This window comes from Oncorhynchus masou, chromosome 10 (assembly GCF_036934945.1).
Source record: "Oncorhynchus masou masou isolate Uvic2021 chromosome 10, UVic_Omas_1.1, whole genome shotgun sequence".
Taxonomy (NCBI): domain Eukaryota; kingdom Metazoa; phylum Chordata; class Actinopteri; order Salmoniformes; family Salmonidae; genus Oncorhynchus; species Oncorhynchus masou.
This window is the reverse complement of record NC_088221.1, coordinates 19,540,099-19,612,187: the sequence shown is the minus strand read 5'-3', so window position 1 is coordinate 19,612,187 and position 72,089 is coordinate 19,540,099. Positions and strand designations below refer to the sequence as shown.

Here is a 72,089-nt window from a genome sequence, read left to right as displayed (position 1 = left end):
ACCTCTGAAGCCCAAAGGAATCCAGTCAACTCCCAGGTCCTTGGATATTTTGCTGTGTGGTCACTTCCAAACTATTCACAGCACTAAAGAGGTTTGCATACCTGTGTAACCCTTCTCTTTCAAGGTGGGAGTTCCAGGAAGCCTGTGGGATGGCATAGCCTGTGTAGGCATGAGAGAGAAGTACATGGGTAGAGTTAGGTTTGTGTAAAGAAACACAACTATGCCTACGCTAGAACATGCAGTGAGGGGGGGGCATTGTGAGAACAAACTTAGATTAGATGGACATTGTAAATGTGTGCCCAATATGGATCATTGTTAACTGGTACTGGATGGAAAACCATGTTTTACAGGTTCTAGATGACTACCTAAAGGCCTGCAGCTTTGGGAATGGAGAAGTCTGCTAGCTGCTGCCCATAGAGTGTCCTACAGTGGTTTGTCCTTTAAAAGTTGCAGCTTACTGCAGCACAGTTAGCATGGTGCCACAGAATTATATGCCACTGTTACAATTAATTATATGGCACTGTTACCAACCACTGTTACCATTAGTGCTAGTTTGACCACAAGAGGGCATCTTTGGAAGTATTTGATAGCCTTCAATAGTGGCTGTACTAGAGAATTTAAAACCTTTTTTGTAAGAACATAGAATATGGGACTGATTTTAAGAAATTTTGCTACATTTATTTGATTAATAAAACCAATAGCCACTTCATAGGTGTCGGCCAGCACAGGTGTCAAACCTTCATCTGTTGCAACGCATTTTGCACTGTGACGCAGCATCTTAGACAGCTGCGCCACTCTGGAGGGGCTATTATAATACTGTACATTGTGTCCAGGTCAAGATAACCAAAACATTTATTTATTAAAGACTATCAGAAAGATTGTTAGTACTTATTTATTTTGTTCCAAAGCCATGAATGAGTGAGTCACTCAGCTTTATGTAGGTGCCGAGCTATACGACTGTGCCAACTTAATATATAACAATATTTTTGAGGTTATTTGGTTTTCAAAAAGACTAAAGTGAGTGATTGTATTCTGAATAAAGGACCAACTAATATTTGTAAAGGCCAAAACATTTATTTCTGTTTTTAGAGGGAGAGAAACGCTGGGCCAGTTGTGCCGCCCTTTGGGACTCCCAATCACAGTCGGATGTGATACATAATAATAATAATACTTTCTGTTGTATTATTTGTTTTGTCTTTTCTGGTGGATTCAACTGATATCGGAACTAATCACTGCCGATTGTGATACAGCCAACCTAACTAAGATACCCTCCTTCTAGGCAAGTCTATTGTCCAGCCACCTGCTAATCGCCATAATGGCGCTGTACTACATGACCGTGTGTGTTTGAAAGAGTATTTTCCAGTAAGCAACAGTTTGTTGACCTTCATGAGACAACATTGTTCCAATATTTCTGTAATTCAGTGATATTTATTCCCATAGTAATTCGTTATGGATCCATAACTAAATAAACATTGGCATTTAGAAAGAGTATTTTTATCATTATTTTATTAACGAAAGCATAAAGGTGCTGATGAAGAAATACAGTACTGTACAGTATATGCTTTATCCGACATGCTTTTACATTTGGGCAATAAAGCATTTTGAAGATTATTAGGCTACCGTGCAGTCTGACAAGTACATTTACATTTAAGTCATTTAGCAGACGCTCTTATCCAGAGCGACTTACAAATTGGTGAATTCACCTTCTGACACCCATATTTACTACAGTATGTACTGTAGGCTATGTGTGTGTGTGTGTGTGTGTGTGTTAGATTCAATGTATAAGGAGTCTGCAGTCTCACAGAATGAGCTCCAGTAAGTGGATACTGATGAGTCACCATGTATGGCGGCATATCATTTTTCTACTACAATATGCTTAGTAGTAAATATGGGAAAGTGCCTAATTCCTTACATAAGGGAGAGCAGGCCATGTCCAGACTTTCTCAGTGACCTCAAGCTCCACTTTAATGCTTTTTCGGGTTGCATCAGTCATGAACAGAAACTTCTGAAACACAGTACTAATGATGAACACCCAGAGATTCACTGGTATGCCACATTTGCCTCAGGATCCATCCCAGTTGGTATTCTTTGCCCACCCATGTTATTTCTCTTCGGTTACACATCGTTGGAATAGCTGAACAGCATAACGGTCCGGACGGCCCTTGCTGTGCCTGGTGAGCAGTTGGTCAAGTTCTGTTGTCAGAAGAGGAATATAAATGTCAGGGTGTACCAACGACCTGATAAACCCGCCAGGTATGTTGACTCTGCCTGTCGGAGGTGGAGTTCCAGAGCTCACAGGTGTGCCTGGCATGGATTGTGACTCCATCTCGTTCCTCACCCTCTTCAACGCGTCTTTCTATGCCTGACTCTCCACCAAAGCCTGGCTCTGGACCAATGCATCAGCTGTCGCCTGTACCTCTGCCCTCAGATAATGTTTCTCTTTCTGATGGTCTTCCTTCAATGACTCAATCTCGGTCTTCAAAGTTTGAATCTGATCCATGTGCACCTTCATCAGATGAGCAGAATGGTACCACCCTGAGCCCCCATCGATTACAATGGCCAATGATGGAACCGGTAGATCAATTAAGCATTAGAAGTGACTCCCAACACACAAATGCTGCATACACGTTTGAATAATCTAGCAAAAGTAACCTCTTTCTTGCCAACCATGTATTTTTCCGGTGCGGCCTGTCGTCCAGTCCTTTGTCCTCTGATCTCCACGGAGGGTTGCCGGCATGGTTGTATGCTCTGCAAAAACACGTTTTTAGTACACAGTATGCCTACACATTGACAGGCCATATACATTTCTTTGAAGAAAATGCACTGAAACCAAACTACCTTTAGTTTTGTTGATCCTGTCGTGGTTATGGTCCTAACCCTGGAACAGGTATCGCCATAGAAATAATCTCGCTTGATGAAGACGAAGTCCATTTCGTCTGTTCTCTTTGGTCGCAATGTCATCTTTTTTTTTTAGATAAACAGCTTGTTTTTGAATGGTAACTGTGTTAAAGGTGGAGTTTGTGGCAGGGTGAAGAATACTGAAAAGGTGTCACAACTACATTAGCCGGGCAATAAAGAGTCTATTGTCCTGCTAATCGGCCTACAAGTGTTTGAAAACCTGTTTTCAAAATGCCACCAGCAGTCAATCACTACTGTAAATAAAAACACAGCATCTTGTTTACATTGTTTATTGTAACCACAATGTCACAAATTATTTGTATCTATCTTTCCAATTACTTTTAGAGTTTGGGATTTCCAAATGTGTACTTTTCATATCCCTTTTCAGTAAATCCAGTTTGGATTTAAGTATAACTTTTCAGTGACGCCTTTAGTGAGAGGTTTAATGCTTTAATATTTAATAATATCTGCCCTCCGAAATCATATCTAAGGGGCATTTTTCGCACCATTATTAGTTACATTGTTTTAGTTTGAACATGCAGACTGGCACTAAGAACAGCGGGAATGTTTCAGGGCCATTATTAGTTACATTGTTTTAGTTTGAACATGCAGACTGACACTAAGAGCAGCGGGAATGTTTCAGGGCCATTATTAGTTACATTGTTTTAGTTTGAACATGCAGACTGGCACTAAGAACAGCGGGAATGTTTCAGGGCCATTATTAGTGCAATGCCCCTTAAATTGTTGCTCTGTGCTACCCGGTGGGGGTGGGGGTCCACCCTCCCCCTTCCTCCAACCCACTTCCCCCATCCCGTGCCCCCTGCCCTCATGACTTGAACCTTGCACGCCCGCTGCTATTTCAGTGGATACAGCTGAAGAACTGCAAGGCAATCCCATTGTGCGCCACCCGGGTGCCATGACCAATATGACCTGCTAATAACAGGGTTAATAATATATCTGTGAGAATATCCAAGGGGCATTTATATAATTCTAAATTAATAATAATTGCTTTGCTTCCAAAATAACAATATTTTGGAGATGATTTCATTTTCAAATAATGTAAAAAGAGCGAGAAAAAGGCCATTCTTGAACATGGGGTGAGACATTGTTACTAATTTTTAAGTAAAGCCAGTTTGTTATAAATATTTATTTCTGTTTTTAGAGGGAGAGAATCCAAAAACCTACAGTCATCTCATGGGTCTCCCAGTCAAGACCGGCACGGGTTGTTACGTCCGTCATCAGAATGAGACCAAAGCGCAGCGTGGAAAGTGTACATCTTACTTTATTTTCAAATGACACCAAAAAACAACAAAATACAAACTAACGTAAAGTTCTGCAGGCTCCACAGCAACGATGCAAAAACGAAACCCACAAACTCAGGTGGAAAACAGGCTGCCTAAGTATGATTCCCAATCAGAGACAACAATAGACAGCTGCCTCTGATTGGGAACCATACCCGGCCAACAAAGAAATAGAAAACTAGAATGCCTACCCAAATCACACCCTGACCTAACCAAATAGAGAAATAAACAGGCTCTCTAAGGTCAGGGTGTGACACGGGTATTGACAGCATCTGTAGCAACACAGCTTGCTCTGCGATGCAGTGTCTTAGATTGATGCACCACTAAGGCGCTGTACAACATGACTGTTCGGGAGTAGGCGACAGTACTACAGAGACACGGTAGCGCCTTGGGACACAAAAGCATATACAGTGCTCTAACTCCCCCTTGCGCTGGTCTGGAGCTATGAAGTAGTGACGCAGGGTACCGTACTAAACCACAAATGACCTCTAAGTATCACAGCATAATCACACCTGGCAGAGCCTGCTGCTTGTGACATTTCTAACTCTATCTGCAGTTTACTCAGAGCCCTGGTGAAGAGAGAACAAACACATCTGTATGCCAATCCTGAATTCCTAGCGCCGTCCTTTGTGTGTCTCGCCAGTGTCACAAATGTAAATGCAATCCATAACCTTTTTTCTGCACTCTTTCAAGCCCACATGAAGCAACAAGGCAATTACCATTCACACAATAGCCAGATACAATGTGCAGGATGAAGAGACGAGAGACAAACACTGTTCAGGCCAATATGCTTGTGTTGGGAGTACAATGTGATGCTTAGATAGTTGTCAAAAACAATATGCTTCAAATCGTGCTTTTTCTTCTTTACCTGTGTCCTTTTCTCAGTTGAAGCGGAGATTTGGAACAAATATTTGTGTGCCTGTACAGTAGGTGTATAAAGACACTTGTCTCAACTTGACGAATGTGGTTTGAACATGATACAATCCTGGAATTCCATTTTTAACTGTGAAAGTGAGCTTGACAGTACAGTGAATACTGATTGAATACTGTATTCCACTCATCTGAATATACAGTACTAAACATGTCATACAGTCATACATTACCTCCCTCATTTGATAATGCAGCTTGAAGGCATTCATAGCCAGAGAGTAACTTCCTAACATAAAATAACTCACATGAAATGAGATTATTAGCCTGTGACTTGACTTACTTAAGTTGACAGAAACCTCTTGGCCCCCTTGGGAGAACAGTGTATCCACCATGGCTCTCCGCCTCTCTCTCTCTCTCTCTCTCTCTCTTTCTCTCTCTCTCTTCTGTACTTTTAGCCAGGAGATCACCACTTTACTCAGTTCTTGTAGTAGAGTGTCTCCGGTTGTTTTTTGGACATTAGCCTGTCGCATAAAGACATCATAAGCATCACTACAGATTTTGATGGATGGCATCCAGGCATGGACTATGTCAGCATAGATTATGCAAAGGAGATAGGAGGCGACAAGAGTGACATAGTGACTGACATTGTCATGATTACAAATGCCCAGAAACTGACCAACACAAATGCACACGCATGCACAAGTGAGCGAGCGCGCACACACAGAGGACTGGGCTCAGGCACATGGCCAACCACTTGTCTGTGATGGGGAGAATGATATATCATCTGACTTCACAGGTAGTGTCGTCTGTATTACTGTATGAAAGACACACACACACACACACAGCGTCACTCCACTTATCAGCACCTTCTAAATATTTTAATGATCTTCTTTGTGCTGGATTTTCCTAGCCACAGCATATGAAATATTAATTATGCTTTTTAAACCAGGGCAGTTATGTGCATTGTCAGATGTGTTTGAATCGAAATATAGTTTTATACAGAACACTTGCTGTGAAGAAATTATGGTTGTGGTATTGGTGCAACTGTAAAACAGGTGGCCAATGCTCATATATGCTTATAACAAGTAACAACACTGTGTACCTGTCAGTTTTTGTCCTCCCAAACAGGCACCTGTTGGTCCTTCTCACCTCAACAAACAACCCCCACCCCTTCTTGTCTTAACTTCAAAGCCCAGATGAAAGCTTCTGGAGGCCAATGGGAGCTAAAGGGTGAGGCTACCTCATCTCTAGAAGCCCCCTCTGACAATGTGCATCTGAGCTATCGTCACATGCAGACCTGGGCAGAAAATAGTTGTATTTTGTAATTTATTTGAAAATTCCAACTTTTCAAATACTCAAGGCAGTCAAATATAGTCGATATAGATTTTCTTTGATATTCAAATACAAGTCTCAGAAAAACAATTAATATTTGAAGGTATTTGAATATATGCAAGTTATTTGAAAACCAAAAAATAATTATTTGATGGCTGCCAAATATTTCATGAAGAACCAAAAACTACAACAGTTAGTTGAATTTGTATAAATATATGATCATAAGCACATGATGTCGTGATGTGACTACCATTAATGCAGTGATGGCTATTTATTGAATAATTATATAACAAGTTCAATTATTTCGCAAATAAATAAACCATATAACAATTAATTAAGTGGTAATCTGGGGCACCGCGGGAACATTTTAGATAACGAGTTACTATTTCCCAATTTAACTCAATATCTCAATATACTATCCATCATCCTTCACTCATTTGCTCTTATTTCAGTCTCATTCTGAACATCATAGTATCCTATAAATCTGCACAAACCCTAGTATCCATGATGAATCAGTTTACACAAATTGGCTTAATTATTTATTTACTAACTAATGAAATAAATCACACAGAAATACATAAACACACACACAGCATAGTATTGGATATTAGCATAATGCTATGAAAAGTCCCTGTGATGGCTGGTTATACAATGAAAGGGGGTGGAGAACGAAAGAGCGGGAGAAGGAGAGATGAAGGAATTCAACTGTCATACATGCAGTTGAATAATACGCTCATCGTAAATATGGATATCTAGCACCGTAACAACCACTCATTCAAATTTAAAAATGCAATGCACATATTTTACGCTTGTATGTCTTTGTCATCTCTGTTGAAATTGCCCGGTCCATTTTCTGGGGAGTCAGTTGAAAGAAAGTTTCTGGTTGTGTAAGTCACTAAGTGTCCACCAGAGGTCACCATGTCCTTTGTACCTCTAGCAACTTGGTCTCGGAGTGTCTGTTAGAACGGATCTTCCAGAGCTGTACCACTCAGTGTTAAGCGGGCCTTGTCCTTCACTCTAATTATTTAGAATAGATACCCTAGAGAAATACCTATAGCAGTGAGAGGAAATTGCAGGTAGCCTAGTCGTTAGAGCATTGGGCCAGTAACCGAAAAGTTGCTGGATTGAATCCCCGAGTTGAGAAGGCAAAAATCTGTCATTTTGCCCCTGAGCAAGGCAGTTAACCTACTGTTCCCAGGGCGCTGATGACGTGGATGACTATTATGGCAGCCCCCCGCAATTCTCTGATTTGAAAGGGGTTGGGTTAAATGCGGAAGACACATTTCAGTGGAATGCATTTCGTTGTACAACTGACTAGGTATCCCCTTTTCCCTTATTTGACTCTGGTCTTCAATCGAGTTTCCTAGGCTAACAGTGCATAACAGCTGTAAGATGAATGTTCCTGTGCAGTCTTCTTCTTCTTCGAGAGAGAGAGCTTCAGAGGGTATAAACATTTTCTGGTATTGAAGTCTTTAAACCATTTCTTTAAAGTATTCAGCTCGTGCTGCACATATACTGGTCTTTAGTTTTAAACCATTTCTCAGCCGTGCAGCCACTTCACCACTCTGTCTGGTCTAATGTACATTTTGTTAGGAGTCCTTTCATAAACACTCTAGGGATAATGTCTGTGCTCACGTGGGCGTAGTTACTGACTGGGTAAAACTTTACATGAAAAATAATAATTTCATTTAGAAAGCTAAAATCACATTTCATCTTCTCACAAATAGTTTCATATTTAATCATATAACTTCCACAACATTTAAATGTACATCTGATACCTATGACGTATACATTTGTAGAGATACCGTTATTTGGTTATACCGTCCTTAATGATATCACAAAACAACAACTGATTGACATGATTATTGTTTAGAGCCCCACCAACCATTTCCCACATTATTTATATTAGAAATATTGTTTCAATGTCCAACGTTTTGATGTTAAAGTTTTGGGGCAGAGTTTCTCTCTACTCACAAAGGATTTTTGACTTCTTCATATTGCAGTGCAGAGAGAGAGAGAGTTTACGACCCCCCCCTCTTGGATCCTCACCAAGGAGGGAAATTTAATTTGTTGGGATCTTAGATATAAATATTAATATAGCCTATAGGTAGAATGAAATACATTAGTGTAGACCACTTTTGCAGCTTCAAAATAACATATATATTTTCATAATAAGTGAGACATAAGGTAATAGAGTAACACTCGATATACATGGCCGAGGCTCAATCAAGCTAGTCATCTTGACTACTTTCTTATGTCATTCTCGTTGGCACCAACAGTTAAAAAGTGTTGATAGGGGATAGAATGCGATTGGACCATCAGATAACGTAATGTATACTACATACTTAATGAGTATATACTACATACTATCACTTCATTTTAGTATATTGTAAACAAACGGTATCCTTTTAATTGAGTAGACAAGCGCTTCACCTGTCTGCCGGAAGTTGATGCTGTTGCTATGCAACTTCTTGCTAGCTTGCTGAATTTATGTCTGAAATAGTAGGGTTAGTGCTGTTAGTATGAGTATTTGAACACAGCAATATTGTATTGTGTTAAATGTTCTGAACAGACATCCTGAAAGTACTTTTTCTCTCATGGCTAACTACCAGGAAAAGACAGGCTGAGTGGGCAGGGAGCTTATATTCATGAGCTCGCCTTCACTGGCAGCTCTTTCAAACGCCTATGTCAATCAACTTGGATGCAGTGGGCAGCGTTACAGTAAAATTATCTCAAGCAAATTTGGTGACACACAGTGCAACTCAAACAACATTGAAATTGCATCAGTGATACATCATTTTTTTCCTACATCTCCTGTTTGGCATGTCTCTTGTTATGTGGTTCAAAGCAGCACTGACGGATGTGTTGACTGTAACTGCATCTGAGTTTTTAACGACCCTTCCCCCCTTTTGTTCCATGCTGTCTGAAGACACAGCTAGCCAGTAACTAGCTTGCACCAGACATAGATAAAAGGGGAAACATCTTCGCCATAGATGAATAGGGTCAACCTTTAATTATATTTGCTGACACCTTGAAGTCAAATTTTGGCACCAGTAGAGTAGCTATCTAGCTATATAAACCACGCCCTACCTCAAACACACCTTCGCCGATATTGGTTAAAAGGCAGTACTTTTAATTAGGTAAAGGAATATCATGTTACCATTGGTATATTAAAATGAGAGTTAAGGTGATGTCACCTTGTCCCCTTAATAATGAATCCAAGTGTTTGACATGGGGGAGGGGACCAGTAGCTTTATGATCAAACTTTATCAATGTAGAAGGAACAGACATTTTTCATACTTCGATCTGGTTTCCTTCAAGCATCATCCAATTTCAGGAAAAACATGATTTTGACTCATTATGACATTTAAACAAAGTACATTTGAATGAAAATATATTCACTCAGGAGCTCACTTGGCGAACTCCAGAGGACTGAAATTGGATGAATGCAACAAGCTTGTCTTTGTCAAATTCAGTCATGGGTGGTAACTCTACAATTCATTTAAAGGAAGGCACTCTGGGAAGTAAGGCATTACACAAACCAGTGTGTTAGTGGGTCCCTTTCCGGCAATCAAATTACCTAGTGGCCTCGAGTGGAATGGTATTAATATTTTTCATATTTTCATAATTAATAAACATGTATTTTTTAAACAATGAAAACCTGGTGATTCTATGTAAAAACAGTTTTGTTAGATTTCAGTCATCGGTGATAAAGTGTAATATTGGGCTGCAAACTCAAAATTGAATACATTTCATTTCCATATCTGACACGGTACAGGTGTCTTCTTTTTTTGTCAGCCCATTAGCAACAGTAGTGTGTTATTACAGTTTTCATTTGACCTTTATTTAACTAGGCAAGTCAGTTAAGAACAATCTCTTATTTACAATGATGGCCTACCAAAACGCAAAAGGTCTCCTGTGGGGATGGTGGCTTTAAAAATACAGGACAAAACACACATCACGACACGAGAGACAACACAACACTACATAAAGAGAGACCTAAGACGACAACATAAACCTGGCAGCAGCACCTGACAACACAACATGGTAGCAACACAACATGACAACAATGAAAAAGTGTTAGTAGAGAGCCCGGCAGTGCATTAGGCTAGCCTCACCCTCTGTCAGCGCTCTGCTGCATCGATCCGCTGCACGTGAGTAGATTGGCTAATGACAGGTCCTCTTGTATATACATAGTACTACGGAGCGGATACTGTCTGTTAACGTATTTTGGTTTCTCTTATCTGGTACAGTTGGTCATGCTACTGTTACAGACCTTTACCTCTCCTATCACTTACCCTACATTTACATTACATTTAAGTCATTTGGCAGACGCTCTTATCCAGAGCGACTTACAAATTGGTGAATTCACCTTATGACAGCCAGTGGAACAGCCACTTTACAATAGTGCATCTAAATGATTTAAGGGGGGGGGTGAGAAGGATTACTTTATCCTATCCTAGGTATTCCTTAAAGAGGTGGGGTTTCAGGTGTCTCCGGAAGGTGGTGATTGACTCCGCTGTCCTGGCGTCGTGAGGGAGTTTGTTCCACCATTGGGGGGCCAGAGCAGCGAACAGTTTTGACTGGGCTGAGCGGGAACTGTACTTCCTCAGTGGTAGGGAGGCGAGCAGGCCAGAGGTGGATGAACGCAGTGCCCTTGTTTGGGTGTAGGGCCTGATCAGAGCCTGGAGGTACTGCGGTGCCGTTCCCCTCACAGCTCCGTAGGCAAGCACCATGGTCTTGTAGCGGATGCGAGCTTCAACTGGAAGCCAGTGGAGAGAGCGGAGGAGCGGGATGACGTGAGAGAACTTGGGAAGGTTGAACACCAGACGGGCTGCGGCGTTCTGGATGAGTTGTAGGGGTTTAATGGCACAGGCAGGGAGCCCAGCCAACAGCGAGTTGCAGTAATCCAGACGGGAGATGACAAGTGCCTGGATTAAGACCTGCGCCGCTTCCTGTGTGAGGCAGGGTCGTACTCTGCGGATGTTGTAGAGCATGAACCTACAGGAACGGGCCACCGCCTTGATGTTAGTTGAGAACGACAGGGTGTTGTCCAGGATCACGCCAAGGTTCTTAGCGCTCTGGGAGGAGGACACAATGGAGTTGTCAACCGTGATGGCGAGATCATGGAACCCTACACACATGCACATACACACATATGGTGAATGGACTGCACTGTCTGTGACTACTCACTGACACACTGAAAGTTGGCTTATTTAGGTGACCATTGTAATACATTGGAGTAATAAGTATGTAGGAACGTGATTGTTGTAGCTTGACTATAAACCACTTGGTAACTGCAGAATTTTTGACATTGACAACATACAACATATACAACTCCCCTATTCATATTCATTTTCTCTCTCTCTCTCTCTCTCTCTCTCTCTCTCTCTCTCTCTCTCTCTCTCTCTCTCTCTCTCTCTCTCTCTCTCTCTCTCTCTCTCTCCCCCCCCTCTACAGGAGGATGAGGAAGGTTCCACAGAGGAGCAGGAAGAGGAGGACTGGGAGAAGGCATTATCAGTGGAGAGGTTCGGGGACATCATCACTGAGTCCGTGTTCAGCAGTGGAGAAAAAATGGGCCGCAACTACAACGAAAAGGATTTTGAGTGTAAGCCCTTTCACCAATCTGTAGACTTCTATACTGGTATGCTTTTGTAGAACACAGGGAAAAAGTTCCGAGGATGTCTGCTTTTAACAGTTTTTGCTCACATAAATCAGTGTTGGGGTTCCTTAAGCCTGCCGGTTTAATGCTTTTGGAAACAGATTGATATCGGCAAGTCCTCATCCTAGTAAAGTTGTCAGTTGGACTACTGTCATCGCCACTATAGATGGCAAGCAAATGAAACAATATTTGGATATAGTGTAGCTTATCCCCTAAAAGTACCCTTGTTACCTTGCCATATTGTAGTGATCTGTTAATAGCTAGCTAGCCAATTTGACATGGTCCATCAATTAATGTAGCCTACATCATGCCTGTCAGCAGCAATCGTAATTGAACACTCTTGTTACTTAACTGTGCTAGTTGGAGAAGAAAAGTACATTTGGTCTACTTAACACTAAATGTTCAGCCAACTGAACAACGTTTCTACCTGTAGCTTGCAAAGTAAACATCAACCAACAGCACCACGGCAAACACGCCCTAGGTGCCTACACCGGCACATAAGCATGCAGTTACTTGCTGCTTAACTGATGATAGAGCTAAATGTGAGCAATTGATTTGCATGGAATAATCTGAAATCTGTAGGTCTGACTTTTGCTCTTCATGAGGTGATGACATTACAACCAAATAGTTAACATTTATTTAACAAATGGCACGCAGTTGTCAATGGTTTTAGCGGAGCTCTGGGTCTGCTTGCCCCACAGCAGGAAAATTGAACACTCTACACCATATAGTGACTTTTTATTGAAAACAACCTGTAAGATGTTATAAAGGGGCTGTAAATGCTCATAACACTTCTTCACAATGCACTATGCCGGCATGCTTTGCCATTATTCTCACTTAAACTCCTACGTTCCCTTTCACAGATCATCGGCACACCTTTCACCACACTCACCACCCCCTGTCCACCCACCTGCCCCCGCCCCAGCGCCTACGCAAGCGGGTGCTCAGCATGGACAGCGACCGCCGGCGCAAGAAGAAACGAAAGAAAAAAAAGACCTCCATGCCGCCCTCGGAGGTCACGCCCACCATCCATGAGGTAGATGAGGAGGAGGAGGCGGAGTCTGAGACAGAGGGGCGGGACCAAGAGGCCACGCCCACTGAGCAGCCTGACAACCAACCACAGGTAATTTAACAAAGAAAGTTGGGATAATGTCTGACGGCCAATCAGAATGCCTGCACAGCAAATTCCCCAGTGTTGATGTAACACTTTATTCTTTATACAGTGCGCTACAATGTTTTGAGTGTTGCAAGTAGAAGTCTAGTATATTAATCTGTTATATATATTTATTCATTCAGTATATTAATTTCAAAGCCGATCCAGAGAAAAATGTCCGTCACGCTCAACATGTGATGTGTGAAGTTGGCTGGGGATTTTGGTCTACTGTGTAATACGAGACCTTTAATAAAAAGCGGGCAGTAGCTGACACAGGAAAGATGAAGATCTGCCAAGTACTAGTCTAACAGGTGCCCTAGAGAGAGAGGGAGAGCTAGGAGTCCTATGTTCGACACCTTGTTCGCCTGACTGGGACAGGACAGCACCTGACTTGAACTGACACTCACGGTCCAGGCACTTAAACTCAATCAACTGGCCTTTAGATTGAACCTTCAGATGAAGCTGTTAGGGATTCCTTGTACTAGGACCACTGTAACCAACTACGTCTCCTCTCAGTTTAGCTTGGGGAGTGAGGAGGATTTGCAACCGGCTCTCCCCTTCACTTCCTTCCACATGGAGAGCGAACAACATCTGCCGCCAGAGAAGGCCACACTGGCCATGGCAGAGGAGGTGGTGGTGGAGGAGGAGGAGGAGGAGGAACAGCAACAGGAGGTTCGGGATCAACCGGAGGATGAGGAAGGTGATGAAGAGTCCAACAACAGGTGGGCCCAGTAGCGAGCAAGACAATAGACAGTATATTGGCTGTGGTGTGAAACAATTAGTATTTTCAAATCAGGCATTTGTATTGTTCACTACGATATCCAGTAACCATCCAACACTTCATATTTTGTTAACACACCTCGCCGTAAGGCACGAGGTGAAACTAGGATGTTACTAGCTAGATTATATGCATAATAAATGATACATTAAGAAAACGCAAAACTGAAGTGCACTAAAATAGTACAGTGCCTACTATATTTGTTTTGTGAGACAGAGGTCCGTACTTAACATTTTAAGATCTTCAAAACCTCATCAAACAATGCAAATACCAGCTCGTCCTACTATGCTATTCATTTTGTACACTTCAAACAGTCAATGCTCATTATGCCCGATTCCAGTAGATTTCTGTTTTTAAGTGAACATCTAAAAACATCAAAGCATTTCAAGTGCCTTGCAAAAGTATTCAGTCCCCTTGGATTTTTTCAATCAATCAATCAACATATTTTTAAAGCCCTTTTTACATCAGCAGATGTGACAAAGTGCTATACAGAAACCCAGCCTAAAACTCCGAACAGCAAGCAATGCAGATGTAGAACCACTGTAGCTCGGAAAAACTCTCTAGAAAGGCAGGAACCATGCTTTGGGTGGTGGCCAGACCTCTTCTGGCTGTGCCGGGGGGACGTACATGGCCATTAAGGCCAGATTGTTCTTCAAGATGTTCAAAAGTTCATAGATTACCAGCAGAGTCAAATAATAATCACAGTGGTTATAGACGGTGCAACAGGTCAGTACATCAGAACTAAAAATAGGAGTGCCAAGCACAGGAAGTAGCTCTTTCAGTAGTTTAGTTGGAATAGAGTCCAGTATGCAGCTTGAGGGTTTAGAGGCCATGACTATTTTCATTAATGTGTCATGAGATACAGGGTTAAAAAATGTGAGTGTCTCCATTGATCCTAGGTCATGGCACTTCTGTGCTGACTCAGGACAACTGAACTTTGGAGAAATACACAGATTCAAAGAGGAGTCCGCAATTAGCTTTCTAATGATCATAAAGTTTCTAATGATAATGAAGTTAATTGAAGAAGTTCATGAATTCATCACTACTGAAGTAAAAGCCATCCTCTCTTGTTGAATAATGCTTTTTAGTTAGCTTTGCGACAGTATCAAAAATACATTTTGGATTGTTCTTATTCTCCTCAATTAGGTTGGAATAATAGGATGATCGAGCAGCAGTGAGGGCTCTTCGATATTGCACGGTTCTGTCTTTCCAAGCTAGTCGGAAGACTTCCAATTTGGTGGAGTGCCATTTTCGTTCCAATTTTCTGAAAGATTGCTTCAGGGTCAGGTATTTTCTGTATACCAGGGAGCAAATTTCTTGTGACAAATGTTTTTTTGTTTTTAGTGGTGCGACTGCATCTAGAGTATTACACAAAGTTAAATTTAGATCCTCAGTGAAGTGGTTAACTTAATTTTTGTACTCTGACATCCTTGGGTAGGTGGAGGGAGTCTGGAATGGCATCTAGGAATCTTTCAATGATCCTTGGTTGGGGTCTGAGCGGATTATTTGTTACGATTGCAAACATAATAAGATGGTGATCCGATAGTCCAGGACTATGAGGAAAAAGTCAGCCAGTCCACAGGACAAATCTAGATCCAGGGTCCGGAGACGTTGGACAAAACCCACAGAGTTGATGATGGCCCCGAAAGCCTTTTGGAGTGGGTCAGTGGACTTTTCAATGTGAATATTCTAGTCAGCAAAAATGATCTGCCATGACTACACAAGGTCCAATAGGATTCCAGGGAATTCAGTGAGGAACGTTGTATACGGCCCAGGAGGCCTGTAAACAGTAGCTATAAAAAGTGATTGAGTAGGCTGCATAGATTTCATGACTAGATTCTCAAAAGATGAAGACGTAGACTTTTTATTTTTTTGAAATGTTTCGATTTTTGCTTTGCTGTTGTAAATGTTTACAACACCTCTGACTTTGCAGGATGCACGGGGCATATGGTCACTAGTATAACCAGGAGGAGAGGCCTCATTTAACACAGTCAATTCATCAGGCTTGAGACATGTTTCAGTCAGGCCAATCACATCAATATTAGTTAATTGACTATGACTGCCTTGAAAGTGAGGGATCTAACATTATGTAGCCAAAATTGTGAGATGTGAGATATCACAATCTCTTTCAATAATGACAGGAAAGGAAGAGGTCTTTATTCCAATGAGATTGGTAAGGCGAACATCACCATGTTTAGTTTTGCTCAACCTAGTTTGAGGCACAGACACAGTCTCAATGGGGATAGCTAAGCTGACATCACTGACTGTGCTAGTGGCAGACTACCTAAGCTGGCAGGCTGGTTAACAGCCTGGCCTGTACCCTATCTCATTGGGGAGCGAGATGAGTTAGAGCCCGGTCTTTGTTGATAGATAAGATGAGAGCACCCCTCCATCTAGGATGGAGTCCGTCACTCCTCATCAGGCCAGGCTTGGTCCTGTTTGTGGTGAGTCCCAGAAAGAGGGCCAATTATCTACAAGTTCTATCTTTTGGGAGGGGCAGAAAACAGTTTTCAGCCAGCGATTGAGTTGTGAGACTGCCATAGAGCTCATCACCACCCTAACTGGGAGGGGGCCAGAGACAATTACTCGATGCGGACACATCTTTCTAGCTGATTTACACGCTGATGCTATGTTAAACTTGGTGACTTCTGACTGTTTCATCCTAACATTGTTAGTGCCGAGGTGGAGAGCAATACCACTATATTCTCTACACTCGCCAGTTTTAGCCTTAGCCATCACCATCTTCAGATTAGCCTTTGTGTCGGTAGCACTGCACCCTGGTAAACAGTGTATGGCTGGATATTGCCAATGACTGGGGTTTTCAATTTGTGTGAGCAAATGGTGGGAGGCTTCGGCGGCTCAGATCCCGTAATGGGTGGAGGAGAGACCGGAGAAGGTGCGGCCTCTGACTCCGACTTGTTGCTTAATGGGGGGAACCGAATGAACATTTGTTGGCTGAATGAGCGACACAGGTTGAGCACGCCAACACCATTGCTTTGCAGAAGCCTTGAGAAACTTGTTCGGCTGCAGGGACTGTGAAAGGGGATGTCTACTACTATCTGTACTTACTGGTGGCACAAACACTGTTTCATCCTTTCCTACACTTAAATTGCCCTTGCCTAACGATTGCATCTGAAGCTGTGCTTGCAACACGTCTATTCTCACCATAAGGCAATAGTTACTGTGTATATTATGAGTACAGCGACTGCAATTGGATGGCATAGTGCTGATGTTAATGTTACTACTTAGCTTATTCAGCTGGTGGAGGTCCTGTCGAACCATGTCACACTAAAGCATCAGGGGTGAAAAAGTGAAATGAAAAAAGTTGAGCGAGGAAGAAATGAAGACGTTGCTAAGTGTATTAAAAGTATAAACTGAAAAGTTTGGCAGATAGACAAGTAGTAACATGCAGCACGGCAGCACGGATACAAGTCCGGAAGTTGAGGGTGGAGCTAGCTGGCCGCAGAGCTTCACATTTTATTGTGTTACAGAGTGGGATTAAAATGGATTTAATTGTCATTTTTGTCAACAGTATACACAAAATATTGTGTGTAGATTGAGGGAAAAACTATTTAATACATTTTAGAATAAGGCTATAATTTAACACTGTGGGAAAAGTCAAGGGGTCTGAATACCTTCCGGAGGCACTGTAAGGTCTCTCAGTCAAGCATTTAATTTCAAGCACAGATTCAACTACAAAGACCAGGGAGCTTTTCAAATGCCTCATAAAAAAGGGAAGTGATTGGTTGATGGCTAACAATAACAAATCCGACATGAATATCTTTAATCTTCATGGTTTAGTTAATAATTATGCTGTGCATTATGTATTAAACATCAAGACACCTCAAAGATATTGTCATCCTTCTGAACTGAGCTGCAGGAGAGGAATTTAACTGCTCAGGGATGTTACATTGGTGATTGTAGGGCAGCTACAGAGTTCAATGGCTGTGATGGGAGAGAACTGAGGATGGATCAACAGCATTGTAGTGACTCCACAATTATGACCTAAATGAAGTGAAACAAAGAACACAAATATACAAATGGAATAAATGTTTTGTCCTATATTCAAAGCCATATGTTTGGGGCAAATCCAACACACCACTGAGACACTGCCTCCTTATTTTCAAGCATGGTGGTGGCTGCATCACGATATGGGTATGCTTGTCATCAGCAAATACTGGGGAGTTTATCAGGATGGGGCTCAGCACAGACAAAATCCTAGAGCAAAACCTGCTTCAATCTGCTTTAAACCAGACACTGGGAGATGAATTTACCTTTCAGAAGGACAATTACCAACAACACAAGGACAAATATACACTGGAGTTGCTTACCAAGAAGACAGTGAATAAGAACCAAGAAGACAGAGGCCAAGTTACAGTTTTGACTTAAATCTGCTTGACAACCTATGACAAGACTTGAAAATCGCTGTATAAGCCATCTTGAAAGACCGTGACTAATTTTGAATAGCATAATATGCAAATATTGCACAATCCAGGTGTGCAAAGCTCTTTGAGAGTTACACAAGAAGACACAGAAGACTTGCTGCCAAAGGTGTTTCTAATATGACCCAGGGAATTGAATTATTTTGCAACTAATACATTTTATTACATTTAAAAATATATATATATTTGTATTGTATCTTTTCTTTTTTTCCTTCCACTTTGACATTACAGAGTATTTTCTGTAAATTGTTTATAAAAAATAATACTTTTGCAAGACACACACTGTATGTGTCTCAAATGTCCAAAGTGTGCCTGTTACAATCATGTCTCGGGGGGGGGGGGGGCATGTACCCTAGATATGATCTGTACTGTATGAGTAAACGCATCTGGCTCATTAACAGCTATGAGAATATGAATTATTTGGTAATGGTTTGAATTATGTATGGAAGCATCCTGGGAGGTGGAACTGTGGAGCCCAGGGACATATTCATTAGGGCACAACGTAGCAAAACATTTTGCAACAGAAAAGAAACATGAGCATTTTTTATTGGAAATTTGTTTCTTACGTTTGGAGCCTAATGAACACAAACCAGGTATTGTCTCTCCCCTCTGCAGGGCGGTTAATCTCAATGATTTATTATTATTACTGCAGTGAACAAGAAACGAGGTAACAATGTCATGTACTGTTATGCCATCGTTGCCTGAGTGAACGCAGCCAACGACTCACCTTGTGAGGAAGCCAGTGTTGTGGTGAAGATATTGTACTGCTGTGCTGTGTTCTGGCGCCCTCTGTTTCAAGATGGACCACACTACATCCAACAATCTGACCGCTCCCAGATGATTCATACTGTGTGTGTGTGCCAGTCAAGATGTTTGTTTGTATAGACTGAGCTCATGTTAATTTTTGAAGAAGAAAAAGTAGAAAGTAGATACTCGAGTTCTAATACTTTGGGATGAAAAGCACCACTATGTAATGGTTTATGGCTGTTTGTCCTTCATGATAGTTGATGCAATGGATTACAGATATTTACCTGACATACTTCTAAAGCAAATATTGGAAGAATTTTTACGATGGATTTTCACACATACTCAAGTGAACCCCACTGTCCTCCCCTCCCCAGGTGCCCCCCCTCTGTGGACCCCCCTAGTGTGACCACCTGCGGCTGGTTCAGGAGGAGTCCCCTCCACCCTGCACCGAGGACCAGTTACGACCTGCGGGAGCGCATCTGCATCGGCAGTATGACGACCATGGAAACAGCCGTGTACCAGAAAGTGCCCACTGACGACGCTGAGGCTGAGATGCTGGCTAGCGCTGATCTGGACGACATGAAAAGTAAGACACACACACACATACTTAAACAGAGAGAATGGACCAGTCCCCAAATCAACCACTCTAGGCAGCCATCGGGCTGGAGAGCTGACCCCCAAGCAGCACGAATCAGACACACCTGATTCTACTAATCATCCGCTTCTCGGTACCTTGATTGGCTGAATCAGGTGTATTTATGTAGGGCTGGAGCAAAAGCCTGCACACCCAGCTCCTGGAGGCGGGTTGACCATGCATGGCTTAGCCCCTGTTTTCTGAAAGGCATACCATTTTTAGTTTGTGCTGGTTCAAATGAACCTAGGCCATACTTTGCGACTTGGAACTTAGTAAATACATTTTTAGCCAAACTCTCGGTTCCACAATCGGCACCTCGACGGACAGGGAGGACAAAACCCAGTCAGCATCCTTCATACCTCACAAAAACAGGTGGCTCCAGTTGCCTTCCCAGTTGTTCTGCGGGGGAAGATTGAAGGGATAAAAGTACAGGGATAAAATATCAATCATAAATCACTTACCACACACAGCATGATGTACTGATGCCCCAGTACACAAAAATAAATTGCTGGGTTAAAAACAGCCCACTCTGTTGTAACGTAATGTAAATAAAATGTGGAAAAGGTCAAGGGGTCTGAATACTTTCCGAATGCACTGTATTTATGACAAGGGGGATTGAGGAGATAATAGACATTGTGTCACCTTATATTGCTGAATAGAATATCCCAAAAACATTGTGAGAAATAAACATAGGCCATATAGTGGTTTGGGCTAATGTGAAAACATAAACCAACTAATGGTTCGCTCAATAAAAGTTTATGATAAGTGATTATTCATCAAAGTAAGGTTTAGCTACTTACCAGTTTGATAACTGTCCATTTGGCGAAGCAGGAGCAGGTATGTGTCTTCAAATTCTTTTTGGAATACAGAAAATGTTACCAGGACACCAGTGATTTTGTTGACAGCAAAATCCCTTAGGTCGCAAAAGCAAACTAACTGCTCCTCATCATCAATAAGTTACTCTATGTCTGTAACAATTGTAGTCACATATTAGAATTCTCTGCAGCACAAACATTACTCATTTTTAGGCATTGGAGCATAATTGCCACCTCTGTACCACCAGTCTGTGTTGATGCTGGAGATGGGTTGGGGCTCCAGACCAATAGCTCACATAGAACAGATCTACCTTTTCTTAGACTTGCTTTCAATGAGAATGACAGATCTATAACTCACATTTCTATGTGGATTTTTTTGGGTTGCCCAAAAAGTTACATATTGCAGCTTTCAGTATCCTCACTACTTGTACTTTAAAAAAAAAAATCGGTGACATCAAACTCCTTATAAGGGCATATCGTGACGTTTCCCTCACGAGGGCAATCCATATACAGTTGTTACCCATCTCTGCTGTTGTTGTTTTTTTTCACCTTTATTTAACCAGGTAGGCAAGTTGAGAACAAGTTCTCATTTACAATTGCGACCTGGCCAGGATAAAGCAAAGCAGTTCGACACATACAACGACACAGAGTTACACATGGAGTAAAACAAACATACAGTCAATAATACAGTATAAACAAGTCTATATACGATGTGAGCAAATGAAGTGAGATAAGGGAGGGAAAGGCAAAAAAGGCCATGGTGGCAAAGTAAATATAATATAGCAAGTAAAACACTGGAATGGTAGATTTGCAATGGAAGAATGTGCAAAGTAGAAATAAAAGTAATGGGGTGCAAAGGAGCAAAATAAATAAATAAATTAAATACAGTAGGGAAAGAGGTAGTTGTTTGGGCTAAATTATAGGTGGGCTATGTACAGGTGCAGTAATCTGTGAGCTGCTCTGACAGTTGGTGCTTAAAGCTAGTGAGGGAGATAAGTGTTTCCAGTTTCAGACATTTTTGTAGTTCGTTCCAGTCATTGGCAGCAGAGAACTGGAAGGAGAGGCGGCCAAAGAAAGAATTGGTTTTGGGGGTGACTAGAGAGATATACCTGCTGGAGCGTGTGCTACAGGTGGGAGATGCTATGGTGACCAGCGAGCTGAGATAAGAGGGGACTTTACCTAGCAGGGCCTTGTAGATGACATGGAGCCAGTGGGTTTGGCGACGAGTATGAAGCGAGGGCCAGCCAACGAGAGCGTACAGGTCGCAATGGTGGGTAGTATATGGGGCTTTGGTGACAAAACGGATTGCACTGTGATAGACTGCATCCAATTTGTTGATTAGGGTATTGGAGGCTATTTTGTAAATGACAAAGTCGAGGATTGGTAGGATGGTCAGTTTTACAAGGTTATGTTTGGCAGCATGAGTGAAGGATGCTTTGTTGCGAAATAGGAAGCCAATTCTAGATTTAACTTTGGTATGGAGATATTTGATATGGGTCTGGAAGGAGAGTTTACAGTCTAACCAGACACCTAAGTATTTGTAGTTGTCCACGTATTCTAAGTCAGAGCCGTCCAGAGTAGTGATGTTGGACAGGCGGGCAGGTGTGTGTAGCGATCGGTTGAAGAGCATGCATTTAGTTTTACTTGTATTTAAGAGAATTGGAGGCCACGGAAGGAGAGTTGTATGGCATTGAAGCTTGCCTGGAGGGTTGTTAACACAGTGTCCAAAGAAGGGCCAGAAGTATACAGAATGGTGTCGTCTGTGTAGAGGTGGATCAGAGACTCACCAGCAGCAAGAGCGACCTCATTGATGTATACAGAGAAGAGAGTCGGTCCAAGAATTGAACCCTGTGGCACCCCCATAGAGACTGCCAGAGGTCCGGACAGCAGACCCTCCGATTTGACACACTGAACTCTATCAGAGAAGTAGTTGGTGAACAAGGCGAGGCAATCATTTGAGAAACCAAGGCTGTCGAGTCTGCCGTTGAGGATGTGGTGATTGACAGAATCGAAAGCTTGTTGTGGTAGTTGGTGATGTAAAATAATGATATAAAATAACACAAATATTTTAGGTGGAAAAGTACACATTTCCAGACTTAAAACTGATGCAAAATAGCTCATTCGGACGTACGCTTTCAATAAGACAATTAATTTATCTACAGTTCGCAGATTTGTGAATCATGCATTCACTGACAACGGAGCAGACTGAGGCCTGCATCCAGCAACGTCGCAAGTCACGTGGTCTGTTTTTGCAGCTGTCTCTCAGTTCTGCACTCCAGAGAGAGAGAGGTACTGTATTATTGTAGGTCGGGGTTCATCAACTAGATTCAGCCGCGGGAAGATTTTTTCTTAAATGGAAGGTCAGGGGGCCGGAACATAATTACAAATAATATGTTGACTGCAAATTGACCGCAAGAAGCCCAAACATATATAATATTTGACTTAAACATAATCATTTCAAACCTTGTTTACATTTGGATACTATCACATATCTCTCTCTATTATGCGTGGGAATATATTTCCAAAATTAAAATAACTTGGGAGCCAGTGGGGGAACCCTGCCATAGAGCATGTACCTGAAGGGGAACAGTGTAGAGAAAAATGCAATTCTAGGGCATTATTGATGTAAAAATATATTACACATCTGTCTAATAATATAATCTGTGTGTTATTCTATTTAAGGTATGTTGTTCATATACAGTACCAGTCAAAAGTTTGGACACGCCTACTCATTCAAGGGTTTTCTTTATTTTTTTTTTACTATTTTCTACATTGTAGAATAATAGTGAAGACACCAAAACTATGAAATAACACATGTGGAATCATGTAGTAACCAAAAAAAGTGTTAAACAAATCGAAATATATTTTATATTTTAGATTCTTCAAAATAGCCACCGTTTACCATGATGACAGCTTTGCACACTCTTGGCATTATGTCAACTTGTTTCACCTGGAGTGCTTTTCTAACCGTCTTGAAGGAGTTCCCACGTATGCTGTGCACTTGTTGGCTGCTTTTCTTTCACTCTGTGGTCCAACTCATCCCAAACCATCTCAATTGGGTTGAGTCGGGTGATTGTGGAGGCCAGGTCATCTGATGCAGTACTCCATCACTCTCCTTCTTGGTCAAATAACATTTACACAGCCTGGAGGTGTGTTGGGTCATTGTCCTGTTGAAAAACAAATGATAGTCCCACTAAGCGCAAACTAGATGGGATGGCGTATCGCTGCAGAATGCTTTGGTAGCCATGCTGGTTATGTGCCTGGAATTCTAAATAAATCACAGACAGTGTCACCAGCAAAGCACCATCACACCTCCTCCTCCATGCTTCAAGGTGGGAACTACAATTGCAGAGATCATCCATTCAAGGCGGTTGGAACCAAGAATCTCAAATTTGGACTCATCACACCAAAGGACAGAATTCCACCGGTCTAATGTCCATTGCTCATGTTTCTTGGCCCAAGAAAGTATTTTCTTATTATTGGTGTCTTTTAGTAGTGGTTTCTTTGCAGCAATTTGACCATGAAGGCCTGACTCACACAGTCTCCTCTGAACAGTTGATGTTGAGATGTGTCTGTTACTTGAACTCCGTGAAGCATTTATTTGGGTTCCAATTTCTGAGGCTGGTAACTCTAATGAACTGACCCTCTGCAGCAGAGGTAACTCTGTGTCTTCCTTTCCTGTGGCCGTCCTCATGAGAGCCGGTTTCATCATAGCGCTTGATGGTTTTTGCAACTGCACTTGAAGAAACCTTCAAAGTTCTTGCCATTTTCAAGATTGACTAAACTTAATGTCTTAAAGTAATGATGGACTGTCGTTTCTCTTTGCTTATTTGAGCTGTTCTGGCTATAATATGGACTTGGTCTTTTACCAAATAGGGCTATCTTCTGTATACCACCCCTACCTTGTCACAACACAACTGATTGGCTCAAACGCATTAAGAAGGAAAGAAATTCCACAAATACATTTTTAACAAGGCACACCTGTTAATTGAAATCCGTTCCAGGTGACTACCTCATGAAGCTGGTTGAGAGAATGCCAAGAGTGTGCAAAGCTGTCATCAAGGCAAAGGGTGGCTACTTTGAAGAATCTCAAATCAAATATATACACTTTTTTGGTTACGACATGATTCCATATGTGTTCTTTAATAGTTTTGATGTCTTCACTATTATTCTACAACGTAGAAAATTGTAAAAAATAAAGAAAAACCCTTGAATGAGTTGGTGTGTCCACATTTTTGACAGATACTGTATATATAGGGTTAGCGACTCTTCATTTTTTGGACAAATAAATGGGTAGCACTTGCTGGCCCATTCCACAATCCCTGGGCAATAATTAACAGAGGAGATCAGTTGCTGATTCTCCTTGACAGCAACCCTGCCCCAGGCCCTTCCTGCTATGACCCACCCAGCAAGGGAAGCCTTGACCAGATGCTCAGACCAGATGGAATTAGAACAAGAAACAGGGCACCCACTATGAAACAGACAGGCTATCAGATGTAGGCGATAGGACAGTAAGATGTCAGGCTACAGCACATATATCGTATAGCTCATATCCGTTCCACCTCCTCCCCGCCACTTTCCACTCCGACGAGTCCATATTGTCATTCAGTCACAGCACACAGCAGTATATTTGTGGTTTACAATGATAGTTTGATGTGGTACAGGGTTACAGTTTGACGTTTGATGATTGTTAACTGGCATTATGTAGGGAAAGCCCTGGCATAGTTTTTTAACAGGACATAACTTTAAAACATCCAGGGGTAAAGCATAGAGTATGTACTGTAGCACTGCATTTGAATCTAGTACTATAGCTTTCATGATAACCATTTGAAATGTTCGCAGAGATTTGGCCTATCTTACCCATGGCACTGTGAGTTCCATTGCCCCACTGAGAGTGTACTTGTTCATTCACTGAGAGTAACATGGCTGATGTGGGTTACCAGTGACCCTGCTTGGTAATGCTAGAGCATAGTTGTGATATGGATTACTAGTGACTATGCTTGACAATGTTATAGAGCAGGATTGTCTTGAAGCTTCAACTGGTGCTTATGTTCAGAATGCCTCTAAGCAAGTGAAACACATGCTCACGCATGCATGCGCGCACACACTGTAAACACGTTTGAGGAAAGGTCAGTGTTCAGCTCAGGTACCCGTTGTGGGAGAAGAGTGGCAGACTATTAGAAATAATCACAGTTTCCATGGAGACCTGTGCTGGAGACAGGCTATTGCTCCAAAGCAGAGTACCATGCTGTGTAACAGCAGTATGCCTACTGTTTGTCTGTATGTGACTGTGTGTCTGTGTTGCGGAATTATGATTTTCTCAGATGTGTGGATGTTTTCTGAGAGAAGAAGAGAGCTATCACGTCAATGTTTTCCTCTCGATCCTCTGATTCAGCCTTGACTCTGCTCTTGCTGCCTGCCCTCACCCCACCAGCATGCCCCACCCCAGCCAAGTGTCCATCCCAGGATCAATGGACAGCCAGCGTCACGGAAACGGTTGAATTGGCCCAATAGGTTAGAGGGAGGTCTGAAAAAAAGTGGATCAGTTTGTGTCTGTATTTCCTTTTGGAATGACAGCTCGAGCCCCCTGTTATTCTTGCTGTGGGACCAGCACGGGGGGGGGGGCCTTCAGAGCTTTACACTTCTGCCTGCTCATGCCTGCGCTGCCTGAGGCTGTACCACTAACTCTACTACTACCGACACCACTTACACCTCCGTCTGCGCCGATGGGAGGATAGCAGCAGTGTGACATTTCTCTTCCGCTTTTGAGGTGGATTGGGGCTAATTAGGAGGACGCTGAGAAGATAAGCATCTGTTTTTAGTCTTTTTCTCCCACATATTTTTCCTCATTTCCATTCTTCGTACTCCATAGGGTATCCTCACTTGGTAGAGTGGATTTCCTGCGACAACAGCTAGTGCAAAATAGGACCTATAGAATCAACTCTGGGGCAGCCAGCGAGAAAACGCCTGCCAAAAAACATTCCAAAACCTCCACCTGAGCTCATAGGAGTCTGCAGAGTGGACATAGTGTTTTGGTAACCAGAAACCACTATTCCAGCTTTGCTTTTGTTCCTGTTTCTGACGAATAACACAGAAGACGCCCGGGCTTGGCTGACAGCTAACACCAACCCCTCGGCGAGAGACGGCAGGCGAGAGATCGCCAGAACCCTGGATGAGCAGGGCGCCCACCTGGAGCAGGGTGGGGAGGAGGCACCACAGACACCGGCGCCGACCCAGGAGATGACAGACCCCGGGGGACAAGAGAACAAGGGACCACCAGTCCGCTCTTCAGAGGAGGTGATTGGAGACAAACACACCTATTCAGAAGGGACCAACACCAAGGCAACCACCAACGTTCACAGATCAGGGACATTGGACACCTCACCCCAGTGTCCCCCTGTGCTCCTCCAGCATAGCGAGGGAGCAGAGGTTGTGCGCCGCGCCTCTAAGTTCAACATGGTGGGCTTGGAGGACTTTGAGGAGTTTGTTTTTGTTTTTGATTTCGATGACTATGACCTGCTGGAGTCCATCCATGACCACACGGGGTCCCCTGAGAACCCAGACCCCTTGGAGCACATCCGTAAGTACCAGGGCTCCCACCCCCCAATGGAAGCAGTGTGTGGTCATGGAAGAATGGACAACACTTTACAACAAATTCCCAAGTTTTAAATTAACACTGAGAGTGTGGACCCGGGTAGACACTTTACAGTATTGTTTTAACACACTGCTTAGTGCTTGTTGCATTCATCCATTTTCAGCCTTATGGACTTCACTGAGTGAGATCCTAAGTGTGTATGTTATCATAGACATTTAATTATTTAACCCACTACAGTGTATTTCATAAGCCTTATTCAAAAAAACTACTGGGTTGTTTGGATGACCCAACTGCTGGGTTGCAGGCATTTTTAAAAAGAGCAAGGTTGGTTTGTTGATGCTGGGTTATTGAGATATGACCCAGCGGGTCAGATTAGAAGACTGGAGGCGTGGCTTAGTAGGGGTGTGACTTTCAGGAAGTTGTTTTTGGCCACATGTGAGTGTAAATGTAATTCCGGTTCATCAGTTCTGTTGAATTGTTTTTACATGTTACGGTCAAACACTGATACTTTTGTAGCTTTAATGAAGATTACAGAAGTGTATGAGTTTGTTAAAAATTAATGAATTAAATTAATGAAAACTCAATTGGTGGTTAAATTAACTCATGTTTGGGTAATCTGAACAACACAACACGTTGGGTTATTTACCAAACCCGACAGTGTCTATATGTGTAATTCCTATTGAAAGCCAGCCAGCGTGGGCATAACCAATTTTGGAACGTTTTATCACCCGCAACCTGGATTCAGAATGTCTGCCAAGGTCAGGAAGATTGCAATATGAGACTACCTGAAGCATCTAAACTGGAACAACCATTTAAATAATGGGTGCAATAAGTCCAAGTAACATAATTGGATTAGTTTAGAAAATACTTATCATTTATATTTGAGAAGCATAAGTTTAATAAATCAATCAAAACATAGATATTGAAACTAACAGTTGTGAAACTCAACGTGCAAATAGAGCATCCTGGGAGATATAATAATGATGGGTGTGGCTTTGTTTCAACTCTGGTTATTTACACCAACACTGAGGTTATGTTAAACCAATAAGCATTAATTCAACACTTACAGAGTTAATTGTCATGTTTAGAGTGTCGGCACTAGGATTCAGAAGTTGGGATTATTATCACATTATTATCATCATTCTCATTTTAATACAGCAATGGTAACATTATATTCTCTTACCTAGTTTAGGTTAGGATAACTGTGTAAGGGGACAACATACAGGGCTTTCGGAAAATATTCAGACCCCTTGACTATTTCCTCATGTTGTTAGGTTACAGCCTTATTCTAAAAAAAATTTTTTTTTACTTCCCTCATCTATCTAAAAACAATACTCCATAATGATAAAGCAAAAATATGTTTTTAGAAAAAAAAACGGAAATATCACATTTACATAAGTATTCAGACCATTACTCAGTACTTTGTTGAAGCACCTTTGGCAGTGATTACAGCCTCTGGTTGTAACGGCGTTCTTCGTTTGTCGCAAGAAAGTCGGACCGAAATGCAGCGTGTTGGTTACTCATGTTTTTTAATGAAACAAAATGACGATTACATAAAAATACTGAGACAAATACAAAAGCAACAAAACGGAACGTGAAACCTAATTACAGCCTATCTGGTGAAACTACACAGAGACAGGAACAATCACCCACGAAATACACAGTGAAACCCAGGCTACCTAAATACGGTTCCCCATCAGAGACAACAAGAATCACCTGACTCTGATTGAGAACCGCCTCAGGCAGCCAAACCTAAACTAAACACACCCCTAATCAACCACAATCCCAATGCCTACAAAAACCCCAATACAATAACATAAACCCATGTCACACCCTGGCCTGACCAACTAATTATCTAAAACACAAAATACTAAGACCAAGGCGTGACAGAACCCCCCCCCCCCTAAGGTGCGGACTCCCGGACACACCTCAAAACCATAGGGAGGGTCCGGGTGGGCGTCTGTCCATGGTGGCGGTTCCGGCTCGGGACGTGGACCCCACTCCATAAATGTCATAGTTCCTCCACTTCGCGTCCTGGGATAATCCACCCTCGCCGCCGACCATGGCCTAATAGTCCTCACCCAGAACCCCACTGGACAGAGGGGCAGCTCGGGACAGAGGAAGCCCAGCACTGAGAGGAAGCCCAGCACTGAGAGGAAGCCCAGCCAGGCAGTTGAATCCGGCAGATCCTGGCTGGCAGTTCTGGCAGATCCTGGCTGACTGGCGGATCTGGAAGAGTCTGGTTGACTAGCAGATCTGGAAGAGTCTGGTTGACTAGCAGATTTGGAAGAGTCTGGTTGACTGGCAGATCTGGAAGAGTCTGGTTGACTGGCAGATCTGGAAGAGTCTGGTTGACTGGCAGATCTGGAAGAGTCTGGTTGACTGGCAGATCTGGAAGAGTCTGGTTGACTGGCAGATCTGGAAGAGTCTGGTTGACTGGCAGATCTGGAAGAGTCTGGCTGACTGGCAGATCTGGAAGAGTCTGGTTGACTGGCAGATCTGGAAGAGTCTGGTTGACTGGCAGATCTGGAAGAGTCTGGCTGACTGGCAGATCTGGAAGAGTCTGGCTGACTGGCAGATCTGGAAGAGTCTGGCTGACTGGCAGATCTGGAAGAGTCTGGCTGACTGGCAGATCTGGAAGAGTCTGGCTGACTGGCAGATCTGGAAGAGTCTGGCTGACTGGCAGATCTGGAAGAGTCTGGCTGACTGGCAGATCTGGAAGAGTCTGGCTGACTGACGGCTCTCGGATCCTGGCAGACTGACGGGTCTGGCTGCTTCATGCTGACTGACGGCTCTGGCTGTTCCATGCAGACTAACAGCTTTGGCAGCTCCTTGCAGACTGGCAGCTCCTTGCAGACTGGCATCTCCTTGAAGACTGGCAGCTCCTTGCAGACTGGCAGCTCCTTGCAGACTGGCAGCTCTAGCTGCTCCATGCAGACTGGCAGCTCTGGCTGCTCCATGCAGACTGGCAGCTCCTTGCAGACTGGCAGCTCCATGCCGACTGCCAGCTCTAGCTGCTCCATGCCGACTGCCAGCTCTAGCTGCTCCATGCCGACTGCCAGCTCTAGCTGCTCCATGCCGACTGCCAGCTCTAGCTGCTCCATGCCGACTGGCAGCTCTAGCTGCTCCATGCAGACTGGCAGCTCTAGCTGCTCCATGCAGACTGGCAGCTCTAGATGCTCCATGCAGACTGGAAGCTCTGGCTGCTCCAAACAGGCAGGAGGCTCCGGCAGCACTGTAGAGGAGGAAGGCTCTAGAAGCGCTGAACAGGCGGAAGACTCCGGTAGCGCAGGAGAGGAGAAAGGCTCTGATTGCGCTGAACAGACAGGAGACTCCAGCAGCGCTGTAGAGGAGGAAGGCTCTAGAAGCGCTGAACAGGCGGGAGACTCCGACAGCGCAGGAGAGAAGAAAGGCTCCGACAGTGCAGGAGAGTCGAGGCGCACTGTAGGCCTGATGCGTGGTGCTGGCACTGGTGGTATTGGGCCGAAGACACGCACAGGAAGCCTGGTGCGGGGAGCTGCTACCGGAGGGCTGGGGTGTGGAGGTGGTACTGGATAGACCGGACCGTGCAGGCGCACTGGAGCTCTTGAGCACCGAGCCTGCCCAACCTTACCCGGTTGAATACTCTCGGTCACCCTGCCAGTGCGGCGAGGTGGAATAGCCCGCACTGGGCTATGTAGGCGAACCGGAGACACCGAGCGCAAGGCTGGTGCCATGTAACCCGGCCCAATGAGACGCACTGGGGACCAGATGCGTAGAGCCGGCTTCATGGCATTTGGCTCGATGCTCAATCTAGCCCGGCCGATATGCGGAGCTGAAATATACCGCACCGGGCTATGCACCCGCACTGGGGACACCGTGCGCACCACTGCATAACATGGTACCTGCCTGGTCTCTCTAGCCCCCCGGGAAGCAGAGGGAGTTTGCGCAGGTCTCCTACCTGGCATAGCCATACTCCCTGAAAGCCCCCCCCCAAGAAATTTTTGGGGCTGATTCCTGGGCTTCCATCCACGTCGCCGTGCTGCCTCCTCATACCAGCGCCTCCCCGCTTTAGCCGCCTCTAGTTCCTCCTTGCGGCGGCGATATTCACCAGGCTGAGCCCAGGGTCCTTTTCCGTCCAGTTCTTCCTCACGTGTCCAATTCTCCAAGTGGTGCAGCCTCTCCCACTGAAGCTGCTTCTGTTGCCTCTCCTGTGGCTCCTGCCTGTTAACACGCTGCTCGGTCTGTGTGTGGTGGGTGATTCTGTAACGGCGTTCTTCGTTTGTCGCAAGAAAGTCGGACCGAAATGCAGCGTGTTGGTTACTCATGTTTTTTAATGAAACAAAATGACGATTACATAAAAATACTGAGACAAATACAAAAGCAACAAAACGGAACGTGAAACCTAATTACAGCCTATCTGGTGAAACTACACAGAGACAGGAACAATCACCCACAAAATACACAGTGAAACCCAGGCTACCTAAATACGGTTCCCCATCAGAGACAACAAGAATCACCTGACTCTGATTGAGAACCGCCTCAGGCAGCCAAACCTAAACTAAACACACCCCTAATCAACCACAATCCCAATGCCTACAAAAACCCCAATACAATAACATAAACCCATGTCACACCCTGGCCTGACCAACTAATTATCTAAAACACAAAATACTAAGACCAAGGCGTGACCAAGGCGTGACTTCTTGGGTTTTACGCTACAAGCTTGGCACACCTGTATTTGGGGCGTTTCTCCCATTCTTCTCTGCAGATCCTCTCATGCTCTGTCAGGTTGGATGGGAAGCGTTGCTCCACAGCTATTTTCAGGTCTCTCCAGAGATGTTGGATCCAGTTCAAGTTGGGGCTTAAGCTGGGCCACTCAAGGACATTCAGATACTTGTCCCTAAGCCACTCCTGCTTTGTGTTGTGTGCTATGTGCTTGGGGTCATTGTCCTGTTGGAAGGTGAACCTTTGCCCCAGTCTGAGGTCCTGAGCGCTCTGGAGCAGATTTTCATCAAATATCTCTCTGTACTTTGCTCCGTTCAACTTTTCTTCGATCCTGACTGGTCTCCTAATCCCTGCTGCTGTTAAGCATCCCCACAGGATGATGCTACCTCCACCAAGCTTCACCGTAGGGATGGTGCCAGGTGTCTTCCAGACGTGACGTTTAGCATTAAGGCCAAAGAGTTCAATCTTGGTTTCAGCAGACCAGAGAATCTTCTTTCTGATGGACTGATTCCAAAGGCTGACCCAAAACATTTCCGGCAGAGAAGAGATACTCAGAATGGACTACTAGTCCGTCTCAGGAGGCACACACACTACCCACTACTTCTGAGTATATTACTTGCTAATGTTCAGTCTTTGAATAATAAAGTTGACGAGCTCAGGGCGAGGATTTCCTTCCAGAGAGACATCAGGGATTGTAACATACTTTGTTTCACAGAAATATGTCTCTCTCGGGATTTATTGTCTGAGTCCATACAGCCAGTTGGGTTCTCAGTTCATCACGCAGGCAGGAATAAATATCTCTCCGTGAAAAAGAAGGGCGGGGGTGTATGTTTCATGATTAACTACTCAGGGTGCGATTGTGATAACATACAGGAACTCAAGTCCTTTTGTTCACCCGACCTAGAATACCTCACCGTAAAATGCCGACCGTATTACCTCCCAAGAGAATTCTCTTTGGTTATAGTCACAGCTGTGTACATTACCCCTCAAGCAGATACTGCAACCTTTTTGCTCAAACATGCACTGTCAACTGTGGAACCTTATAAAGACAGTTGTGTGCCTTTCCAAATCATGTCCAATCAATTGAATTTACCATAAGTGGACTCCAATCAAGTTGTAGAAGCATTTCAAGGATGATCAATGGAAACAGGTGCACCTGAGCTCAATTTCGAGTCTCATAGCAAAGGGTCTGAATACATATGTAAATAAAGTTTTTCTGTTTTTTATTTGCAATAAATGTGCAAATAAATCTAAAAACCTGTTTTCGCTTTGTCATCGCATTGGGTGTAGATTGATGAGGAACATGTTTTATTAAATCCATCTTAGAATAAGGCTGTAATGTAACAAAATGTGGAAAAAGTCAAGGGGTCTGAATATTTTCCGAATGCACTGTACATAGGTTATGTTGCTGGTAATTACTCTCGTAGAGGCCTATGAAATGTGACTGGAAAATTGAATCATGAATTTTTTTTTGTTGTATACTGTTTCCAGATAAGGCTCATATTTGCCAATATTATAATCTGTTTTATTCTTAGAAGCACATACAGTACCTTGTTCTCATTCAATTACGCCTGAGATAAAGTATGACTATTGATACAGCTAGTTAGTATTTGGTTGATTGTTTTTCCATTGACATACATTTCAGCTTACATTGTTTCCCATGGCTATAAATGGCTCCATTTGCTGAAATACATCAGCGTTCCCATTCACTCATCTACAGTAATTCAGAGCAACTGTACATTTTTCCATACTAACGAATGGAGAATGTGAGTCTAAAGTGGAGGAGTAGCACTCATCTCTTTTGGTGGAAAGCCCTGATATTGGTAATTGATTAGTGAGAATTCAGAGTTGTTTTTATTGATTGTATGGAGCAATAAATACAAGCTCATTTCTGCCAATGCTTGGTTGGCCTGGGTGAATTGGAACCCTCTCTATCCCTCGCTGTCCCCTGCTAAACTATTGATCATGTGGCCCCTGTTCAGTCCTGGGCCCCTCCTTTACTGGAGCAGAAAGAAATCCCATAGACAAACTATGCTGTTGTTTCTATGACTTTCACTGGATTTGGACACTTCTGCAGTAGTGCTGTGAGGGTTACCTCGATGCTGGTCGCAATGACAGTGTGGGCACTGGTGTCCAATGATGACCAGAATGGACCCAAAGAGCTCATCAGAGAGTGAAAGAGGGAGAAAGGGGACAGGTGTTAAGAGAAGTGTCATCTGTTTTCTGGTTCATCATCTGGTTTCTTTGCTTGACTTTGGTGATGGCTCTCTGCCCCTCTGTATAGATAATACATACTGAATATACATTACACCTTCTACTGGGTTCATATAGGTGCCTCAAGCGGGTTATCTAAGGGATATAACTAGCTACAGAGCATTCCCAGAGATGCAAAAGAGAAGGGACAAGGGTTACTAATGGGCCCATAGAAGAGTCACCTATTGATCATTCACAACCACGTCAAATTGCAAACCTTGCTAGTGACCGTAGCTACTGGAGGAAGCTTGTGGTCGACTGTGTTGCAGCTGAAAGATGATGATGTTGATTGATCAATATCTCTATTGTCCTAATTGGGAAAGTCACGCTGCCGCCAGGAATTGACGATATACAAGATGTGTAAACCACATATACACACTACTCACTAAAAGAGGGGCTACAGAGAGAGCAGTGGAATACAGAATGCAGAATGACATGAGTTCCACACTAAGGGCCATTAGAGGATTTACAGAGGGTGAAGCTGCACGGGGTGCTACAGAGGACATTGGAGAGACAGACACTGGTCGCTTACTATGGCAAATAATTGGGGTTACCGAGGGCATACACTATGTTCACTACTGTGTTAATCTGTATCAAATCTTTTCCATCCAGACTGGTAATTGTAGAATCGAAAACAAAGGGGGCAGAGAGGGAGAAAAGTGGGGTTGTCGAGGGCATACTCATTGGCACAAATAGGGCACAGAAGGGGCACAGAGGGAGAGAAGTGGGGTTATGTAGGTCATAGGAGGGGGGCATAGAGTTGGTATTAGAGGGGCACAGAGTGCAGATAGCGTCTACAGACGGGGCATTCAGAAGCTACTCAAGATCACAGGCAATACTTTGGGAAGTTATGATGATGATGACTTGAATTCACATGTATATACAAAAGTTACATGCATATTGTAGCAACCTTAACCCAACACCTATAGACCTCATCAAGAGGTTCAGATCTTTTCACACAATGACTAAGATGTTGGGTTGACAGTTGTTGGACCCGGGTTCGAATTCCATGTTGAAAAGTGTTAACACCAACACAAGGGGTTATTTTACTCCAATAAGTGTTAATTCAACACTTACAGAGTTCATTATTATGTTTAGAGTGTAGGGCCTCATGAAATAGATTGCAATATAATATCATGACAACATTCACTTAGGATTGCACTTTGTAAAGTTCATAGGACTGAAAATTAATGAATGGAACAACCATGTCTTTGTCACTAACAAATTCAGTCATGGGTGGTAACTCTACAATTTACTTGAAAAGGAAGGCACTCTGGGAAATATGCAAATAAAGCTTTACGAAGCAGTGTATTAGTTCAACACAGTTCAGTGTCTATATGGGTTCACACTTTCAGTGTTCATTCAACACTGGGGAATTTGCTGCGCACTTTACGAGCAGCAGAATAACTTTTACTTAGTTAGCAAAGCTCAGAGCGAGTCCAGCCAAAGGGTGTCTCTTCCACTTCAATACCGAGTTACCCCTGGGAGCACTCCCAAACCTGTTAGCATAGAGCGTTTGTTATGATGATTATATTGCCTGAACAACACCACAGAATGAAAGAATAAAAGGATGGAGGGATGAACTTGGGGTCAGAGGGATGGAGGATGAGAGAGGGAACAAAACAACCTGTTTCCTAGACTTTGTTTATGGCACACTCTGTGGTGGGTGTGACTACAACACAACACAAAACAGCTGAGGTCTAGAGGTGGTCTGGCCAGGCCTTCTCCCCAGAGTGTCTGCAAAACCAGCCCTTTGATTGGCAGTGTAACTAGCATCTACCCCCCCCCCCCCCACACACACACACACACACATGAACACACACACCCTTGTCCTTAGAGTGTCCTCTTCCTCGTTCCACCCACATCGCCAGGCCCCGCTCCTAAGGAGTAGACAGCATCAATTACGCAAAATTCAATAAAATATGGTTTGTGGCCTGAAGAGCTTCAAATTGAATCAGGCTTTTTTTATTCTCTAAAGGTCTGTGGTGGGCGAAAAACCACCCAACATAACGACCCGTCTGTTTGCCCAGCTCCTCTGTTACCCCACGTACCTACTGTGTGCCGTATTTTCCCTTTATTTCCCATGGAAACTTTAAATGGGCAATCGACCATCATGATTATGTACCCATTGAAGTACCCAGTCAGAACCCAAAATATAAGCTTGTTTTGCTCCAATGTTTGTAAGCAAAGTAAATGTAAATAAACACTAAAGCGTCAAAACATGAATTTGAGAGTGGTTACATTTCTCCAGCCCTATCCCGCAGATTTTTACTGAAACAGGGGCAGGGAGTGCGCTTTGTTATTGTTTCAACTGCTTATTGCGCTTTTAATAGACATCTATAATCAGTTTGATTTATTATTCTCTGTCATAAGACAGAGCTCCCCCATAGAGACAGTACTCAGCCAGTCTTTTGCCTGGTACACACACACATTTGACATAACAGTTGTGATATTTGCAAAAACAATATGTGACACCGCACAACGGTTGTGTTGTGCAGACAAATAAAAACACATGTCAAATGCCTCGTACAACCTGAGTGTGTACGATACTACGCCTTCGAGTGAACACAGTTGACCTTTTCTGCAGCTGACCTCCCAGTGTCATTAATAATTGCTCCTGTTGTTGTGCTTTAAGGTCACCGATTCGAGGACAACCCTGGAGTGAGGCGTCACCTGGTGAAGAAGTCATCTCGATGCCAGCTCCTCCAGACCAACAACAGCTCTTCTCAACTGTCCAGCGTGAAGAAGAAGAGGACGGCTGACAAGAAGACCCATGAGGTGAGAGAGCAGACTCCACGGCACCAGTTGATTGGTCAATTGATTAATTGACTAATTGGAAATATTAAATCATTGAAAACATAGGATCTTCCTAGTAATTGCTTAACTAAACATTTAGCAGATCTAAAGCCAGGGAACTTCACTTCACAGTTGGAGTCACGACATACTGTAGACCTAAGCCCTCAGTCATAACACTTAGAAGATCTATTTTGAGACTGTATAATCTAATCAGTGACCTTTGCAACATATTTTCTAACTTTGTGTACTATTTCTATCAAAGTGTTATCTGAGTCGCTCCCTTGTGTCCCATTCGTATGATGTCATAGTCTGGCAAAGGAGTGATCGCCGTCTATTTGGTCCCTTTAATGATCCAGGAAGGTTGTTGCTAACATCGACTCTGTTAGCTCGCTATGTGCTCCAAGAACATTCCTTGTAGAAACATTTCAATAAGTCTCCGACAGTGCAAAGCACACATGTCAATTAGACCAAAAGCTTTTTCCTTAGACTTAATAAGAAAACATTCTGCTTTACTTCATAGACTTTAATATAATTGAATTTGACATTTTTCCATTCAATAGATTTTCAACTTTTTTCTCAGTTCTTGAGCAAACAAAGAAAAGAAAAAGAGAAGATGAGCCATATGGGAAGTCATGGATAACTAGGTGTCTGTTTGGTCTCTATAGGTGTTTGTGGAACTCAATGAGCTGATAGTGGATAAGAACCAGGAAATGCGCTGGAAGGAGACGGCCCGTTGGATCAAGTTTGAGGAGGACGTGGAAGAGGAGACAGACCGCTGGGGAAAACCCCACGTGGCTTCGCTTTCCTTCCGTAGTCTGCTGGAGCTCCGCAGGACCATCACACATGGTGACGCCCACAAAACACACACAAACACACAGACACACAATCACAAATTGACCATTGATAAAACTTTGAAATTCCACTACAATAGGTAGTAAATCTGTGCCCTTCACTCTCCCACTGCCATCCCACATAAGGTGCCGTCCTTTTGGACCTGGAGCAGACCACCTTGCCTGGTATTGCTCACCTGGTGGTGGAGACCATGATCATCTCAGACCAGATCAGAGCGGAGGACCGGGCCAACGTGCTCCGTGCCCTGCTGCTCAAACACCAGTGAGTGGTCAGCTGCCCAGGCTTTAGCTCAGAGGACTATCCCACATAAAATAGCACAGTGCATTCGGAAAGAATTCAGACCCCTTCACTTTTTCCAATGTTACAACCTTATTCTAAAATTGATTAAATATTTTTTTTAAATTGTATATATAATGCACTGTACTAGAGGTCGACCGATTATGATTTTTCAATGCCGATACCGGTACCGAAAAAAAAGGGCGATACCGATTAATCGGCTGATTGAAGAAAATATATATTTGTAATAATGACAATTACAACAATACTGAATGAACACTTATTTTAACTTAATATAATACATCAATAAAATCAATTTAGCCTCAAATAAATAATGAAACATGTTCAATTTGGTTTAAAAATGCAAAAACAAAGTGTTGGAGAAGAAAGTAAAAGTGCAATATGTGCCATGTAAGAAAGCTAATGTTTAAGTTCCTTGCTCAGAACATGAGAACATATGAAAGCTGGTGGTTCCTTTTAACATGAGTCTTCAATATTCCCAGGTAAGAAGTTTTAGGTTGTAGTTATTATAGGAATTATAGGACTATTTCTCTCTATACCGTTTGTATTTCATATACTGTACCTTTGACTATTGGATGTTCTTATAGGCACTTTAGTATTGCCAGTGTAACAGTATAGCTTCCATCCCTTTCCTCGCCCCTACCTGGGCTCAAACCAGGAACACATCGACAGCCACCCTCGAAGCATCGTTACCCATCGCTCCACAAAAGCCGCGACCCTTGCAGAGCATGGGGAACAACTACTCCAAGTCTTAGAGGGAGTGACGTTTGAAACGCTATTAGTGCGCACCCCGCTAACTAGCTAACCATTTCACATCAGTTACACCAGCCTAATCTCGGGAGTTGATAGGCTTGAAGTCATAAACAGCTCAATGCTTGAAGAATAGCAAAGAGCTGATGGCAAACGCACGGAAGTGCTGTTTGAATGAATGCTTACGAGCCTGCTGCTGTCTACCACCTCTCAGTCAGACTGCTCTATCAAATATCAAATCATAGAATAAATTATAACATAATAACACACAGAAATATGAGCCTTGGGTCATTAATATGGTCGAATCCGGAAACTATCATTTCGAAAACAAAACGTTTATTCTTTCAGTGAAATACGGAACCATTCTGTATTTTATCTAACGGATGGCATCCCTAAGTCTAAATATTGCTGTTCCATTGTACTACCTTCAATGTTATGTCATAATTATGTACAATTCTGGCAAATTAATTACGGTCTTTGTTCAGAATAAATGAACTTCACACAGTTCGCACTGAGCCAGGCGGCCCAAACTGCTGTATATACCCTGACTGCTTGCACGGAACGCAATAGAAGTGACACAATTTCCCTAGTTATAAGAAATTCATGTTAGCAGGCAATATTAACTAAATATGCATGTTTAAAAATATATACTTGTGTATTGATTTTAAATAAATGCATTGATGTTTATGGTTAGGTACACATTGGTGCAACGACAGTGCTTTTTTCGCAAATGCGCTTGTTAAATAATCACCCTTTTGGCGAAGTAGGCTGTGATTCGATGAGAAATTAACAGGCACTGCATCGATTATATGCAACGCAGGACACGCTAGATAAACTAGTAATATCATCAACCATGTGTAGTTAACTAGTGATTATGTTAAGATTGATTGTTTTTATAAGATAAGTTTAATGCTAGCTAGCAACTTACCTTGGCTTCTTGCTGCCCTCGCGTAACTAGTAGTCAGCCTGCCACGCAGGCTCCTCGTGGAGTGCAATGTAAGGCAGGTGGTTAGAGCGTTGGACTAGTAACCGGAAGGTTGCAAAAACGAATCCCCATGCTGACAAGGTAAAAATCTGTTGTTCTGCCCCTGAACAAGGCAGTTAACCCACCGTTCCTCTGCCGTCATTGAAAATAAGAATGTGTTCTTAACTGACTTGCCTAGTTAAATTAAAACATTTAAAAAAAAGAATCACCCACAATCGGTGTACAAAAATACCAATTACCGATTGTTATGAAAACTTGAAATCGCCCCTAATTAATCGGCCATTCCGATTAATCGGATGACCTCTGCACTGTACATAGGTTATGTTGCTGGTAGTTCCTCTCATCATGAATTTCCGTATGCACTGTCTATAATATATGACCTCAAGTGTATTTATCATCATCCCTAAGTCTCCATCAGATCTCATAAAGAGAATGAAAGACCATGACTTTGTCCCAAACAGCACCATATTCCATATGGCAGGGCTTTCCAACCCTGTTCCTGGAGAGCTACTGTCCTCTAGGTTCAGGACGGTGGCTCCAACCCAAAAATAGGTCATCTACAACCCTAATCTAGGTCACCTCCAACCCTAATATAGGTCTTCTCCAACCCTAATATAGGTCTTCTCCAACCCTAATATAGGTCACCTCCAACCCTAATATAGGTCACCTCCAACCCAAATCTAGGTCTTCTCCATCCCTAATATAGGTCACCTCCAACCCAAATCTACGTCATCTCCAACCCTAATCTAGGTCACCTCCAACACTAATCTAGGTCACCTCCAACCCAAATCTAGGTCACCTCCAACCCTAATATAGGTCATCTCCAACCCTAATATAGGTCACCTCCAACCCTAATATAGGTCACTTGATTCTAATAATCTGCTGGTTAGTAAGATGAATCGGGTTAGTTACAACTGGAGTTGGAGCAAAAATCTACAGGAGGGTAGCTCTCCAGGAACAGGGTTGGAGACCCCTGCCCTACCTAGTGCACATAGGGCTCTGTGGTTCTGGTCAAAAGTCGTGAACTATTTAAGGAATAAGGTGCCATTTGGGATGCACATAGTGATTATAGTTGGACCTACAACCAAATGATAGAATAAGTAGTGGGAGATCAATACTAAATACATAGCCCAGTTAAAACATTTTTCTAAATCTCACTTGACAGAGATGTCAATCTCAATTTGACTTCCCTGGTTAAATGAAGGATCTGACTGTTTTAAATCATCACAAACAATTGAAACCATTTCGGTCCTAGATGAAAATACTGAAGAGTATCACCCAAACGGCAACCGCCCCATTCACCCACTTCCCCCTCCAGCCTCCATTGCTTTATCTATCCAGTCTCCAATTAGTCCTTTTGAAGTTTTTCTTGGTAAGCCCTTTTGTTGGTTTATTAGTATTTGCGGCACATGATAGAGTTCAACAAGCCTTATATTTTATTTTTTATTTTTTATTTTACTAGGCAAGTGAGTTAAGAACAATTTCTTATTTTCAATGACGGCCTCGGAACAGTGGGTTAACTGCCTGTTCAGGGGCAGAACGACAGATTTGTACCTTGCAGCTCGGGGGTTTGAACTTGCTAGTCCACCGCTCTAACCACTAGGCTACCCTGCCACCCCATATATAGGGAGAAAAGACTTGATGAGTGTCAGCAGTCAATTTGAATTTAAGGCTGAGGGATGAGCAGTATGAGTACATGACTGAAGGATAGAGGAGGACTTTTCCTATGTGTTTTGTTGCCTTCAATGTGGTTGCTTGCAATAGTTGAATACAACCCAGGAAGTCGCCTTAAGTTGGGACACAGGCACATGTGGCCTCATTCCAACATACGCATGCATAAACACACACACAAGCACGCACTTTTCAAATCTGTGTGAACCCTCTCTTCTATCTGTCTCTGTACTCAGATTCAGTTTTCCTAGGCCCAGTTTGGTCCCTAGGCCCAGTTTGGTCCCTAGGCCCAGCTTGGTCCCAGATCCCGACACAAGCCCTCCAGTAAAGAAGAGGACAGAATGGTACCATGTTTGGCCATAACAGTATTCACCTTGCATGGTGTCTTGAGGTACTCTGTGGTGGAACATTAATGGTTTGCAGAGACTCAGCAGCCATGGTTTTCTTACTAATGTTGTGGTGTGTTCCTGGGTTTGCTTCAAGCAATCATCCATTTTTACCTAAATGGTATGTATGCTTTTTGGATGATTGGATGAAGTAATGGCTACTAGGCCTATTGTGTAGTCTGAAGTTGATCAATTGCTGGGTTATATTAGTGTGTTCTTTTATACCGGTTGCTATTATGCTGTTTGATGTTTAAATTGGTACAGGTCACCATCTACACATTTCAGAGTCAGAAAGGACAATATCAAAATAGTGTCATTGTCTCTTATGGAAAACAGTGAAGCTTGAGGACAAATGTACTTGCAGTTATATTTATCCCAGGCATTGTTGTCAAAACTTGGGTTGTGGCTTCATCCCAGAACTGAAACCTGCCTAGTGTGTCTCTTCTGGTGCCAAGTGCCAACCTCCCTGTAAGCCATGTTACACCAGGGGTCAGTGACAAGTCACCTGGCATTCTGTCACCAACCATAGAGCAAACTCTGGGCCAGATTGAACCATTGTCAACCATTTAGACAGATTCACTATAAGTGCACCACACACACACACACACACACACACACACACACACACACACACACACACACACACACAGACACACACATTTAGTTGAATATATTAAACTATGTCTCTCTCTCTCTCTCTCTCTCTCTCTCTCTCTCTCATTCTCACACACACACACACACAGACACACACATTTAGTTGAATATATTAAACTATGTCTCTCTCTCTCTCTCTCTCTCATTCTCACACACACACACACACAACAGACGGTCATCAACACTCCGCCACCAGGCCTCGTTGCACACACCCCGTCAGTTGCAACCTTTCAGCAACATTTTCCACCATGTCACCAGCTGCTTTCCATGGGAAAAGCCTTCGAATTGGCTGAGCCAGTCCAAGATAGGAATTTATGATGTGGAAAGAAATGCATCAAGGTGGCTGTAGAATTTAGCTCATCGCTTACTCATTCCCGTTTAAAGATTCTCTGGGTGCTGCTTGAGCACAATTCGGTATGGTGGCACACCTTGTTCTTTTGTTTTGTTGAACTATTGTGTCCAACTCGGGAGACGGGTAACAAGACCAAACGGACCTAATGATGGAGGTGATCTCACCTCTGGACCGGAGTGTGAGTGTGATCAAACTGTCTGTGTGCTGTGAGGGGCCTGGTCACACACACACACACACACACACACACACACACACACACACACACACACACACACACACACACACACACACACACACACACACACACACACACACACACACATTGCTGTCTTGTTTTAGAGGAGCACACCGAACACAATCCAGTGTGTTCCATGGAATACATAGAAAACCACCAGTGTGTCACCCACTTGAATAGTTTGAGTCAATTTATTAAAGAGTCTTTATAACATATCCTTGAGTCTTTATAACATATCCTTGAGTCTTTATAACATACCCTTGAGTCTTTATAACATACCCTTGAGTCTTTATAACATACCCTTGAGTCTTTATAACATACCCTTGAGTCTTTATAACATACCCTTGAGTCTTTATAACATACCCTTGAGTCTTTATAACATACCCTTGAGTCTTTATAACATATCCTTGAGTCTTTATAACATATCCTTGAGTCTTTATAACATATCCTTAATAAAAGCCTTCATAACATATCCTTGAGTCTTTATAACATGTCCTTAATACGAGTCTTTATAACATATCCTTAATAAGAGTCTTTATAACATATCCTTAATAAGAGTCTTTATAACATATTCTTAATAAGAGTCTTCGTAACATATCCTTAATAAGAGTCTTTATAACATATCCTTAATAAGAGTCTTTATAACATATCCTTAATAAGAGTCTTTATAACATATCCTTAATAAGAGTCTTCGTAACATATCCTTAATAAGAGTCTTTATAACATATCCTTAATAAGAGTCTTTATAACATATCCTTAATAAGAGTCTTTATAACATATTCTTAATAAGAGTCTTCATAACATGTCCTCAATAAGAGTCTTCGTAACATATCCTTAATAAGAGTCTTCATAACATGTCCTCAATAAGAGTCTTCGTAACATATCCTTAATAAGAGTCGTTGGACGGTATGTAGAGGATATGGAGGATTTGTTTCCTTTGATACTGACTCCATTAACTATCATCCACTTCTTGAATGGACACAATACATATTAACATCGCAGTGCATAATAACCACTTTATATTGTATAGCAACCTTCATGAAGTTCCAGTCTTATTGCATGGCAACTCCCGACTGTAATACAACCTCCTGTGTCTCCTGCTTCCAGCCACCCCAACGACGAAAAGGAGGGCCTCTGCCATCGCAACCACTCTAGTAACAGCCTTCAAGGCAGCTTCCACCGCAACCACAACCACGTTCCCAACACTGCGTTGCCCCTTGTGGCCGAAGACCATGCAGCGGTCCACCACCACTACCACGACAACAAAGCACCAGACCATGACAAAGAGGTGTTTGTGAGCTTGTTTATGAGGGGCGTGGGCAAAGTGTTGCTTTTCTGTTTAGTCTTGTGCATGTCTATAGGCTGGACTGGAGATGTATGTTTAAAGGCCCAATACAACCGTTTTTTAATCTCAATATCAAATGATTTCTGGGTCAAAATTAAGTATCTTACTGTGATTTTTTTAATTAACATTTTCAAAAAGAAACAAGAATAGCTTCTTAGCAAAGAGCCATTGTTCAAGCAACATTTCTCTGGGACTGTCTGAGTGGTATGAGTGGGGAGTGGAAAATGGAAAACAAGCAGCTGTTATTTGCAGAGAGGTTTGGAATTCTCTTATTAGTCTATTGACTAATTTACTGCCTGGTGATGTAACCAGGCAGGCTAAAACTCCATCCCACCAAAACAGGCTGAAATTTCAGGCGGTCGTTTCAGCTCTTACACTAAAAGGATATTATCATCATTTTCACAATTTCACATTATTATTACAACCTCATAGTGTGGAAGTACAGTATATATAAAACAGAGGAAAATCAAATTTTTTGAGTGCGCTGGGCCTTTAAAGCTATTGGTCCGATACTGTTAGCCTTTTGGATATTTGTGTCTGCGTCTTTGTGTCTCAGTTACAAGCCTGAATATTTATTCAGATGGACATAATACACCTTTTCTTGGCTCAATGGCCTTGTCCAATTCCTTTGAAAACAAACGAAGAATGGTCTGAGTAGATGATTTCACGTTCTGAGGCACAGAGATATTGCTAAAATTCCACCTTGAAATAGAAATACAATACTGTATGTCATATTCAATTTTTTCTCTCCATTGTATAGTACTGTATATCACACACACTGAGTGTACAAAACATTAGGAACACCTGCTATTTCCATGACATAGACTAACCAGGTGAATCCAGGTGAAATCTATAATCCCTTTTTGATATAATTTGTTAAATCCACTTCAATTAGTGTAGTTGAAGGGAAGGAGACAGGTTAAAGAAGGATTTTTAATGCTTGAGACATGGATTGTCTATGTGTGGTTTTTCACACCCAGCAGTTTCCATTGTGTATAAAACATGGTCCAACACCCAAAGGAAATCCAGCCAACTTGCCACAACTGTGGAGTCAACATAGGCCAGCATCCCTGTGGAGTGCTTTTCTATAGAGTCCATGGTCTGATAAATTGAGTCTGTTCTGAGGGCAAAAGGGGTGCAACTCAAAATTAGGAAGGTGTTCCTAATGTTGTGCACACTCAGTGTATATTAGAGTTTACAAACAAATCTGAGATATGCGTTGAGTTCAGTAATGCAGCCACAGTGGGAAACAGAAAACCCCAGATATTGCTTGGAATCGGAGACAAAAAAAAACTTCCATTAGCCACTCCACCCACATGAGATGAATGATGTTCTTAGTCAGCTTACAGGTGCTCCTTGTTAAAACTTCTTGATGCATTAACTGTGAAACTTTAATGTTCCCCGTGGCTTGAAACTTTGGCAAATTTAAAACAGCTCATAAAAATCTAAAACTCCAGTCGTATTAAAATATTTGAAAGTGATTTTACCATTTCGTACTTTTGTCACTGACGTTGTGTTGATTTGTGTCTGCAGATGAATGCTAGATGGACACTGTACGACTGTTCATAACAGTCTGTAAAATTGACAAATGTGGGGTTTGGATCAACTAAATGCCAAGGAGAGAGCCTCTGTGGATGTTCTGTGACCGTCTGGCAAAGCTTTTGTTTAGCACAGGCCTTACACAGGCTTAGCATGAAATACATCCTTATGTTTATTCTTCACCTGTTAACATTCTTCTGGTTTGTGACTTCAGAAATCACATCACCCCCCCCTGCCGACGGCTCACGACCATCAGGTTACCAAACACACAAAACTCTTAGCCAAAATTCCCAAGGACGCCGAAGCAACCGTGGTCTTAGTAGGTAAGCCCAAGGAGTATATATACAGTACCAGTCAAAAGTTTGGACATGAGTGTTTTTCATTATTTTTTACTATTCTATATATTGTGGACTAATAGTAAAGACAGCAAAACAATTAAATAACAGATATAGAATCATATAGTAACTAAAAAAATGTTAATCTAAGCAATGTATATTTTATACATGAAGGTCAGTCAATCCGGAAAATGTCAAGAACTTTAAAAGTTTCTTCAAGTGCAGTCGCAAAAACCATCAAGCACTATGATGAAACGGGCTCTCATGAGGACCGCCGCAGAAAAGGAAGACCCAGAGTTACCTCTGCTGCAGAGGATAAGGTCATTAGAGTTTACTGCACCTCAGAAATTGCAGCCCAAATAAATCCTTCACAGAGTTCAAGAAACAAACACATCTCAACATCAACTGTTCAGAGGAGACTGCGTGAATTTTTTTTTTTTTTTACCGTTATTTAACTAGGCAAGTGAGTTAAGAACAAATTCTTATTTTCAATGACGGTCTTGGAACAGTGGGTTAACTGCCTGTTCAGGGGCAGAACGACATATTTGTACCTTGTCAGCTCGGGGATTCAAACTTGGAACCTTTTGGTGATTAGTCCAACGCTCTAAACACTAGGCTACCCTGCCGAAATCAGGCCCTCATGGTCGAATTGCTACAAAGAAACCACTACTAAAGGACACCAATAAGAAGAAGATACTTGCTTGGGCCAAGAAACATGAGCAATGGATATTGGACCGGTGGAAGTCTGTCCTTTGGTCTGATGAGTCCAAATGTGATTTTTTTTGTTTTTTTGGAGTAGGTGAACGGATGATCTCCACATGTGTGGTCCCCACTGTGAAGCATGGAGGTGTGATGGTGTGGGGGTGCTTTGCTGTTGACAGTGTCAGTGATTTATTTAGAATTCAAGGTACACTTAACCAGCATGGCTACTAAAGCATTCTGCAGAGATACGCCATCTGGTTTGCTCTTAGTGGGAGGAAAAGCAGTCAACAAGTGCTCAGCATATGTGGGAACTCCTTCAAGACTGTTGGAAAAGCATTCCATGTGAAGCTGGTTGAGAGAATGCCAAAAGTGTGCAAAGCTGTCATCAAGGCAAAGGGTGGCTACTTTGAAGAATCTCAAATATAACATATATTTTGATTTGTTTAACACTTTTTTGGGTTACTTTTGAGGTCTTCACTATTATTCTACTATGTAGAAAATAGTTTTAAAAAATTAGAAAAACACTTGAATGAATAGGTGAGTCCAAACGTTTTCCGGGTACTATATGTGTGTGTGAAACATGCATTTGGATGTACTGTACATTTATTTTCAGGGCTACATTTGCCTGTGTAAGTATTGGCTCTGTCCGTTCACATGTCAGCCTTAAGGCGGTGTGTACCAATTGTTAGAATTGATTTAATTTCTAATTGGCACAACTCATCTCTCCACTAACAGTAGTAGCAGATGTGTGGTGCAATTTCTCAGGTAAAATGGCTTGCCCTGGAAACACCCATTGGCTGCAATATTGCCGAGCTTGCCTCCCTTAGCCCTCACCAATTACCCCTTACCTATTAGCATTAGCATTGTTTCCAAAGATCCTTAACTGTGTGTCATTCCTCAGGGTGTGTGGAGTTCTTGGAGCAGCCGGCCATGGCCTTCGTCAGGCTGAGTGAGGCGGTGCTGCTGGAGTCGGTCCTGGAGGTGCCGGTGCCAGTCCGTTTCCTTTTTGCCCTGCTCGGCCCCGCTCAGTCCAACATGGACTATCACGAGATCGGACGCTCCTTCTCCACCCTGATGTCTGACAAGGTAGCTGACCTGAAAAAAAAAACATGGCACACAACTTTTCCCATAATTCCTCTCAGCTGTAAATGGTACAAATAGTACAAACATTTAGGTCTGGTTTCCCAGACAGATTAAAAGTCCTGGGGGAAAAAAAGAGGTTTAGTCTGGGTCAATGAGATGTTGTAGACCATTACTCATCTCTTCAAAACATCCCCAGAACTTCCACGAGGTGGCTTATTTCGCGGATGACCGGCAGGACCTGCTGAACGGCATCAATGAGTTCCTGGACTGCAGCATCGTTATCCCCCCGTCGGACGTGGAGGGCAAGGACCTGCTAAAGACGGTAGCCTCCTTCCAGAAGCAGATGCTGCGCAAGAGGAAGGAGAGAGAGAACATTAAGAAGGGCATGACCCATGCCACCCCCGGGACAGACCAGGAGGTCAAAGGTGATCATAATTGTATTTATTTCTTTATTTTGTTTGCAGCCCTTTGGAGTTCCCCAGGAGTAGATTGAAAAACACAGGCTTACTGGATGTCTGTCTGTTTCACTGCACTGCAGAGGTGAGCCAGGACGAGCAGGAAGAGGAGGACCAGGAGGTGGACCCCATGAAGCGGTCAGGCATCCCATTCGGGGGCCTCATCCATGACATCAGGCGACGCTACCCACGCTACGCCAGTGACATCAAGGACGCCTTGGACTCACAGTGCATTGCCGCCATCATCTTCATCTACTTCGCAGCCCTCTCGCCCACCATCACCTTCGGAGGACTGTTGGGTAAGAGAGCTTTGCCGGCACATATTTGTTTTCCTTCTACCTCAAGAATGTGATTCACCGACGTTTCAGAACAAACAATGAAATGTTTGATTGCTGTCCTAGGAGGATGTGTACTCCATAAAGTGCTAGCTAACTAAATAACCAGCTAGCTTAATATAACACCCCATTGCCAAAAACGTTTGCGACAACATAGCTAGCTGTTTTTCACAATTCACTTGTACCTCTACATGTCACTGTAGGTTTTAGATACTGATTAGTTCACTAATATTGTACAATATTCAATAGTGTTCTCATTAACTCGAAAGTAGCTGTTACTGAATGAGAAGATACATAAAGGAAGTTTAAAAACTACAGCTCAGTCAATATCCTTCCACCTTTCCAATTAAACAGGAGAGAAAACAGAGGGCATGATGGGAGTCTCTGAGCTTATCATCTCCACGGCGACCCTGGGGGTGCTGTTCTCACTGTTGGCCGGACAGCCCCTGCTCATCATCGGATTCTCAGGACCACTGCTGGTGTTTGAGGAGGCCTTCTACAAGGTGCCTGAAAATAAACACATTTACAGCAGGGCGATGGTGGACAGAAATCATCCAAAAATCATGATAATTAAAAGCATTTTAAAAAGAGGTCTTAAGAGCGTTAGATATGTGTATCTAATAGGCTACTTCATGTTGCACAGCCCATTTGAAACCCCATTTGCCCCGGTTCGGAGCCTATTAAATATCTATTTCACTCTTCCATTCTCACTCCCTTTCTGCCTCTCTTTCTCCCTTCCACACCTCTCTTCCTCCCTATCTCTCCGTCCCTCTTCCACCCTCAGTTCTGCCAGGCCCAGGGCTTTGAGTACCTGACTGGCCGGGTGTGGATTGGCTTCTGGCTCGTCTTCATAGTGCTGTTGATAGTAGCGGCCGAGGGCAGCTTCTTGGTCAAATACATCTCACCCTTCACCCAGGAGATCTTCGCCTTCCTCATCTCACTCATCTTCATCTATGAGACCTTCTCAAAGCTCATCAAGGTAAAACCAATGGGTAATGTTTTACATGAGGACAGTCTGACACATCAGATGTGGTATTTAGCCTTTTTCCATCTTCCAGGTATTCCAGGAGCATCCTTTGATGAGAAGCTACCCGCCTGCTCTCAGCCTGCCCGGTATGGACTTCATCAACCCCACAGACCCCGGGGGCCCGGTCCTAAACCAACCCAACACAGCCTTGCTGTCTCTCGTCCTTATGCTTGGCACCTTCTTTGTGGCCTTCTTCCTCAGGAAATTGCGCAATAGTCGCTTCCTGGGCGGGAAGGTAACCTATGGCAGCCATTTTCTCAGAAACCCCTCATTTGTTTTCTCTGGGCTCATTTCAATCCAACGTATAGGTTTTGGTCCAAGTGTTTCTCCCTTACTAATAACAATAACAATTATCACAAAATGCAGTATGAATATAGGCTTCCTATTCTACACCTACCGTATACAGTATAATCTATAGCAGTGACCCTATGATCTGGAATGTTCTGTTTTATCATGTGATCCCCACAGGCCAGAAGAGTCATTGGAGACTTTGGCATCCCCATCTCCATCCTCTTCTCTGTACTGTTGAGTTACTCCATCCCCGATACGTACACCCAGGTAACCATAACTGCCATTGCCAACACCTACATCCGTATATGTGACTGACTGGCCTGATTCGGTCTTATGTTGCAAGATTTGAAACTGTGTTTTTTACATTTGAATAAAAGTAGAGACTAGAAAATGGTATAGCATACACTGCATTTGAGGAAAAATGGAAAAGTAATTCTGCTTTGAAAGTTGATAAAATGGCCCTTGAATGTTTTGGTACACATACTGGAGAGCTCTTCTTTGTCTACACCCATTCGGCATCGTTCACACCCTTTTAAGCTTTAGCCCCACCCATCTATGTGAGGCCATGTACTAAACAACCAAATATTTCAAGACTGAAGGCTGGTTTATACTACGGGTCTGTTCGTAAATTTAATCTGGAGTGCAGAGTGTGCTCTGGGCGTTCGTAAATTCATAGTGCTGTCAGATGGTCTATTTGTAAATTCAGAGCGTTTTGCTCTTGGAGCGTTTAGAGCGCACTTTGGGCGCTCTGACCGAGGTGCAGGGTTGATTTGAGCGTTCTGCCCTAACAACAGCAGTCAAGCACTCAAGCTGACTGGCTTATGTTGGCTAGCTTGCTAGCTACTTCCAGACACAAATGAGTAAACAGCTCACTCTGACCGTTATCCAGAGCATTGGTGACTGCAACTGTGCTGCTGGTAACAATTTAATTTGCCAACGTTTACTGACACCGGCCATATTCATCGTGTGTTGAGCATTCGTAAATTTGTCAGTTATTCTGCACTCTAGCACACTCAGACGAGAGTACTCTGAAATCGGAGTAGATAGCCAGAGCGAATTTACCAGCTATGTCTATCGACAGTTGTCACAGTGGCATCATGAACATTCTATTTAAATGGTTACTTGCATACTGGAGTATTTTGTTTAGACATTTAGCCTTCTAGCTAAACAATGAACCATAATCCCATCTCATAATGTTACTACCCTGCATGAATCTGCAGGTAGCTAACCAACCAGGATCAATGTTAGCTAGCTAACATTAGGCTATAACTAGCAATGCAAATGGCTCTTAGATATGAATAATACTTCTACACAGATTAAACATGTAACGTTAGCCAGCCAGCTACCGCTAGCTGGCTGGCTAACATAGACTTTAACTTGAAATGAAAATGACTGACGAAATTAGAAAATCTGAAAATCTAAATTGTCTGAAAATGTAGCTACCTAGACTATCTTACCATATACATGGATGGACGCTTCACCATCTCTGTCACGGATGCCATGGATGCCCTTAGTTTGAAGATGTAATCCGGAGGCAGGTTTTTTACACACCAGTGTGTTCTCTTTTCGACTCCGTCTGCATATTTGCAATCAAACGTCAGAAGTTTCTCTGTCTCCTTAGCTATCATAGTCTAATTCCACTGATTTCAAAACTTGGTCCTCCAGACAGAAAGTGGAGAGCAACACTTATGCAGTTCTACCTCGTGATATCTTTCAAAAAAGCAGGGTTAGAAAGGATTACCTACACATACTGACCAGCTCGTGTTATAGACAGAAGCGTGCTACTTGGTAGACCAATCCGAAATCAATTCTCAGGATGTTCAGCCCACTCACTATCTCAGCCAATCATGGCCAGCAGGAAGGTTGCTGACTTTTTCCCTGGCTAAACCATCTAGGCTCATAATTTAACAATTGTATTCGTATTTACAGATGGCTTACAAGTTTGTTATTAAGGCACATGAAAGTTTGCATGTTCCAGAAGGCATTTCTGCTCCCATAAATGTTTACGTTCAAATGGCTCACCTGTGAAGTAGTGATGCGCGACAAACGCCTAGTTTCCTGAAACAAGTCACATATCTAAAGGCTCCACTACATCCCTGATAACTACATCCCTGATACACATTTAACATTTAAAACAAAGTCACTCACAACAAACTGTCCTGTTCTTGCTCGTTATAATTTTTACAGAAGCTGAATGTACCATCTGGTTTCTCGGTCACGTCTCCTGACAAGCGGGGCTGGTTGATCAGTCCATTCGGTGACAAGAAGCCCTTTCCCTTGTGGATGATGGGGGCTTCGGTGGTGCCCGCCCTCCTTGTCTTCATCCTCATCTTCATGGAGACACAGATCACCTCGTAAGTGCTGCCTGTTGCTATGGTAACGTGTCACTTTAGAAGTGAAGAGGGAGTCAATTACCATGGTTATGCCAGTCACATTTGTTAGACTAGATAAAATAAAATACAATGTTATTGGTCACGTACACATGATTAGCAGATGTCATTGCAAGTGTAGTGAAATGCTTTGCTTCTAGTTCCAACAGTGCAGCAATAACTAACATGTAATCTAACAGTTCCACTTCAACTACCTAATCAAACTAATCTAAGTAAAGGAAGAAGAATATATATAAATGGATGAGCAAAGACAGAGTGGCATAGGTAAGATGCAATAGATGGTATAAAATACAGTATATACATATAAGATGATTAATGCAAGATATTTAAACGTTATTAAAGTGACTAGTGATCCATTTATTAAAGTGGCCAATGATTTCAAGTCTGTATGTAGGCAGCAGCCTCTCTGTGTTAGTGATGGCTGTTTTTCAGTCTCTCGGTCCCAGCTTTGATGCACCTGTACTGACCTCACCTTCTGGATGGTAACGGGGTGAACAGGCAGTGGCTCGGGTGCTTGTTATCCTTGATGATCTTTTTGGCCTTCCTGTAACATCAGGTGCTGTAGGTGTCCTGGAGGGCAGGTAGTTTACCCCTGGTGGATGCGTTGTGCAGACCGCACCACCCTCTGGAGAGCCTTGCGGTTGTGGGCGGTGCAGTTGCCGTACCAGGCGGTGATGCAGCCCGACAAGATGCTGTCAATTGTGCATCTGTAAAGGTTTGTGAGGGTTTTAGGTGCCAAGCCAAATTTCTTCAGCCTCCTGAGGTTGAAAAGGCGCTGTTGTACCTTCACCACACTGTCTGTGTGGGTGGACCATTTCAGTTTGTCAGTGATGTGTACACCGAAGAACTTAAAACCTTCCACCTTCTCCACTGCTGTCCCGTCGATGTGGATGGGAGGGGGGGGTAGGGGGGGTGCTCCCTCTGCTTTTTCCTGAAGTCCATGATCATCTCCTTTGTTTTGTTGACGTTGAGTGAGAGGTTGTTTTGCTGACACCACACTCCTAGTGCCCTAACCTCCTCCTTGTAGGCTGTCTCGTCATTGTTGGTAATCAAACCTACTACTGGTGTGTCATCTGCAAACTTGATGATTGAGTTGGAGGCGTGCATGGCCACGCAGTCATGAGTGAACTAGGAGTAAAGGAGGGGGCTGAGCACGCACCCTTGTGGGGCCCCAGTGTTGAGGATCAGCGAAGTGGAGATGTTGTTTCCTACTTTCACCACCTGGGAGTGGCCCGTCAGGAAGTCCAGGACCTAATTTCACAGGGCCGGGTTGAGGCCCAGGGCCTCTAGCTTAATGATGAGCTTGGAGGGTACTATGGTGTTGAATGCTGAGCTATAGTCAATGAACAGCATTCTTACATAGGTATTCCTCTTGTCCATATGGGATAGGGCAGTGTGCAGTGTTATGGCAGTGTTGCGTCTGTGGACCTATTGGGGTGGTAAGCAAGGTGGAGGTGTTATGATCCTTGACCAGCCTCTCAAAGCACTTCATGATGACAGAAGCTGGTGCTACGGGGTGATAGTAATTTAGTTCAGTTACCTTTGCCTTCTTTGGTACAGGACCAATGGTGGCCATCTCAAAGCATGTGGGGACAGCAGACTGGGATAGGGTGAGATTGAATATGTCCGTAAACACACCAGCCAGCTGATCTGCGCATGCTCTGAGGACACGGCTCGGGATGCCGTCTGGGCGATGAGGATATATGTTGTCTCATACGTGCTAGTTGGGTAACCATGGTGATATCATTGTAGGGGTTGCTATCGAGAAACCAGTTTTTGGTAGGATGATGTTGTGAAGCAAATCTATAAACAGAGTTGGAGGTACTGCAAGTTCAACAATGTCAACTATCAATTGGCTGCAGGCCATACTGATTAACCAACTGACATCTGTTCCTTCTCTGGCATTTACCAATCACATTGGAGTAGAGTGAAGATTACTGACTTTATATCACAGGCACAATACTAAACAAATAAGAACATGAAAATAGTGCTTGTTTCTATATGTTGTGACCTGGGCTGCATACGTGTGCTGGGTGTTTACTTGTGTGTGTGTGAACATACATGTGATTTTGCACATATGTGTTTATGCATGTATGTGTAAACATGCATGTGGATGCATGTGTGAATGTATGTGTACAGGTGTGTGTGATTTACACCTTCCTTACCCATTCCTTACCACCCCTCTCTTTACTCTTCCTCCATCCTCCCATCCTAGACTAATCGTCAGCAAGAAGGAGCGTCGCCTGGTCAAGGGATCGGGCTTCCACCTGGACCTGCTGCTCATTGTCACACTGGGCGCCATGTGCCCTCTGTTAGGCCTGCCCTGGCTCACAGCCGCCACTGTGCGCTCTGTCACGCATGTCAACGCCCTTACTGTCATGAGCAAGGCCACAGCGCCTGGCGAGAAGCCTATGATCCAGGAGGTGAAGGAGCAGCGGGTGACGGGCCTGGTAGTTGCCGTGCTCGTGGGTGAGGAGGATTCTGTTTTTCTGGAAAGGATTGGATGTAGGCCCTGGTGTGATGTGAAGGAAGGTGTCATTGATCAAAATCAATTCAAATGTACTTATAAAGCCCAGCAGATGTATGGCTATGAAAAACTCCCAATGAAGGCAGGAACATAGGAAGAAACGTAGAAGGGAACCAGGCTCTGAGGGGTGGCTAGTCCTCTTCTTGCTGTGCCGGGTGGAGATTATAAGAGTACATGGCCATTAAGGCCAGATCGTTTTTCAAGATGTTCAAACGTTCATAAATGACCAATAGGGTCAAATAATAATCACAGTGGTTGTAGAGGGTGCAACAGGTCAGCACCTCAGAACTAAATGTCAGTTGGCTTTTCATAGCCAAGCATTCAGAGGTCGAGACAGCAGGTGCGGTAGAGAGAGAGAAAGAGAGAGAGAGGGTCAAAAATAGCAGGTCTGGGACAAGATAGCACGTCTGGTGAACAGGTTAAGGTTCCATAGCCACAGGCAAAAACAGCAAAAACTGGATCAGCAGCACAACCAGGTGGACTGGGGACAGCCAGGAGCCATCATGCCAGCTTGTCCTGAGGCATGGTCATAGGGCTCAGGTCCTCTGACAGAGACAGACAGAGAGATGGGAGAATTAGAGATAGCATACTTAAGTTCACACTGGACACCAGATGAGACAGGAAAAATTCATGAGATAGGACAGACTCACCCTTGCCTCCCAGCACATAGACTATTACAGCATAGATACTGAAGGCTGAGACATGGAGGGTCGGGGGACACTGTGGCCCTGTCCGACGATACCCCCAGACAGGGCCAACCAGGCAGGATATAACCCTACCCACTTAGCCAAAGCACAGTCCCACACCACTAGAGGGATATTGTCAGGCATATGTGTATAGGTGGCAGGGAAAGTCAGGCGCAGGAGAGTCAAACGGAGTGTTAAATGGAGTCTTTTAATAAAGTCCAAGTAACATGCTCCATAACACTAAATAGACAAATGAATATGAATAAATATGGGTACGAAGACCCGTCGCGTACCTATACAAAAACACTACACTGACGATAAACAATCTCTGACAAAGACATGAGGGGAAACAGAGGGTTAAATACACAACAGGTAATGAATGGGATTGAAAACAGGTGTGTGGGAAGACAAGACAAAACCAATGGAAAATGAAAAATGGATCAATGATGGCTAGAAGACCGGTGACGTCGAACGCCGAGCACCGCACGTACAAGGAGAGGCAACGACTTCGGCAGAAGTCGTGACAGATATCAATAGACCACCAACTTACTACCCTGAGACAAGGCTGAGTATAGCCCACTAAGATCTTCTCCACCGCACAAGCCTGAAGGGCTGCAAAACCAGACAGGATGATCAACCCACTCAAGTCGAGTATAGCGAAAAAAGCGTGGCACGACATGACGCACTCCTCCTAGGGATGCCATGGAAAACCACTAGTAAGCCAGTGACTTAGCCCCCATAATAGGGTCAGAGGGAGAGAATCCCAGTGAAGAAAGGGGAGCTGGCCAGGCAGAGACAGCAAGGGCGGTTCGTCACTCCAGTCCATTGGTTGCACCCCTTGGCCAGACTAAACTCAATCATAGGACCTATTGAAGAGATGAGTCTTCAGTAAAGACATAATGGTCAAGACCGAGTATGTGTCTCTCACATGGATAGGCAGACCATTCAATTAACATGTAGCTCTATAGGAGAAAGCCCAGCCTCCAGCTGTTTTTTGCCATACATTTATTAAATATAAGAATGAGTGTGAGTTTGTCACAACCTGGCTCGCGGGAAGTGACAAAGAAATCTTATAGGACCAGACCCCATATAATAATAATAAATAATCTCGCTCTTTACTTAGACACCTTACATGTAAAACCTTATTTGTTCATTAAAAAAAAGTTGTTAATGAGACACATAACTCTGCAATGTTGGGTTGTATTGGAGAGTCTCAGACTTTTTCCACACACAGTCTGTGCCTGTATTTAGTTTTCATGCTAGTGAGGGCCGAGAATCCTGTCATACATAGGTATGTTGTTGCAAAGGTCATCCGTGTCTTAACAGCGTGATTTACCAAGGCAGGATACTCTGAGACCAGTCCAATCTAGAAATTTGGCAGAGGCTTCTGATTCAATTCAATTTTTTACAGAACCACTTGTTGTAAGATATCGGTAAGTGGACTGGAGGCAGGACATCAAATCAAATGTATTTATATAGCCCTTCGTACATCAGCTGATATCTCAAAGTGCTGTACAGAAACCCAGCCTAAAACCCCAAACAGCAAGCAATGCAGGTGTAGAAGCACGGTGGCTAGGAAAAACTCCCTAGAAAGGCCAAAAACCTAGGAAGAAACCTAAGAGTGGAACCAGGCTATGTGGGGTGGCCAGTCCTCTTCTGGCTGTGCCGGGTGGAGATTATAACAGAACATGGCCAAGATATTCAAATGTTCATAAATGACCAGCATGGACATGAAAGGGATAACAAATCCAGTTGTTTGTATCATCCGAGTTGGGAAAGTACCTGCGTAATTGCGCACACAACTCACTCAGGTGCTTTGCTATATCACATTTGACATTGGCCATAACCTTGGGTTCATTTGCACACAAAAAATCATACAATGATGGAAAGACCTGTGTGTTGTCCTTGTTAATGCAGACAGAGAAGAGTTCCAACTTCTTAATCAGAGCCTCAATTTATTCCCGCACATTGAATATAGTTGCGGAGAGTCCCTGTAATCCTAGATTCAGATCATTCAGGTGAGAAAAAACATCACCCAGATAGGCCAGTCATGTGAGAAACACGTCATCGTGCAAGGGGTCAGACAAGTGAAAATTGTGGTCAGTCAATAAAACTTTAAGCTCGTCTCTTAATAAATAAATAAAAAGTGTCAATACTTTGCCTCTTAATAACGAGCACAAAAGCATTACATGGTCGCTGCCCATATCATTGCGTAGTGCAGAAAATACACGAGAGTTCACAGCCCTTGATTTAACAAAGTTAACCATTTTCTCTGTCGTGTCCAAAATGTATTTCAAGCTGTCAGGCATTCCCTTGGCAGCAAGAGTCTCTCGGTGGATAATGCAGTGAACCCAAGTTGCATCGGGAGCAACTGCTTGCACGTGCATTACCACTCCACCATGTCTCCCTGTCATGCCTTTTGTGCCATCAGTACCAACACATATTGACCACCAATGTCCATTTTATGTCACAAAGCTGTCCAGTTCTTAACAATATAATAATATCCTCTCCTATTGTCCTGGTTTCCAGTGGTTTGCAGAAGAGGATGTCTTCCTTAATTGTCCCCCCATAAACATAACGGACATATACCAGGAGCTGTGCCAGTCTATTGACTCAACCAGCTGTAATGCATAGAATTCACTGGCTTGTATGCAGTAATTGTTTCAAAATATCTCCTGCCATGTCACTGATGCGTCGTGAAACAGTGTTGTTTGATGAAGATATTGTCTATATAGTTTTTGTTGGCCTTTTACCCCAGCATTGTCCCAACCATATCCTCGGCAGCAGGAAGAATTAAGTCCTCCACAAATATATATATATTTTTATTTGGCGTATCCCTGACGGCATTACCCCAGTTTGGGAATACCTGGTGTAGACCAATTAGGGTTTTCAATCTCTCCAAAAGAATGTTGTGCCTGATGGTGTCAAAAGCGGAACTAAGGTCTAGGAGCCCAAGGACAGATGCAGAGCCTTGGTATGACGCCATTAAAAGGTAATTTACCACTTTCACAAGTGCAGTCTCAAACCAGACTGGAGCGTTTCGTATACATTATTTGTCTTCGGGACGGCAGTAGCTTTTTCTAAAATTTTGGAGGGGATTGGGGGGTTTGGCTTTTTCAGGAGAGTCTTTATCACTGCCACTAGTGAGTTTGGGACACATATGGAGGATAGGGAGCCGTTTATTAGGTTCAACATAGGAGGGCCAAAGCACAGAACGTAGCTCTTTCAGTTGTAATAGTGTCCAGTAGGCAGCTGGAAGGTTTAGAGGCCATGACTATATTTGTGAATGTGTGAAGAGATACAGGATTAAAAAACTTGAGTGTCTCCATTGATCTTAGGTCCTGGCAGTTCTGTGCAGACTCTGAACAACTGAATTTTGGAGAAATATGTAGATTCAAAGAGGAGTCTGTAATTTGCTTTCTAATCATCATGATCTTTTCATCAAAGAAGTTCATGAATTCATCACTGCTGAAGTGAAGGCCAGCCTCTCCTTGGGGAATGCTGATTTGTAGTTAGCTTTGTGACAGTGTCAAAAAAATGCTTTTGATTGTTTTTATTTTTCTCAATTAGGTTGGAAAAATATGCTAATCGTGCAGCAGTGAAGGCTCTACGATATTGCACGGTACTGTATTTCCAAGATAGTCGGAAGTCTTCCAGTTTGGTGTAGCGCCATTACCATTCCAATTTTCTGGAATCAAATTTATTTATAAAGCCCTTCTTACATCAGCTGATGTCAAAAAGTGCTGTCCAGAAACCCTGCCAGAAAACTCAAACAGCAAGCAATGCAAGTGTAGAAGCTTGGTGGCTTGGAAAATAGAAGGCCAGAACCTAGGAAGAAACCTAGATGAACCAGACTATGAGGGGTGGCCAGTCCTCTTCTGGCTGTGCCGGATGGAGATTATAACAGAACATGGCCAAGATGTTCAAATGTTCATAGATGACCAGGAGTGTCAAATAATAATAATCACAGTGGTTGTAGAGGGTGCAACAGTGTCAGCACCTCAGGAGAAAATGTCAGTTGGCTTTTCTTAGCTGATCATTCCGAGTATCTCTACCACTCCTGCTGTCTCTAGAGAGTTGGTCTGGGACAAGGTAGCACATCCAGTGAACAGATGAGGGTTCCATAGTCGCAGGCAAAACTGTTGAAACTGGAGCAGCAGCACGACCAGGTGGACTGGGAGCAACAAGGAGACATCGGGCCAGGTAGTCCTGAGGCATGGTCCTAGGGCTCAGGTCCTCAAAGAGAGAATGAGAAAAAAAGAAAGAATTCGAGAGAGCATACTTAAATTCACACAGGACACCAGATAAGACAGGAGAAAACTCCAGATACACCAGACTGACCCTATCCCCCGACACATAAACTATGGCAGCATAGAAACTGGAGGCTGAGACAGGAGGGATCAGGAGACATTGTGGCCCTGTCCGAGGAAGCCTGCTTCAGGGTTTGGGTATTTTCTTCATACCAGGGAGCTAATTTCTTGTGACAAATATTTTTTGTTTTTAAAAGGTGTGACTGCATCTGGATAATACGCAAGGTTAAATTTAGGTTAGGTGGTTAACAGATATTTTTTTTTACTCTACGTCTTTGGGTAGGTGGAGGGAGTCTGGAAGGGCATCTAGGAATCTTTTGGTTGTCCGAGAATTTATAGCACAGCTTTTGATAATCCTCGGTTGGGGTCTGATCAGATTATTTGTTTTGATTGCAAACATAATAAGATATTGGTCCGAAAGTCCAGGATTATGAGGAAAAACGTTTAGAGTCACAATGTTTATTCCATGGGACAGAAATAGATCCAGGGTATGACTGTTGCAATGCGTAGGTCTGGAGACATGTTGGACAAAACACACTGAGTCGATAAAGGCTCCTAAAGCATTTGGTAGTGGGTTTGTGGACTTTTCCATATTAAAGTCACCAAAAATGTGAATATTATCTGCAATGACTACAAGGTCTGATAGGAATTCAGGGAACTCAGTGAGGAACGCTGTATACGGGCCAATAATCCTGTAAAAGGTGATTGAGTAGACTGCATAGATGTTATGACTAGAAACTCAAAAGATGAAGATGCAGTCATTTAAAAAAAAAAATTATTGACATTTGTTGTCGTAAATGTTAGCAACACCTCCGCCTTTGCGGGATGCATGGGGGATATGGTCACTAGTATCTTGTAAGGTGTACTGTACTGTTGAACTCAGAAATGTAACATGCACAGCAAACTAAGAAATAGGAAAATAAACAGTCAATGGTTGATAGGGACTATGTTCTAATACCAGTGGTGTAGTTTATCTGTGTATATAGCGTTTTCTGTGGTTAAACCTGCAGTGGCTTGCGAAAGTATTCACCCCCCTTGGCATTTTTCCTATTTTGTTGCCTTACAACCTGGAATTAAAATAGATTTACACAACATGCCTACCACTTTGAAGATGCAAAATATGTTTTATTGTGAAACAAACAAGAAATAATACAAAAAACAGAGAACTTGAGCATGCATGACTATTCATCCCCCCCCCCAGCTGCAAGTCTTTTTCAGATATTATTTATAACCCAACCCTGATCTCTACTTCTCCACAACTGTTTGGAGAGCTCCTTGGTCTTCATGGTGCCGCTTGCTTGGTGCTGCCCCATGTTTAGTGGTGTTGCAGACTCTAGGGCCTTTCAGAACAGGTTATACAGTGCCTTGCGAAAGTATTCGGCCCCCTTGAACTTTTTGCCACATTTCAGGCTTCAAACAAAGATATAAAACTGTATTTTTTTGTGAAGAATCAACAACAAGTGGGACACAATCATGAAGTGGAACGACATTTATTGGATATTTCAAACTTTTTTAACAAATCAAAAACTGAAAAATTGGGCGTGCAAAATTATTCAGCCCCCTTAAGTTAATACTTGGTAGCGCCACATTTTGCTGCGATTACAGCTGTTAAAAAAAGTTTGAAATATCCAATAAATGTCGTTCCACTTCATGATTATGTCCCACTTGTTGTTGATTCTTGACAAAAAAATACAGTTTTATATCTTTATGTTTGAAGCCTGAAATGTGGCAAAAGGTCGCAAAGTTCAAGGGGGCCGAATACTTTCGCAAGGCACTGTATATTGAGATCATGTGACAGATCATATGACACTTTGATTGCACACAGGTTTACTAATTATGTGAGGTAATTGGTTGCACCAGATCTTATTTAGGGGCTTCATAGTAAAGGGGTTGAATACATACAGTATGCACACACCACTTTTCTGTTTAAAAAAAACAACATTTTTTTAAACAAGTAATTTTTTTCATTTCACTTCACCAATTTGGACTATTTTGTGTATGTCCATTACATGACATTGAAATAAAAAAATACATTTAAATTACAGGTTGTTATGCAACAAAATAGGAACAACGCCAAGGGGAATGAATGCGTTTGCAAGGTACTGTAACAGACGTTCTTGAATGGTGTTACACCAGAACTATTCACTCGTGGACAGACTACTTCAATATAACCAGATTTGAGTTCCGGGTTAACCGAGATTACTGCTGAACTGGCTCAGTCGATCTGAATTCAACCAACCTACAGATCCCCATGCGACCTGGATCTCACACATTTGACCTTTCACCTTTGACTTGTGTTTTCCTAAGGCATGTCTATCGTGATGACGGACGTGCTCCGTAACATCCCACTGGCCGTGCTGTTCGGGATCTTCCTCTACATGGGCGTCACATCGATCACCGGCATCCAACTCTACGAGCGTATCACACTCATGTTCACGCCCGCCAAGCACCATCCCGACCACATATACGTGACCAAGGTGAGCCCAATAGCAGAATACGATTGAGAGTCTTCTCGACCTGTTTTTGTTATAGATTTGTGCCCAATCTATTTTGGTATCCTGTTTTTGCATGTTTGTTTGTGAGTTTATTTGTGCATGATGTCGGACTTGAGTGGGATTGTGTGTGTGGACTTACTTTGCAATCAAATGATAAAAGGATGAAGTTGACATTGGTGATGAAGTTGGTATTGCAATAGGTATGTTTTTGATCCGTGTCTAGTCAGGTGCAGGCTGTCAATGTTCGTGAAAGACAGAAGGGGATCCACCCACTAGATGGAGCTCAATCCATCTAATTCTATTTTTTTTTTACCTTTATTAAAACGAGGCAAGCCAGTTAAGAACAAATTCTTATTTACAATGACAGCCTATCAGGGAACAGTGGGTTAACTGCCTTGTTCAAGGGCAGAAAGACAGATTCTTACCTCGTCAGCTCAGGGATTTGATCCAGCAACCTTTTGGTTACTAGCCCAACACTAACCACTAGGCTACCTGCTGCCCCGCTATATAATCATTTCCATAAGCAGGGCAGCAAATCTTAACTCAGTGACAGGATGGGGTTGAATTAAGACAGTGATATAACATGTATTTACTAGTGTACAAAAACACATTAGGAACACCTGCTCTTTTCATGACAAAGACTGACCAGGTAAATCCAGGTGAAAGATATGATCCTTTATTGATGTCGCTCGTTAAATCCACTTCAATCAGTGTAGATGAAGGGAAGGAGGCAGGTTAAAGAAGGATTTTTAAGCCTTGAGGCAATTGAGACATGGATTGTACATGTGTGCCATTCAGAGGTTGAATTGGCAAGACAAAATATGTGTCCCTTTGAACGGAGTATGGTAGTAGGTGCCATGCGCCCTGGTATGGGTGTGTCAAGAACCACAACTCTGCTGGGTTTTTCACAATCAACAGTTTCCTGTGTGTATGAAGAATGGTCCACCACACAAAGGACATCCAGACAAATTGACACAATTGTGAAAAGCATTGGAGTCAACATGGGCCAGCATCCCTGTGGAACGCTTTCGACACCTTGTAGTGTCCATGCCCCGACGAATGTGTTCCTAATGTTTTGTACACTCAGTGTCTGTTTGTCTCATCTCTATGAACAGTATGTGTTAATTGTCCTGCAGAGATCATTATTCCTAAACAAATGAATATAAAATATGATTTCAATTTATTTCAATTATGGGTAAGGCTGTACTTAAAGTCTACAGGTATGATGCATTGTAAGACTTGTCATAAGCATAAGCAGTATAACCCCATTTACATGTTTGTGTGTGCGTGGGCCACAGGTGAAGACGTGGCGTATGAACATGTTCACCATCATCCAGCTGGCCTGCATTGTGCTACTGTGGGTGGTCAAGTCGACCGTGGCCTCGCTCGCCTTCCCCTTCATCCTCATCATGACCGTGCCGCTCCGCCGACTCATCCTCTCCCGGGTCTTTGAGGAGCGTGAGCTTCAGGCGGTAGGTGGACATTCCTGGAATTCTCTGAATTCAGGCACAATCATCTGGTCCAGGCAACATTGGGTCACACGTTACAAATAATAACACTGGTGTCCTGTGTTCGCATGGGGATTTCTGTTTATTTGTGAAATGTGCATGCTACACAGTACTTTAATTCAGTTAACAATACATTTGTAAAATGTTTATCTCCTCGAAGTCAAGTCTCTAAACCACATGATCTTAACGAAAACAGGACGCAGGGGTCCTGGAGAACGGACTTGATCAAAACACAGAGGATAATTGTGTGTGTGTGTGTGTGTGTGAGAGAGAGACAATGACAGAATTGTGGGTTAGATTCCTGGGACCAGCCACTTGTAAAATGTATGCACGCATGACTGTAAATCGCTTTGGATTCAAATGTCTGCTCAATGCCTAGTCTTCTATTATTGTTTCACTATATTGGCCAAAGCATCAAGACACTATGAATGAAGATTCTGATGACATCCCAAAATCTCTCGCTCTTACAGCTCGACGGGGAAAATGAGGACTCCCCCAACTTTGACGAGGATGGTCGGGACGAGTATAATGAGATTCACATGCTTGTGTAGACACGTCACACGGGTAGGCCCAATCGGCTCTCTCCATCTTCCAAGGCTCTCTCCATCTTCCAATCACGAGCATGTTTCTTATTACGTCTGCGAGCTGTGTCTTGAAAACACTCAGATGACGGTAGGATTTTCGTCCAACAGAGAAACATTATGTGTACATATACTGTATATACACATATTATATTCAAATTCTGCTGTACTTTGATCTAAAAATGATGTAAAGGAATAACCCCACTGTTATAATTTGTTTCTGGTTTTCCTGCTGCAACAGTTTTTCCTCTCAAAAGAGGTCAGTAGCTCTGCTGCCCTACTGTTGCTGAGCGTGTCAGGAATCCTCAAGTGGGTGACATGGACATTGCACCTTTTAAACACAGACCAATAATTCATAAACACTCGTCCCCACTCAAACCCTGGACACGGGTTCTTCCTCTTGCTTTTAACGGTCAAGCTCTCTACAGGTTCCGGGCGTAAGTGCAATGACAACAACCCCAAGTACTCCAGTAGGTTGGTTTTCCCTCCCAGGGTTGGGAGTCCCATTTATTTGGGACACCGGTGGAATGAACACTGGTTGTATGACAGCCACACTGGTTTCACTGGGAGCCAATACTCCACTGCCCTCCTCAGCACAACTGCCTTTTTACCCTTCTTCTTACTGTAGCCATTATCAGTGGAATTCAATGACGACGTTAACCAAACAGGAAGTTCGGCATTATTTTCACTGTGTGCCCTCCCTTTAGTTGTGTGCTCCTCACAGGATACGTTCCCTTTTGACCTTTGTGATTCACCTGCACCGACACACCAGTTCGTTCCCTGGTCCAATAACAGGAGAAGATACATTCGTTGATCCCCTCTCAATGCAGTTCTCCCTGACACGTAGATACAGTACATGAGGATTACGTGTGTTTTGGAGAGATGTTACTTTATAAGGTATATTCTGCCCAACAGGCCAATCCAATGATTGTGGATGCATACAAGTAAACACATTGAGATCTGCTGACCTTGAACATGTTTAAATTTTTCTTTTGTATTTTTGTGACCTTACCGAATTAAATGTTAGCCTACCTATTTACTTTAGTTTGTTGTTAGTTGCCAAAATTATATGAAGCGATATTGACATATGGGATGCATTCTAAATGCCTGTTAGTTGGAGGAATTTGCAATTATTAACATTATTCAAAACCTTTGTCAAAGTCACTGGAATTATACCACAGGTATCAAAATCACTGTGTAGCACCACTGTCATTGTGTACTTCCATGTTCTGTAGGCAACTGTTGGATGTGTTTAACATGTACAGTGATTGGAATGGACTCTTTTCCCCAAGGTTCAAGTTTCTACCCCACACAGAATGTTTGTCTGTTTAAAATGGACTATGTTATCATGAACAGTGCTGCAGAACCATAGGTTTAAATTGATACACGTGAAGTGGAGACCATGTTTCAAATATTGAAGCATCTGCTGAATTTGACGAAATTATGTAATGTATAATATGATACTGCTGTTTTTTTTTTTTTAAATAGACCCCACTAGAGAAGTGTAACATCACATGTCTTATTGACTCTTGTTGTACAAACACTACACTCTTAGAAAAAAAGGTTCTAAAAAGGTTATTTGCGGAGGGATAGGGTTCTACCAAGAACCGTTTTGATCTGAAGATCCCTTTTTGGAAGACAAGGGTTCTTTGTAAGGGAAAGGATTCTACCTAGAACCTTTAACATTCTAAGAACCGTTTTTGGAGGAAACAGTTCTTTGATAATTCTTTAGATGGCAATAAGGATTCTTTGGAAGGCAAGAAGGGTACTTTAGAAGGCAAGGGTTCTTCACAGAACCATATATCATACAGTATTTCCCAGCATGCTCTAGGTAGAACCATATACAGGGAGTTCTATAACGAACACTATATAAAAGATTCAAGATAGAACCCTCTGCAAAGGGTTCCCCCTATGGGGACAATCCGAAGAACCCTACAAGGTACTACTATTTAGCAGCTTTTTTCCCTAAGAGTGTAGATACAGGGATTGCAATGGCATGTTGTGTATGGACAACCTACTTAGCCCCTACCGTGTGCGACGTATTGAATGTACAGGCCTATATAGTACGTTTCCAGGGATGATGTTTTGATAGTCTTGACTTTGTCTGCACTGTCTCTTCCGCTGCTCTGTTAAACTGGAGGTATGCTAGCGTCAACTTGGCTTCTGAAGGAAGGACTTAAGTCAATAGAATCTCAGACCAAAGTGGCCGTGCTTTACTCTGGGCTTGGAGTAATAGACAGCTACTGGCATTGTATTTGGCATGTCAAAGGCAAAAGGTATCACAGTTACCATGGCGTCAGACATGAACATGGGAAGAGGGCAAGGGGAGAAAGCTTCCACCTCACTTGATGTGAAGGAAAAACGGGGAAAGGTCATTGTTGTTTGAGAACACGGGCTTGCTGGTGTGTTGAGGGCTACCAGAGATCCCCGTGGCCCTGTGGTGGATATGCCTACACTCAGTATAACAATCACTCAGTCACTGGGAAAAAAATTAAGATTTGGAAGAGTGGTTATTATTCAAGATAATAAAAAGGTATAGTGTATCCACTTTCTTCTGTTCTGTCTGGATTCCTCAAGATTTGGAGCAGGGACATGAAAAGAAAATAGTTCTAGGCCCATGAAAAAGGCCTGGCATGTTAGATGTTGGGAATCCACAATGTTTCGTCGCCTGATACCTCCATGCTAGCACAGGCCAGACCACCCACCCAAAATCTAGGAATATAGCGTTATTTTTTTAGCCGCTGCTACTTACCCGTCTCTCACTTGAAGTCTCTGGGACCTTTTTTTTCTTCATTTGATTGGATGACTAGGACATTTGTGAAGGCGTTAAGAAGTACTATAGACAATCAGAAATGTATGCAATTAGATTACCTGTATACCTTTTATGTATCTACCTTCATAAGATATTACTGCTAACCCTGTGGCAACATCCTATTGTATGTCCAGTTTTTTTATTTTTTATTAATGGGTCATTCCCAACTTGTCCTACAAGTTTGCATCATGTAATGAATATAAAGTTATAAAGGTGAAGGTCCCATTTAAAGGGATAGTTCAAGATTTTGACAATGAAGCTATGAGCTAGTTACCTCAATGCTAACTAGCATTAACACAATGACTGGAAGTCTACTGGAACAGTTAGCATTAGCACCAGTTATTGTGCTAATGCTAGTTAGCTTTGACTCGCAAAACTACCTTCCTGCATACTGTACGCAGAGACATAAAACTGGTATCCACTAGTTCATCAGACTCTGGGGATGTAGATAACGGGTTTATTGTTAGGTAGGTGAATTTGACTTTAATTGACGGTCTTGTGGCATTTAAAGGATTTTCTGCAGCTTACTTGTAATGAAGGACTTATGACATATCTCTCAATGAAGGACAATGTTTTTAGTGTCACTTAAGGTGAGTATGGTTTATACATGCTATACCTGTGTTAAAATCATCCCGAAGCCATGTAACACACAAATATAGTGACACACACACACACAACGATACGTTTTTCTGCTCTGAAAACGATACCTGATGAAGTGGGGTTTGTCTGTCTGAGAAAAAAAAGTATGTGAGTTAATTTTATGATAAATTATGAATTACTTTAGCATTAGCAATACTGAAAGATACTTATGTTATGTGGATACTTGAATAGCGGTTCAGCCTGTTATTATTGTAAAGGGGTTTTCAAACTACTGTAAAACAAATTGTTATTTTTTTGTCTGAAAATAAATATTTATGTGTTTCAAATAAATCTTTTATGTGTTTCAAATAAATCTATCACATTTTTATTCAAGACTTATTTACGAACATAACAGGGTATTACAATACTATAAGTACCATTATTCAACATACAATATATGGGTGTGCAAAAATGTGTGTTTCTGAATGTTAAACAGATATCCAACTTTCTGTTGGCTACGCCTAGTGTGTCTCACGTGAAAGTGTATTTTGTGTGTGTGTGTGCATTTGTAAGATTTGTCCACCAAGAGGGTTGGCTCTCAGAGCCCAGTGGTTGTGGTGATATGGACACACAGCAGGGGGAGGAGCAGAATGGTGATGATACAAGGCAGAATCAGCAACATCAGGACAGGGAAAGCCGGGTCCTCCACACGCGAGCAGAGTGAGAAGAACATCTGGTGCACCTCTAGGAAGATGTCATCCTTCAGTGAAGGCTCCACACAGCTGGTACTGGTGGCTACTTGTTCCACACAGTGCTTCAAAATGATGTAGGAGCTGATGGTGAAAAGGGGAAAAAACATAATGTTCCATTTCCCTATTTCTCTCCTGAAGTGGGCATTCACTCACTCCATTCCTTTTAGTGGGGAGTGAACAAGTGCACACTTCAGGAAGAAAGGGGAGAGAAATGGGCCGGAGTCTGTCAAAACAGACTAATAAAAGTAGCATGTACTAAACAGCCCGGACTACTGTGAACCAATCGCTCAAATTTCAGGGTGTAACCGGTTGATCTGTTCCCCGTGTTAAAGAGACACCACCCAAACACACCATTTAGTTCTCCAGGGTTTGGGCCCTGCAGGCGATGTCAACAGTAATATATGAATTATTACAGTGTAATTAATGGGCTAGCACTACATCTTCGCTCTGAAAAAACATGTGATGTCGGAGAAATACGAGTGGAGCAGTGTGGCTAGACATGTACACTAGGCTACCACCCCAAAACATTGAATTAGCTGTAACGTGAAGTTCCACAAAAAACACCCTGGAGGCAGGAAAAGTCTGACTTTCCCATGACTAAAGGTCATATCTTTACCGATATACCCATTAAAAATGGTCATACGCGGCTATACTTAGCCCTTTCCTCTGTTCTCACTCATCAGCCAGGGGATGTGAGCTCAGGGCCCCTCTCCTCAATACAAAATACAATAGGCAGGAAGGCTAGAGACAGGTCAAGCTGTACACCAAACCCCTCTGTTGTAGGGGTACACACACGCACCCTTTAAAGTTGGGCCAGGGACATCTGTGCTGATAGTTGCTAGCTTCCATGCTCTGGTTGAAGTTTGGGAGGCAGTAACCATGCACGTAGTGGTCGAACGTCAGCCTGTTGCACTGTGCAACATAGCCACCCTCGCTAAGCCCTAGAAAAAAAACAAGAGTTGGTGAAAAGTAAACACATCGTGACAGCAGACCCGTTTATCCCAACTCCCAATCTATTACAAAATAAGAGTAAAAAACAACCATTCGATAGAACTGTAGATATTCGGCAGTGGGTTGGTGATTTCATGTCTGTTAAGGATGTGTAAAAACCAAAAATTATGTTTCATATAAATCCCAGACCATTACGGAGCGAGGGAGGAGGCGGTGAAATATTCCACAGTCTCGCATGTCTCTTTTAGTACTACTGAATCAGTAGACACTAGTTAGAATGTGTTTTTCCATTATTTTTAGGTGGTATAAAAACTGACAGCCAAACAACTGTTGGACCACAAAGCTCTTCTATTTGGAATAGGACAGTTCGGAGATATGTGACTTGCGAAAGTATTCACCCCCTTGGCATTTTCCCTATTTTGTTTCCTTTTGTATCATTTGATTTACACAGCATGTCTGCCTCTTTGAAGATGCAAAACATTTTTTAATGTGTATCAAATAAGAGATAAGACAAAAATACAGAACTTGAGCATGCATAACTATACACCCCCCAAAGTCAATACTTTGTAGAGCCACCTTTTGCAGCAATTACAGCTGCAAGTCTCTTGGGGTATGTCTCTATAAACTTGGCACATCTAGCCACTGGGATTTTTTCCCATTCTTCAAGGCAAAACTGCTCCAGCTCCTTCAAGTTGGATGGGTTCCACTGGTATACAGCAATATTTAAGTCATACCACCGATTCTCAATTGGATTGAGGTCTGGGCTTTGACTAGGCCATTCCAAGACATTTAACTGTTCCCCGAGTGTTGCTTTAGCAGTATGCGTAGGGTCATTGTCCTGCAATTCTGACCAGTTTCCCAGTCCCTGCCAATGAAAAACATCCCCACAGCATGATACTGCCACCACCATGCTTCACTTTGGGGATGGTGTTCTCGAGGTGATGACAGGTGTTGTGTTTGCACCAAGCATAGCTTTTTCCTTGATGGCCAAAAAGCCAAATTTTAGTCTCATCTGACCAGAGTACCTTCTTCCATATTTTTGGGGCGACAGGGTAGCCTAGTTGTTAGAGCGTTGGACTAGTGACTGGAAGGTTGCAAGTTCAAATCCCCAAGCTGACAAGGTACAAAACTGTCGTTCTGCCCCTGAACAGGCAGTTAACCCACTGTTCCTAGGCTGTCATTGAAAATAAGAATTTGTTCTTAACTGACTTGCCTAGTAAAATAAATGTGTGGGGAGTCTCCAACATGCCTTTTGGCAAACACCAAACGTGTTTGCTTATTTTTTCTTTAAGCAATGGCATTTTCTGGCCACTCTTCCATAAAGCTCAGCTCTGTGGAGTATACGGCTTAAAGTGGTCCTATGGACAGATACTCCAATCTCCGCTGTGGGACTTTGCAGCTCTTTCAGCGTTATCTTTGGTCTCTTTGTTTCCTCTCTGATTAATGTCCTCCTTGCCTGGTCCGTAGGTTTTGGTGGGCGGCTCTCTCTTGGCAGGTTTTTTTGTGGTGCCATATTCTCTCCATTATATAATGAGGATTTAATGGTGCTCTGTGGGATGTTCAAAGTTTCGGATATTTTTTTAGAACCCAACCCTGATCTGTACCTTTCCACAACTTTGTCCCTGACCTGTTTGGAGAGCTCCTTGGTCTTCATGGTGTCGCTTGCTTGGTGGTGCCCCTTGCTTCGTGGTGTTGCAGACTCTGGGGCCTTTCAGAACAGGTGTATATATACTGAGATCATGTGACGCTTAGATTGCACACTGTTGGACTTTATTTAACTAATTATGTGACTTCTGAAGGTAATTGGTTGCACCAGATCTTATTTAGGGGCTTCATAGCAAAGGGGGTGAATACATATAACTAATTTGACATTTTTACCTTTTATTTGTTTCAAGTTATTTGTTTCATTTCACGTCACAAATATGGATTACTTTGTGTCACGCCCTGGTCGTATTATATTGTGTTTGTCTTCATTTATTTGGTCAGGCCAGGGTGTGACATGAGTTTATTGTGGTGTGTTTTGTCTTGGGGTTTTGTGGGGTGTTGGGTGGTTGGTTTAGTGGGGGTTATCTAGCATAGTCTATGGATGTCTGGAGTGATTCTCAATCAGAGGCAGGTATTTATCGTTGTCTCTGATTGGGAACCATATTTAGGGAGCCATATTCTTTGAGTATTTCGTGGGTGATTGTTCCTGTCTCTGTGTTTGTTGTCACCAGATAGG

General features: G+C 42.9%; 1 protein-coding gene across 1 annotated transcript; it reads left to right on the top strand.

Annotated features, from left to right (window-relative positions):
• The first annotated feature begins 11,872 nt into the window (after positions 1-11,872).
• On the top strand, positions 11,873-68,012 carry slc4a3 (solute carrier family 4 member 3). The gene is made up of 22 exons (XM_064976133.1): positions 11,873-12,009; positions 12,927-13,186; positions 13,733-13,938; positions 19,558-19,769; positions 36,823-36,965; positions 37,649-37,829; positions 37,961-38,096; positions 44,273-44,453; positions 46,264-46,372; positions 47,988-48,172; positions 48,366-48,594; positions 48,708-48,923; positions 49,314-49,462; positions 49,744-49,938; positions 50,018-50,221; positions 50,455-50,544; positions 52,465-52,631; positions 54,883-55,136; positions 62,498-62,667; positions 63,984-64,157; positions 64,664-64,865; positions 65,016-68,012. The coding sequence occupies exons 1-21, from the start codon at positions 11,976-11,978 to the stop codon at positions 64,742-64,744; spliced, it is 3,576 nt and encodes a 1,191-aa protein (XP_064832205.1). The 5' UTR covers positions 11,873-11,975; the 3' UTR covers positions 64,745-64,865; positions 65,016-68,012.
• Positions 68,013-72,089: the final 4,077 nt, after the last annotated feature.

What these genes read in the sequence shown, in the direction of transcription:
- slc4a3 (XM_064976133.1), top strand. Translation starts at nt 11,976, where the DNA reads ATGGGCCGCAACTACAACGAAAAGGATTTTGAGT. An exon ending in CAACGAAAAGGATTTTGAGT is followed by an intron (nt 12,010 to 12,926) that starts GTAAGCCCTTTC and finishes TCCCTTTCACAG; the next exon opens with ATCATCGGCACACCTTTCAC. An exon ending in TTGAGGAGGCCTTCTACAAG is followed by an intron (nt 49,463 to 49,743) that starts GTGCCTGAAAAT and finishes TTCCACCCTCAG; the next exon opens with TTCTGCCAGGCCCAGGGCTT.